Here is a 72,089-nt window from a genome sequence, read left to right as displayed (position 1 = left end):
TCTGGTTCCCATGCCGCCTCTTTTGAACCTGAGTGGGGAGGCTCTGTTTTACCCTAGGCCAGGGTGAGAGTTCTGGCTTATTGTGTGGAAGTGGTTTTGCTATAATGAGATTCTGGATGTCCTACTAGTCCTTCTCTGATACTTCCCCCATGGGGAGCAAGAGGGGAGCCTTGTTACTGCTGCAAAGGGGTGGAATTCCAAGCTCCCCAGTGGTCCTCACTGACACCCTGGGAGGACCTTATTGTTGGCTAGCAGAGATTCAAGTCCCAGCTCTCCTTTGGCTCCCTCTGACTCCACCCTGGGAAGGGTGTTGGGGCACCTCAGTACTGCCATATGAGAGTAGAAGTCTAGGCTCCAAACTTGGCCTTTGCTGGTGGGTGGGGGTGAGGCCACAGCTTTTTTTCTGTGACATTTTCAGTAGAGGAGTTGTTATTTAAAAGTGTGCTGTCTTCCTGGGCTACTCCTTTCCTGGTCTTTTAGCAAGAGAGAGCAGAGTTTTTGGGGGGGGCTTCTTTTCTGTGCCCATTGTGGCTTCTGGGTTGTCATCATATTGAACTCCAAGTCTGGTGTATGCAAGGCAGAAAGTAAACCCAGAACTCACTGGCATGTTGTTTCTAGGGTCCTGAGGCCCCTAGCTCATCTGTCACCTTCTCTCCACCTTTCATGTTCTTCCTGTTTTATTTATGTATGTTGGTCAGGGTTTCAGCTTTACTTAGTGGGAAAGATAGAGAGACGTGCCTCTATAACACCTTCCCAGAAGGGGAAGTCTGGGGGAGGGCTATGTTTTTACTATTCCTTTGGTATCTCCAACTATTCCAAATACATACACAAAATGCCAAGCACTTTTTAAAGAACATGATTTTAATTATTTATTTAATTATTTTTTAAAAATTATTGAATTTATTAGAGTGACATTGACTAATAAAATTATGTTGGTTTCAAGTGTACAATTCTATAATACATCATCTGTATGCTGTATTGTGTGTTCACCACCCCAAGTCAAGTCTCCTTTGATCACCATTTATCTCCCCTTTACCCCCGTGTCCCTGCCCCCACTCCCCTTTCCCTCTGGTAATCACCATACTGCTGTTTGTATCTGTTTTGTTTTTATTTTATTATTTTATTTATTTATTTATTTTTTAAAATTTATCTTTATTGATCTCAGAGAGAGGAAAGGAGAGGGAGAGAGAGAGTTGAAACATCAATGATGAGAGAGTCATTGATTGGCTGCCTCCTGCACGCCCCCTGCTGCAGATCGAGCCCACAACCCAGGCACGTGCCCTGACCGGGAATCAAACCTCAATCTCCTGGATCCTAGGTCGATGCTCAACTGCTGAGCCACCCCCAGCCGGCTGTTTTGTTTTTATTTTGCTTAATCCCTTCACCTTTTTCGCCCAGCCCCCCACCTCCCCACCCCTGTGACAGCTTTCAGTCTGTTCTCTGTATGTATGAATCTGTTTCTATTTTGTTTCTTTATTTTGTTCATTAGATTCCACATATCAGTGAGATCATATGGTATTTGTCTTTCTCTGACTGGCTTATTTCATTTGGCATAATAATCTCCAGGTCCATCCATGCTGCCACAAAAAGATCAGATTTCCTTCTTTTTTATGGACGAGTAATACTCCATGGTGTAAATGTCCCACAGCTTTTTTATCCACTCATCTATTGATGGGCACTTGGGCTGCTTCCAAATCTTGGCTATTGTATATAATGCTGCAGTGAACATAGGGATACATACATTCTTTTGAATCAGTGTTTCATGTTTCTTCAGATATATTCCCAGAAGTGGAACTGTTGGATCATAAGGCTGTTCTATTTTTAATTTTTTGAGATAACTCCATACTGCTTTCCACAGTGGCTGCATCAATCTGCATTTCTACCAACAGTGCACAAGGTTTCCCTTTTCTCCACATTCTTGCCAACATTTGTTGGTTTACTGATGGTAACCATTCTGACAGATGTGAGGTGATATGACATTTTGGTTTTAATTTGCATCTCTCTTATGACTAGTGACATTGAGCATCTTTTCATATGTCTATTGGCCATCTGTATGTCCTCTCTGGAGAAGGGTCTATTCAGGTCCTTTGCTCATTTTTATATTTTTATTTTTAATTTTTTAAATCATCACCCAATGATTAAAGGGGGAGAGAGGGAAACATCAGTGATCAGTTCCCACACATGCCCTGACTGGGATTCGAACTCACAAACTTTTGGTGCATGGTACGATGCTCCAACCAATTGAGCCACCCGGCCAAGGCACTCATTTTTCAGTTGGATTGTTTGTTTTTATAGTGTAGAGTTGCATAAGTTCTTTATAAATTTTGGATAGTAAACCCTTATGAATGTATGTATCATTGGCAAATACGTTCTCCTATTCAGTTGCTTGTCTGTTCATTTTGTTGATGGTTTCTTTTGCTGTGCAAAATCTTTTTAGCCTGATGTAGTTCTATTTCTTTTGTTTGTTTCCCTTGCCCAAGGAGATATATCAGAAAAAATATTGCTATGTGAAATGTCTGAGATTTTATTGCCTACGTTTCTTCTAGGATTTTTATTGTTTCAGGTCTAACATTTAAGTCTTTAGTCCACTTTGAGTTTATTCTTGCGTATGGTGTAAGTTGGTGGTCTAGTTTTATTTTTTTGCATGTATCTGTCCAATTTTCCCAACACAATTTATTGAGTAGACTGTCTTTACTCTACTGTGTGTTCTTGCCTCCTTTGCCAAATGTTAATTGACCATAATGGTGTGGGTCTATTTCTGGGTTCTCTGTTCTGTTCCACTGATCAATATGTCTGTTCTTGTGCCAGTCCCAGGCTGTTTTGATTACAGTGGCTTTGTAGTATAACTTCATATCTGGTCCTGTGATCCCTCCAACTTTGTTCTCCTTTCTCAAGATTGCTGTGGCTATTTGGGGTCTTTTGGGAAAACACTATTTTTAGGACACAATATTTGATCTCTTGTGAGGCACTTATCTGCATTCACTCATTCACTCGACAGATATTTTTCTAGGTTTAGAGGACACACAATGGCTTCCTAACTGGTCTCTCTGTTTCCACCTGTGTCCTCTGTAATAATGTTTATTTTCCACATGGTAGCCAGAGTGAGCATTTACAATGGTAAAGCAGGTCATGAACTTTTCTCCTTAAAATACTTTATTGACTTTTCACCATAATTCAGAATGAACTCAGAGTATTTACTGTGACTAAGTAAAGTAGGGGAAAATTCCAGTGTGAGGAGCACCGGAGTTCTGGGTTCTAGCCTCGGCTCTGCCACCAGATGAGGGTGCGGCCTTGACAAAACATCTAATTTCTCTAAGCCTGTCTTTCTCTGACTTACAAATAAGGGAGTTTGATGAGCCATCCCAAACTCACCACTATCCCTTATGTTCTACAAAGATCATAGATATAAAAACTTATGTACTGTATATAGAACTTTTTATATTTTTGTAGAAGTGTAAATCTCCTTGTCTCTGAGTGAATCTAGACAATTATCTATAATGATGTTATTTAAAGTACAGGTCTTACAATAACCTATATAATCACTGTAAAATCTTCACATTCTCCACACTTTTTGTTTGCTATTCCTTTGGCCCGGAGTGCTTTTCTTCCAGATATCTAGATGGCTGACTTCCTGTCACCTTTGCTCAAGGTTACCATTGCAAAGAGGTTTTTCCTGATATGACCCTATTTTCAACTGAATCCCTGCCCCTCCCCTAAACCTGGCAATTACTGTCCTTTTCTCTGCTTTCTTTTTCTCCATATGACACTTATCACCTATATGTATTTTATTTATTTACTTATATTCTATTTTATTTATTTTTTTATTTACTTATATTCTATTTTATTTATTTACTTACATTTTACTTATCTTATTTTACTTATCTGTCTCATTCATTATCTTCTTTTTCCACAATGTAATTTCTATGATTGCAGAGGTTATTTTATTTTTAAAATGTTTCTTAGGAGCTGTATTTCCAACAATTTTAACATGTCAGGTGCTCAAAAATATTTTTTAATGTGTATACCCCAGAGAGAATTTATCTAATGTGAATCCCTAAAAGGATTTACTATTAAGACAGACTCCTTGGGGTTAACTGGCCCCAATTCAAAATTAGAGTCTAGAGGCCATATGTTGACCAGGGTCTCTCACACACTCTGCATCCCAGAAAAAAACCACAGACTGAACCGTCAGCTTTCTGCACTAGGCCTTGCCTGTTTGGCTCCTTGTTCCGTCATCCTTATCATAGTACCACTCAACCAGTAGACTGTAACTTACCCCAACCAATCAGAAGTGCACAGAATGTACCTTCATTTGCAACGAATCCAAACTATTCGTAGTTAATGCCTTCATTTGCATTAAGTGGACCTTGGTGGGGAATTTGGGTGCGAACTTTTTCTATAAAAGATGATCTCTCCTTTGTCTCAAAGGGGCACACTTCCGCTTTCCTTGGCTTAGAAACTGTATTCTTGGATAAAGTCTGCCCTTTGCTCTCCAGTGACTTCTAGGGGATTGGTTAATGAAGGAATGGTTAAATTTACATTTATGTTGTGCAATCTAACTTACTTTGCCATTGACAAAGAGAGAGGAAGGGTTGAAGTACTCAGACCCTTTTTTTCATCAGCCTTTAGCTTTGTTTGCATGCATCAGTCACCCTGAACCAGGCTCCAGAAGTTGCGTTTCACTTAAGTGATTATCTGGATAAATCTTGCATCCATCTGACACCATACATAGTTATTAGATTATTATTGACCATATTCCCCATTGTCTACTTTACATACCCATGACTATCCTATAACAACCAATTTGTATTTCTCAATCCCTCCACTTTTTTTGGCCTCTCCCCCTAACCCCCATCCCATCTGGCAATTGCCAAAACATTCTCTGTATCTGTGAATCTGTATCTGTTCTGCTTGCTCCATTTATTTTGTTTTTAGATTCAATTATTGATAGATATGCATTTGTTGCCATTTTATTGTTCATATTTTTTATCTTCTTCTTCTTAAAGAAGACCCTTTAACATTTCATATAATACTGGTTTGGTGAGGATGAACTCCTTTAGCTTTTTCTTGTCTGGGAAGCTCTATCTGTCCTTTGATTCTAAATGACAGCTTTGCAGGGTAGAGTAATCTTGGTCGTAGGTCCTTTCTTTTCATCACTTTGAATATTTCTTGCCACTCTCTACTGGCCTGGAAAGTTTATTTGAGAAATCAGTTGACAGTCCTATGGGAGCTCCCTTGTAGGTAACTAATTGCTTTTCTCTTGTTGCTTTTAAGATTCTCTTTGTCTTTAACCTTTTGCATTTTAATTATGATGTGTCTTGGTGTGGGCCTCTTTGGGTTCATCTTGTTTGGGACTCTGTGGTTCCTGGACTTGTATGCCTATTTCCTTCACCAGGTTAGGGAAGTTTTCTGTCATTTTTTCAAATAGATTTTCAATTTCTGGCTCTCTCTCTTCTCTTTCTCGAACCCCTATGACAGAAATGTTGGTACACTTGAGGTTGTCCCAGAGGCTCCTTACACTATCTTCATCTCTTTTTTTTATTAAATATATTTTTATTGATTTCAGAGAGAGGAAGGGAGAGGGGGAGAGGGATAGACATATCAATGATGAGAGAGTCATTGATTGGCTGCCTCCTGCATGCTTCCTGCTGGGGATTGAGCCCACAACCCAGGCAGGTGCCCTGATGGGGAATTGGACTGCAATCTGGATCATAGGTTGATGTTCAACTGCTGAGCCACAGCACTGGCTATCCTCATATTTTTGGATTCTTTTTTCTTTTTGCTGTTCTAATTGGGCGTTTTTTCCTTCCTTATATCCCAAATCACTGATTTGATTCTCAGCTTCATCTACTCTACTGCTGATTCCCTGTAAATTATTCTTTATTTTAGTTAGCATATCCTTAATTTCTGACAGATTCTTTTTTATGCTGTTGAGGTTCTCACTAAGTTCATTGAGCATCCTTATAACCAGTGTTTTGAACTCTGCATATAGTAGATTACTTGTCTCCATTTTGTTCTTTTTCTGGAGTTTTGTTCTGTTCTTTCATTTGGGCCATGTTTCTTTGTCTCCTCATTTTGGCAGCCTCTCTGTGTTTGTTTCTATGTACTAGGTAGAGCTGCTACATCTATCTCCCAGGCTTGGTAGCGAGGCTTAATGCAGTAGGTGTCCTGTCAGGTCCAGTGGTACAGCCTCCCAATCACCAAAGCTGGGCTTTACACTTCCCTATTGTAGTTGAGCCTTGATTGCTGTTGGCATGTCAATGGGAGGGATTTACCCAGGTAGATCAGCAGCAAAGACTGTCTGTGACCATCCACCACTGACCATTGTGGAGGCTCAGCTGTGCAGGGGTCCACCACATAGAGCAGGACTTACTTCAGAAGGGTTCTTCTGGTGCCTGCTGAGACCACCCCTTGAGTGTGTCACTTGTGGAGGTGGTTGGGTGGTGCTTTCATGTGGTCTGAAGCTGTCCACTGGGTGTGCTGGCTCTAGGGTCTCCCTGGAGGTGCAGGCTAAGGTTAGCCACTGCCTGTGTTCTGCCCAGGGTCACCCTGCATAAGCTATAAAGTGACCAGCAGATGGATGCTTCTTGTGCTGGGCTTGGAGGTGCCCACGTGAAGCCAAGCTGTGAACCAAGGCCAGCTGCTGCTAGTGCCGGCCCTGGGGCCACTTAGTAAGAGGTACGGGCTCGCTGAGGCCAGATGCTGCTTGTTTGAGAGATTTTAGGAAAATCTGAAGCATGGGCCAAGACAGATGAGCTCAACATTCTTAACTAGCAGTGCCTAGCCAAATCCTGGGTCTTAACTATGAAACGTGCAGAAAAAAATAAAGAAACCGAAGCCTGAAAGATAATCTTCATTTTATTTGGCATCTGTGCCTTTGGCCTCCTTCCAGTTATTCTGGGTCTATGTAGGTTTCTGCTGAGTTTTCAGTAACAAGTAGGGCCTGATATTTCCAAAGGCTATCTGCGAGGCCAGTCTTCCTTCTTGTGGGCTGTTTATCTCATTCATTACACTAACAAAACATTGGGATGAGAAATGGGCTAGCACAGAGGGAACTCTCCTGACTCATGTTAGCATATGAGACAAAGTTGCAACATCACCATTCTCTACCAAAAACAAAAAACAAAAACCCCTCAAACAAAAAAACAAATCAAAAAAGTCCTCAGGCATAAAAAAAAGTATTCTATGGATTTTGCAGAATCTCTAAGTTGTCTCATGCTGTCCCTCAGCCAGAATGACTTTGCTCATCAAGCGTTGTAGACAATGAAGCTGTTGGTAGTATTTACCTTCTTTTTTCCTTTATTTCATGCAGAACCAGGGCTTGCAAAAAAAAAAAAAAAAAAAAAAAAAGCTATACATCACTTAAAGGAAGGCAGATTGAAATGGAGCCATTGCTAAGTCCTGGAATGTGAAATCCTCAGCCTGGGTGGTGGCTTAAAAATTGATTCCCTCCTGATAACCTGACCTCATAAGCTGGCCTGGTGAGAATCTCAGGTCCAATGTGGTGCATTTATAATGTCACAGGTCATTTCCTTTACTTTGCTAAATGCATTTTTCAAATTGGTTTCAAGTTGATCCAGCTACCTCTAGCTGAGTATATTGGAAGCATAAATGTCCTAAATATGACAGATAGGTAGCAGCTGTTGTTGAAACACTGACACTCTTTTGAAACTACCTCCATGGTGAAGTTGAGCTTTGCAAAAGCCACCACTCTGAAATATTTGCCTTTGTGATACACTTTTACATGAAGTCTGGCCCGACAGCAACACTGAGAAGGTACATGCTACCATCTTCAGGTTCTGATTATAAACCTTTCCAAGAAAGCAAAGTAAACCGAGAGATGCCATATGCATTTATCAGTTCAGGCTCAGCATTTTCCACACTGATTTCAGATATTTTCCCTACCTATTCCGTGCAGCCCAATGTGGACTCCATCCCCATGACCAGGAACTGTGTACAGTTGGATTTGCTTTATGATTTTTTGGCCCGATGAATGTTATTATTTCCGTGTGGGCAGATAATATGACAATATATAATGTTAAGTGAGTCTCTGGGAAAGAAATGGAATTTATAAGAATAATCTAATCCACGTGGATATTTTCCAGCTCAACATGGGCCTCTTTTAATCCAAGCTTTTTCTTAAAAACTGTCTTTGCGATTTGAGTGCTGCCTGCCGCACACTGACACTGCCGTTACAAAGATGCATTAGATGGAGAGAATGGTGCTGATTCTTTATGACTGGAGGAAATAATGACTCCCTGTTCTCTCTAATCATGCTTTTATGGTTTGTTTTCCAAAATATTGCATACTTGACCTTAAAAGGGGAAAGAGACTGCACATTTCATTTAAAGAGCAATAAAAAGTTGGGTTCTCATTTTGCATTTAAACCTATGGGGAATGCACTTTACTATGAGATATTTTCACTATGATCCCCAGGTCTCAGACAATTCTGCTGACTCTGGCTGCTTGAGGACTGTATTTCTCAATAATTGAAAATAGATGCAGTGGACTTTGACCTATTTTACTTTTGGTGTCTCCAACTTGAAATCTACTTTCTAGTCTTCCATGAAGCTTTAGGAAGACACTATTTCAAGTAAAAGGAAAAAACAAAACAAAACTCATGCTTTAATCCCTCCCTGCCATCACTATTTACCTTTATTGGTCCTCCCATTAAAATATTAGAAAAAAGGTGATAATGGTATTGTCTGTTGCACCTGTTTAGATAGCTATTTCACCAGTTTTCTGCTGTAAAGTGTACGTGAGTGAAAGCTGGCCCTCTTCAAATCTTCAGCTCTCTTCCATCAGGCAATTGGTGTGTCCAGCATCATCCCTATAAACGGGAAGACCCCAAAGAGATCACTAGGAATAGCTGAAGTAAACTGCTTTAAACATAATAAAAAGCATAACTACTCTATTCCTTTGGAAATGAAATAACATTGTAGTTAAGGCAAAAGTTAATTTGGAGCTTTCCCTTCAGTTGTTAAGAACCTGAACTCCCCCAATTTTGGCTCCTTAGACCTTACTTCTAAGCTATGAGGTTGAGGGATAGAATAATTTTTTAAAAATAAAAACAAGTTCACAGAATTTTCCACCTGTCCATTTGGGGCCAGAGACTTTTAATAAAAATGTGTTACATTTGTGTAATGCAGTGTGTAAGCATTCAGTAATGCCGATCAACTTATATCTCAAAATGTACATGTGACTCTGATCACCCATGTTGTTTAGAATTCTTACCTTAGTTACTGAGTTCTGTACAGAAGTCATCCTTAAGAAGTCTTTGGAAGTTTGAAGTTACAGTTTACAAAATATGTTTAACGGCATCGGTATGCTTTATTTCATTCTGACTAGCAACAAATGAGTCACAATTTGATAAATCTATTTGTTTTCCTCTTGAGTTGGTGGTAGAAGGATTCTCCGAGGCTCTGTTACTCTCACTATGCTTCTCTTAGCTTCAGTACAGTATTGAATCCTTATTTTGCAGCCTCTTTTCAGAATGAAGTATTAGTTTTAATGAGACATAAAATATTCATAATCCATCTAATTCATTTAATGATCATTCAAGAATTTGGTGTTTCTATTGCTTTCTAACACAGTGTTGAAAACAGGTTTCATTTATCATTAGGATTTATTTGATGAATGTCAACTTACTTTCAAAATATCTAAGAGGATCAGCCTTAAAATTTAATCAGAAATTAGTGACTAAACTGTCACTCCATCTATACATAATCCAGGCAATGTATTGCCACTTTCTGCATAAATTTTTCAGATTTGTTATTTTAAGTCTTCATAATTGACAGTCACAGAAGCTCACTCCACAAAGGGGGGCCAACAGCAGAAGCAATTTGGAGGTTCGTGTGCATCGGAGCTGCAGCAGTAGGGAGTGATTTTTGCTGAGTGTCCACCATGCACCGAGCACACCAAGTAATTACACAAGTCTCACTTTGTAACATGAAGTTGGATGTTTGGAAAGCATATCACACCTCAACAACTTGGGCTTAGGACTGATTTTATTTTCTCAGCTCTGACTGCTGGTTTCCTTATTGTTGCTTGTAGTGAAAGGACAGAGTAGGAAGCCATGAGGACTTTCCAATTGATCAATGGAAGCATTTAGTTATAGGACCTTGGAGTTGTTAGGGACTTTAGAGCCCATCTAACCCAATCCCTTAACTTTATGGAGGAGGAAACTGGGACTCAAGGAGGTTAAGCAACTTGCTCAAGGTCCCTGTCACTAGGCTGTGGGCTGGTTGTACTCCTGGACCATTTCTATGCACTCCAAGTGTTACTTCTGGGGAGTGGATGGCTTTCTCAGGCCTTCTATCTTGGAGTAGACAGAGTCCCTTACCCGGTTTAATTTATTTTTGGATCATCACCTTTGCTTTCAGTGCATCCTGTTCCATTTCCTCTGGATCTCTGCAAGTATCTTGCTGTAGCTGTGTCGGGCTTGGGGGTTCTGAGAAACCAAACCAGAAGTCTGACATTTTCAGGCTCTGGTGAAAGCGAATTAGGACTTATCAGGAAGCTCAGCCACAAGGCTGATGGAAAGGCTGAGCCTGAACATACAAGTCTTCCCATTCATTTCACAATGAATTCTTTTGTGCCTGCATTACCTATTAAATTTTTATAAGCATTTTTTATTCAAGCCAGAGCTAGAAGGATGAAGAGTTTATGAAAGGATCAAAGCATTTATTCCTTAATTTCCTCGAGCTATAGTATGAATCCCTTGACACTGGTGAATTTGTTCATAGAAGCATGTGTTTGTCAGAAAAAAAGAAATCAGCCAATATCCAGGCAGTGAAATGCTCATTGTGTGTGTGTGTGTGTGTGTTTTCAGGGTATGATAAATTATTATTCCCACAAACTCCTATTTTCTTTGGGCTGCCTGTGAGATATTACTTAACAAGCTGCCTGTGAGATATTACTTAAAAAGCTACCTTGAATTTATTATGAAAATAATTTTCCTTGGACTCTTTAACAACTATACTTTGTAATTTTTACTTCAATAAATATAAACATTGAAGATATTTTATTTTATTTTTAAATATATCTTTATTGATTTCAGAGAGAGGAAAGGAGAGGGGAAGAGATAGAAACATCAATGATGAGAGAGTCATCGATCAAGCCCGCAACCCCGGCATGTGCCCTGACCAGGAATTGAACCCTGATCGCCTGGATCCTAGGTCGACGCTCAACTGCTGAGCCACGCCCAGCCGGGCTGAAGATATTTTAAAATAACCTTTAAGATATTTGTTACAGTAAATGAAAACCTTTCTGGCTTCCAGCTTCCGTTTTCATGAGTCCTTTACTCAGCGATAGTGGAAGGCACATCTGTGCCGTTAGGGGGTTACGTTTCCACTTTACATTACAGAGCAGGAGGGCTGCCCTCTAATGCCTGTGTGGGTACCCCTAGAGCTGATTTGGGTTGAAACGAATTAATCAGAATTGTAAATTATTGCATAACTCTTCCATTCTTCATTGGGAGCTGTAGTTAAAATGCTGGCACTGCCTAATTACCAGGCTCTATTCTGCCTTGTCAGTGAGGCTGGGCCTTTGTTTCTTTCCTGAAACAAACAAAACAGCGTTGGAACTGTCAGGAAACAGCAGCAGCTCTTGAAGGCTAACCATTACCAGCTTTTGTCATATGGTTGTAATTGTTGCATGAATTCTGCTTCAATCAGGGAAAAATATGCTTAAGTGCCAGTAAAAGTTTCTACACTGCTATGAAATTTTGCAATTTATGGCTTTGTGCAGATCTGCCTGTGTTACTAGGCAACACTGTACGTGTCGTTCACTCAAATTATTCCTCAATCCTCGGCATTGCTGCAAACTCTAGCTGAAAAGCCACCACCGCCACCAACAAAACCATAATAAAATTTTAAAACATAGGGCTACATCTGATGACAAAAGTGAAACGGAAGTTGCGATGCTGAAAAAAGAAGCAGTATTTAAAAAAATACACTGGGTGGAAAAACAATAAGAATATTTAGAGCTTAACTGTATTCACCTCAGGAAAAAAAATGTAGTTCCAAATGGATGTAATGATCACATAGTTCTCTGATTGGCCATTAAGTGGGCCAGGTTTTTGGCACTTAAGCCACCATATTTGTGAGGCTGGTGTTAATTAAGAAGTACACTGCAGGATAGTCAGTGACCAGGCAAGGGTGGTGTCGTTGCTCGCTCGCTGTGGGTCCATATGCATCTGAGAGAAGATAAAAGCCTGAAACAGATAGAAAGGCGCCGTCTCCCTCCTTAGACAGTCTGCCTGCGGCTGCGGCTGCGCTGCTGCACCGACCAAGCCTAGCATCTGCACGAAGCCTGAGCACTGTCATTTAGCAGGCAAGACACTGTAACCTGTTCCTCGGAGCAACGCCAAACTTAACGGCAAGGCCAGAGCCGCAGGCCTTGCGGAGATGCCCGAGGACTCAGAGCAGGATTAGAGAAACCCTGGAATGGCCGTGGGAGCAGCCCCAGCGCCCCGGTTTGTGGTTTGGCCGTGCTTTCTGGTTTGAATGCTTTTAGTGTTTTGAGTTGCTGTTATTATTCTGATCCTTCATAGTCACCATGTCAAAAGTAACAAAACTGAAGTCTCAGGCAGAAGCTCCCCGGAGTCCACGTCAGCACAGCCCTCACATACAGGCATGCTTTAGGGGAGTGTGCGGCCTCCACACCCGCGCCGCGGGGGCTGCAGTTCAGATGCCGGCGGAGCTCTGACCTTCTGCTGGGCCCTCGCCTTTAGGTGTGAGAAGCACTGCTCTAGACTCTGACGTCTGAAGCGGAATTGGGTCCCTCCCTGCCACGGCCCTTTGCCTTTAGGCCCGGCGGTGTCTCAGGAGCTGGGAGCCCTGACACCCGGGCCATGTGAAGTTGTGGCCAGGAGCTAATGAGGACAGGTGGCTACCGAGCCGGGCTTGGCTTATTAGAGCAGCTTCCACATGACACTGGGCTCCTTTTTTAAAAAACAGATCTTTATTGATTTCAGAGAGAGGAAGGGAGAGGGAGAGAGAGAGGAACATCAGTGATGAGAGTTGTCATTGATCGGCTGCCTCCCGCACCCCCCCAACTGGGGATCAAGCCCGCAACCCGGGCGTGTGCCCTGGCGGAGCACTGAACGGGCAGCCCTCCGGTGCAGGGGCACACTCAGCGTGCAGGCAGCCCTCCGGTGCAGGGGCACACTCAGCGTGCAGGCAGCCCTCCGGTGCAGGGGCACACTCAGCGTGCAGGCAGCCCTCCGGTGCAGGGGCACACTCAGCGTGCAGGCAGCCCTCCGGTGCAGGGGCACACTCAGCGTGCAGGCAGCCCTCCGGTGCAGGGGCACACTCAGCGTGCAGGCTCACCGGCGGGGGAGCTCCACCGCGGCAGCGCGTGCTCGGAACCTCCCTAAGGCCGCTTTATAGGAGAAGCTGGGTTTTCTTCCCCAGCGAAGGTTCTGATAAAAGAGGAAGGGGTGCAGAGAAGGCCAGGGTGACGTGTGGGATGGGGTGAGAGTGGGGACTGGTGGAGCCTAGAGAGAAATGTCCAGAGGGATGGAGAACTTCCTGAATCAAGGGCATCCCTTAGAGCCTGTGCACGGGGCGTGTGAGTGCGTGTGTGTGAGTGTGCGTGTGAGTGTGCGTGAGTGCGTGTGAGTGCGTGTGAGTGTGCGTGAGTGCGTGTGAGTGTGAGTGCGCGCGTGTGTGTGTGAGTGTGCGTGAGTGCGCGTGTGTGTGAGTGTGCGTGTGAGTGTGCGTGAGTGCGTGTGAGTGCGTGTGAGTGTGAGTGCACGTGTGTGTGAGTGTGCGTGAGTGCGCGTGTGTGTGAGTGTGCGTGAGTGTGCGTGTGAGTGTGCGTGAGTGCGTGTGAGTGCGTGTGAGTGTGAGTGCGCGTGTGTGTGAGTGTGCGTGAGTGCGTGTGTGTGAGTGTGCGTGAGTGCGTGTGAGTGTGCGTGTGTGTGAGTGCGTATGAGTGCATGTGTGTGAGTGCGTGTGAGTGTGTGTGAGTGCGTGTGAGTGCGTGTGTGTGACCGGCGCTGTCCCACGCGGGTGTCGCAGAGCGGGGTACCCGCAGCCCGTGGAATGGCGAGGCAATCTCTAAGCTGACCTGGGAAGGCGGGGGCGCTAGGATTGACCACGGGAGCGTGACCTCGGGCCTCTGCCGGGAGCTCTCCGGGAGGCTGGGTCCATCTCGGTCAGGTTGCCGTGGACCTAGAGGCCCCGCTGACGTCACAAACACGTCACTGCTCCTGTCAAGGACACACTGGAGGGCGCCCTTAGCAGAGCGCCGGGCACCCTCGCGCCGCCACCTTCGCTGAATTGGTGGCGTCGTGCTCGTCGTTGGAAGAACGTGACTGAAATAACCAGACGAGGCTCAGACCTAAACGGAGAGTATCGCTCACAGGTCACCCACCGCGTGACTCTGCATCGCCACCTACAACCCTCTGCGAGAAGCCCCCGGGTGGGTGCGGGGAGACGGCGGAGTCGGCGCGTTCTTCCGCTGGTGGAGGTGGCGCGGCCGCTCCCTGGGCGGGGCCCTGGGTCGCCCGACGCCCCGCTGCTCCCGGCCCCGCGGGCTCTGCGCCTCTGCGCCGGCTGTGCAGCGCGCTCTCCGTGGGGGCGCGCAGGTCGCCGCCCCGCGCCCACGCCCTCCCCGGCCCCCCGCGCTCATGCTGGGCGAGTCCCCAGGTCGGCGGCTCAGGGCCCGGCCTGCGGCCCGTCCTCCTGCGCCCGCCGCCCCGACTGCGGCCGGCCCCTGCCTCCCCGCCTGCGGCCCTGCGCCGGCCTCCCCACCAGGTTCGCGGCCTCCCTCCCCTCCCGTCCCCTTTCTCCCGGACTCGGGTGCAGTTGGAGCAAATCATACTTCTGTTTTCATTATTCCAGGTATATTCTTCGTCTAAATTTATTGCCGAATCTTCATCGTAAACCTTAGAAGGAAAACTGTCTCTGGATGTAACGAAGTTTCTCCACAATATTTTTTCAAAAGGACATCATTCCATCAGGTTGCATGAAGGTGAACTTTGACACGAACATTAATTTAGGAGTTTCTTCCCCCTTTCATTTGGTAAATGCTATCTGCATTCCAGGCTGCAGACAGGACCAGAGTGTTGAACTAATTACTGTGACAGTTAGCAGTCGTAGCCTGTTTATTTGCCAGACCCAATATAAGCTCATCCAAAATCAAATTAGAATAAATGTAAAATTCAGTGCTATGCTGTGGGAGGTCAATTAGTACTTTCTATTAAAGAGCCCAACTTTCAAGGACAAAGACTTTTGAAATTTTATGCTGAAACTCAGTTAACTATGAGTTTAAGACAAAGTAAAATATTACTAATGTTGATTTTGAATAAATAGACATAGATAATATTTTGGAAGTTACCTACATGATTCATGGTCTGTGATGCCATTTTTTTGTTGTTTTTTTTGTTTGATTTTAGGGAGCAACATAGTTTAGCAAATAAGAGCACAGATTATGGAGTCACCGTGCTTGGGTTTAAATTTCAGCTCTAGCGTTTCCCAGTCAAGTTACGTTGGACCAATCATCTAAAATCTCTAAGCCTCTTTTTGTCTCATTGGGTAAGAGAGGAACTGACAAGACTGGTCATCCTCAGGATGAAATAATACAATCCATATATGTAGGGAACACTGTGGCCGTCCCATAATAAGAATGTGATGAATGGTCACTATGATGATTTAATGAAGACTTGAGTTTGGGGGTCAGGAAACCCGCCCTCCACTGGCATAAGGAAAAGGAGAAGTCGGGGGTAGCGAGGTCCTGGCAGGGAAAGTCAGCTCTCAAACAGCATCCTGAGGACATGGCCCATCTCCCTCCCCAGGCCTGCTGCTGCATTGGTTCCCGGCTGACTATTCTCAGGCTCCCTGCGAAAGCGCCAGAAGTTCCTGCTCCGCCCTCTGCAGAAGCCAAAGGGCTGCAACTGCTTTTCGCATCCACTTAGGTTCCGTATAATGCGAAACAATAAACATTTTGTCTGGTAGTTCTTTGCAAAATCAGAAAATGCACTTTAATTGGGTCATTTCGGTGATGTGCCCATCCCATTGCAGTCATAGGCCTATGACAGGCCAGTTTGCTTAGGTGTCACTGTCCCTGCTGGATGTGCTGGCAACGGGACATCAAGAGCCCAACTTTCAAGGACAAAGGCTCTGCCCCATCCAGACTGCACTGACTGTGGGAAGGGGTGGGCACCCAAATGGAAAGAAGGGGCTATTGCTGGAAGAGTGACAGGTTTTCTTTGCTGTTTTTTTTTCCCCCCCTCTGCTGTCTACTTGTTACATGAATAAATGATAATGGCAGTTACTTATTTGTAAGGGCATCAGGTTATTTCTGTGTGTGTGTGTGTATGGTTATTGTTGCATGTTTCCAATGATTGATACTGAGGCACAGCTTTAGATAACTGCCCTCATATCCTCTGGCTAACATACTTTGCTTTATGTCCCTTCAGCACCACTTAGAAACTTCTCTGTTACAGTGCAGCTAGGAGAAGGCCCTAGCTGTCACTAGTGAGAGTGAATCCACACCTAGGGTCCTTCCGTCACACGTGCCGGCTGACTGACAGCATACTTGCTCTGGATTCTGCACATCCATGCTCTTTTCCGTGGGGAACTCTATGAGGGCTTCTCCCTGTTGGCTAACAGCACCCATCCTGCTTTCTCTCTGCCATTTTGGAGAATCGAAGCTTATTTTGTGAAAATTATCATTTAGCAATGGTGGTGCCAATATGGCTTAGTGGAACTTCGTCAGACTTGGAAAAGAAGTTCTGTGAGATATATTCCAACTCGTTGGGAGGTTCAGTGAAGATTTTTTGTTCAGTTTTTCAAAAGAAGCTTTAAAAGACATGGAAAGAATCAAGAATGGGCCCAGGGGCATATATGGCTCATCATCATTTTGAATTTGAAGCAAAGTAATCATAATAGTAAAGTGCCTTTTAATAGTTTCAAAATTAACATCATTTATTCATCACACTTATGTCTCTTGTGCACAAGGATAAATATTTTCCGATCATGCTGCTTGAAGGGCAAATCTCAGGGTATTTAAGCTCTTAAAGGGTTATTATACAAAGCTTCTTTGTATATGAATGATTTATAATTAAATGTTAAGCTAAGTTCTCTCATTCTAAGTTGTCTTTTGGAAAAAAAAAGACAATAATTTAATTCTGGCTCTTTCTGATTGTCAAAATTCATTTTTTTTGGACCTTAGTTAGCTCATTTCTCAAGTAGGGTGGGTGTGTTATTGGTAGAAGTGGAATCCTTGGGGTGCTGTGGGGAAAATAATTTCTTGAGGCCTCCACAGGAGAATGGGGTTTCATGGAAAGCTTTATTGATGATGTAAAATTAATGGGGAACCCCTCCAGGGTCCCATCTCTGTCTCACCGTGGAAGAAGTTCAATCTTGTCTTCAGCAGGGCCAAAATTAAGGGCACTGCTCAGAATTTCTGTTCCATATTAAAGTCCTGTCCAGTCCTGCATCTGGCTAGCTTAGCTTGTGTTCTCAGCTGCAGTGCATTGCATGTAGGGTCCACATGGCCATGGGCCATGAAGCTGCTAAGGCCACATGGCAGGCAAGCATAGGTCATGGAGCAAGAGAGAGTAAGGGGGAACAAAGGGCTGAGAGAGAGGGAACTCTTTGTCTGGGGATTTTACCCTTCCAAGATTTAGTGCACTTGCAGTGGCTCCACCTTCCTGGACAATATTTTTCTCAGACTAGACTGACAGGCACCTTCCCTGCATCACCCCGATTTCACTGCCCATGTGCCCATCTCCCCCTTTGTCTTATCCCTTGCAGGGAATGGACCAGTGTTTCTCTGGGGAATGGGAAGCTGCAGCTTCCTGGTGAAGCTGCCCAGATGACCATACTTACAATGGCTGGCCTCCCCTTTGCTCTTTTCCTATTATTAATATTAATAACTAGCTAATTATGGTGATAACAGGTGGACTTGTTGAACAAAGGCCTTTCCCACTGGATTTGAGCAGATTAGGATGCTGTGTTCTCACTCTCTATGAGATCTAGACAACATCCAGGTCATGGAGAGAGGGGAGAGTTTAGGCAGCTACAGGACATATATTTGCTCTCTTAGGTGGCATGGGGTGCTCTTTTTACTTAATATTTAAGGGTCCAAATTATATTTATTATAATTTATTGGGCAACATAAGAGTGTTTTACCACTGTGCCACCTCAGGGGGAAATCTCAGTTTACAATAGAGGGACTGAGGTCCCTACTCTTAGTCCCATCCAACTAAGGGTCTTTCTGTGTCATCATAACTCTTCTCCTCTAAATATGTACACTACTGGGTGTCTTGTTCTTCACCCTCTCATAATAAGACACATGAAAGAGGGACAGCCCCCATGACTTCTTATTAAGATAGAGACCAAGATATTTTGGGACCTAGACTGGAATCATTCCTGCTGGATAGCCAATGGGTGATGTGCTGGCCACGTCAGAAGGGAAATTCTTATTGGTCAGTCAGGAAGGAATGCATGCAGATCTCAGCTGTTGATCACTATATTCTGTCTGTTGATTAGAGACACGGATGCTGGTTTTAAAGTATGAGGTGGGCAGGGATACAGCTGGGCATCAGACATCAGTAAAACAAAGGATTCAAACATTGCTAAGGTGTTCTTGCCTTTAGTGTTAACTTCACTCTAACTAGTACCTGTTAGAAAAATCCTTAGGGAAAAACTGATTGGTTCACTTTAAGCCTGAGGATAGGGTTATGGGGAATCAGAGGGGAGGAAATAGACTCAGGTCCCCAAAGTGGTGAGTAAAGAAAACGAGTGTGAGGGAATGTTGGATACTGGCACAAAGGGTGACACCCCGAGGGTGGAGAAGCAGATGAGCCAAACTGTGATTGGTTCACTTTAAGCCTGAGGATAGCGCCTGGGGATATAGGGTTATGTAGGAAATGGTGGTCCTGTCTTTGGGTGAGGTAGGAAATTCCCATGATAAGTGACACAGCACAGATAGTTCCCTGAATGTCCACTCACAAATATATTAGACAAGAGTGGGTGTAACTACAGATGTCATCTTTTGACTGATTCAATTAAAATTTTAAATTTGGAAAATCTGACTCTGATTATTAGTTCCAATATTCCACCACTATTTTGTATTAGTTTCAGGTGTAAATTTATTCTTCAGTCTCATCAAAGCCTCCCGTATGGTGCTACAGAGGACCTCTTCTCTCCCAACATGCATCTGAAATATATAAATATACAGTTGAGTCTTGCCCCATGTCATTCTGTCTACTATTTATATAGCTTGGCTCCCTTTCTAATATTTAGATTCCCTCTTCTTCTGATTGGCCTGGGCCTAGTGGCTCCAATGTGGGCCCCGGGCCCTAAAAATCTGCATGAAGCTCTCTCATGAGGTTTGCACCTTGGCCGTGGAGGCATTCCGTGGTTGCTGTCCACTCCACAGTCTCACTGCAGCTCATCTGCTTCTCCACCCTCGGGGGTGTCACCCTTTGTGCCAGTATCCAACATTCCCTGACACTCGTTTTCTTTACTCAGCACTTTGGGGACCTGAGTCTATTTCCTCCCCTCTGATTCCCTAGGTTGGCACATATTATTGGAAAAAATTGCCCCAGTATAGAGAGTCATAAAACTGAGAATCTGTGGTAGCGGACGTCCATGAGCCTTTCCATGGCTTGGCAATCAAGATTCTTCGCATTCAGCTCTCTCTCATCCTGCCCACAGCGGCTGATTGAAATGTTTAACATATGTGTCCTAAGCTATGTTACACGACTCTAGTCCCCTAGCACAGAGTAGGGAAATAATGAAAATTGCATACAATCCATGAATAAATGAATTATCAACTGAAAAGACCAGTCTTTCATGGGGAAAATAAGAATTGGAATGTAAATAGAAATACATGTATTGCCCTTAAGTTCTGATGGGTACCTAGATCTTTATGGCAAATATTCACTTCTGCATAAATTTAAAAATATTCCAAGAAAATAAGGAGTCCACCTAACCTCTAAGTGTTTTCATGAAGAAGAAATCATAACGTCCCATCCTTTAACTTTGGTACATAGAGTCTTAACTTCAATATTAATTTTGAAAATGCAAGATTAATCATTGAAGTTATGAATATCTATGGGATGGTGAAAATCACAATGCAATTTAATAAAGTAAAAATGAAAACAAGGCTTGAAACATGTCACTCACGGCAGTTAATAAATACATGAGACAGTGTGCATCTAAATACAATGCTTTACCAGAAATCCTATCAACTCTCACTTATCAAATGGTTCAGTAGGCTTATAGTAGTTGTAATCACTTGGATTAAGAAGACACATGAACAATAAAAGGACTGTCATAAAGCTGACTTGGAGGGATTTCAAATAGGATAAGTTTGCACTAGAACTTGGGATGAGCTAGAATTTATATTTTAGAGGCAACCCTTTGGGAAAATTGTAAGGACCTTTGGAGCTAGTGGCTGACATTACGTTAGTGAAATTAAAAAATATATAAAAGGAAAGTGCTGTGAGGCATGTGTAACCACATTCATTCACAAAACAACTCTATCCTTGGGAATGGGAATGGGATAGGCTGCTTTGTGGTGATCCTGCCAGCCCACTAAGGCCTCTCTGAATGGCCTGGTCACCCACACCCCCATCAGCGGCTTTATACACCGTCCCAGCCTTTGGCCACCGTTTATTGAGCCCAGTCTGTGTGGACTCCAGGAGCAGCAAAGGCTTCCAGGGAGCAGAATGAGGCACAGCCCACGGGCAGCAGAAATGCCACAGTGCTTTCTTCAGGGCTGTCCCCTCCCTGCCTGTGGCTCCTGGGTCTTTACAGTAAAATTTCCTTTTCTGCTAAAATCTAGTCAGTATTCCATGCTGCTGAGTCTGAGGTGAAATACGTTCATGCATGTTGCTGGTATTGTAATTGCTTCAAGTTTCCTGGAAAATATTTGGCAATATGTATTACGAATATTAAAAATGTTTATATCTGTATACCCAGTTGTACCGCTTCTAGGAGTGTATCATGAGTAATTTATCGATTCATGTACTTGAATGTTCATCATAATGCAATTTATGATACTAAAAAGTCAGGAAAAAAACTAAAGGATCCAATTTGGGAACTAGTTATATCAGGATGTGTCAGTATTTTGTAATGTTATGCACTTATTTAAATGTTTTAGAAAAATATTTAATGGTGTAGCAATCTACTATATTAGGACATTAAGTACAAAATCTTATACAAAGTACTACACACATTGTGACTCCAACATCATGATTTATATAAGTATGTGTATATAATGAATACAAAGTAAAAGAAAATGTACCCAGGGGTTAAAAATGGCAATTTTTAAGTGAAATATCTACACATGACTTATCTGTATGCTTTCCTATATCTTATAAATTTCCTGTAGTGATCATCTATGTAATTAGAAAAATTCTGTTATTAAAAAGTGTGTAAAGTATTGTATTATTTTAGTGTTATAAGGAATGAGTTTTTTTTTGTTACACGAAAAACTTTAGAAAATTCAAAATGAGGCATTTATTCCATGTTCAGTGGAATGAAATGTATTCTTTGTCATTTCAGTGGCAGGATATAACATCTATAACCAACAGTACCAAACCATCAGCTGTGTCAAAATTTAAATGGAAATATATTTGTACTTATTCATAATTGTCTTGTTTTAAAAATAAATCAGTATCTCTTTTAAGTAATGAAGGTGAAATATATTGCAATAAAATTTTATTTTAATGTAAATATAAGTTTACTGGGTTTTAATCAAGTAACAACAGTTCAGAGATATGGGTGTACATATACATATATAGGTAGAATATATACTTTTTAAAACAGTAAAGCATACTTTATGATATATCATCTTTTTACCACAAAAATATATGTACTTCTTAGATATGAAATGAAACTAATAACTAGGAAGACACGATGACCTGGGCCCAGAGTTAACACTTTACAAGTAGTTTAACTTTACAGGTGACTTTCCCAACATCCTTATACAAATCAGCCACTCAGCTGGCATGCTCTGGCAGTGTGAGTCAATAAGACACTGGGTGAATTTCATAAGTTTCTTAAACTTGACAACTGCTGCTTAGCCAGTCTTTCCAGGAAATGTGATGGTAGCAGGTAGAAGTGGACCACAGCTGCTAATGACTAAACAGACACAAAAGTTTCACTGCCCTTTGGACACTGGGGAGAGCAGTCTTGAGCTCTGATCTCTTGTTGCTCCTCTAAAGGCCTAACCTATTCTAAATACCTTTACCTGGGAATCAGAAATAACAGAACAAGAGCAGACTGGGGGGGGGGGGAGCATTTCCGCCAGTGAAATTTTTCCAAATCAACGCAGTCATCCGGTCTCTGACACTGGTCTTTGGGCAGCTATCATCTATCTAAAGCAAAATGTGGCAAGTGTCGCTTTGCTTTGTTTAGTTGCAAAGGAAAATCTTTTGTTCAGAGCTTTAGAAAAGTCAGTTCAGTCCACGTAATCCACTTCTTAAGTTTCTGAAAAGTAGCTGATGCTTCTTTGGTAGGGAAGTGCTGTAGAGGAACCCTTCTCTTGCGCCCTTTGCCACAAGCCTACATTACAGACAGGCTCCCAGGGTGTTACTCAACCTCAACGCACGGGGCAGGCTTCTTGGTGGATGAGTTTCCATTATCCGAGGGGCGGTAGGAAAGCGTGCTCATTTTTGTGGATAGACTGGAGTGGGACTTGGCCTTTGGAGGGATGTACTTCAGAAGCTGGAGAAAATATTTTTTAAATTTTTTCCCAAGAAAGCCATAGAAGAGAGGATTGAGGCAGTTGTTAAAATAAGCTATGCAGATAGTGATGGGCATGGCGGTGTCAACAATATCTGTGATTTTACAGTCATTTATGATGCCCAGCTGAATCAGAACATCCAGGAAAGTGAAAATTTGATGGGGAACCCAGGAGAAGAAAAAGAAAAGCACAATTGCCATAATTATCTTGAAAATATCATCATTTCTCTGCTTGCTCTTCTGAATTTCATAAGCCTTCTTTAGGGCCTTCCAAATAAGAGTATAACTTGTAAGAATGATGAGAAAAGGAAACAGGAAACCCAGAATATTCTTGGTCAGGCCCAGCCCTGCGGGGAGGGTTGAATTTTGGAGTTCGTAATGGAAAGCACACACTGTGATGTTGGTGTTCTCAATGAAAAACACGTTTCGGTGGATGATAGTTGGCAAACTGGCCAAGCCAGCCAGCAGCCAGATAGTGATGCAGGTGACTTTGGCCACAAGCATTGTGCGCCGAAGGCGGGACTTCATTGGGTGAACGATAGCCAGGTAGCGATCGATGCTCAGACACGTGAGTAGAAACACACTGGCATAGAGGTTGAAGCTGACACTGGCCGACGCGATCTTACACAGGTAATTGCCGAAGGGCCAGCGGTATTCCATAGCAGTGTAGACGGCCCACAGCGGCAAAGTCAGTAAAAAGCATAAGTCAGCCAGCGCTAAATTCAAGAGAAAGACACTGGCCACGGTCTTCAGTTTCATGTAAAAGTAAATGACAATCACCACCAAGCTGTTTCCAAATATTCCCACCACAAAGATGATGCTGTATAAAGTAGGGATCATGACAAATATGTAATTGTGCCGTCCAGCTTTGGGACAGTCATCTTGGATTCTTTTAATACCATCGTCAGTGGAAGAGTTGAGGATCATTTTGACCTCCTGGGTTAATTAATCTCGGACACTAATGCCAAATGCACCTGGAAAAAATAAAAATGAAAAGGTGAAAACTAAGTAACTTTCAGTCATAAATGAATAGTTTTATTTCTCAATCATAAGTACAGTAACTCAACTTTGGTTTTAGGAAAGAACTAGATCATATTTTCTGGAGAGAAACTATGAACTAATAAAGTGTAGATTACATATTTAAATTAATTTTGAGAGCATATTGCTTTTCTGGGAAGTGATAATATCCTCCAGACAAGTAGAAGTAGGGTCCTACGTGAAGAAAATGATCTAGGTCCTTTGTTTTTTTTTTTCTAGAAGTAAATCCTAGCTTCCAAATTGATTTAAAAACATAATATAAACTTCAGAAAACACTACTGAATTAAATTAGTCATTCAGAAAGATGAGTTTTTATTGAGGTAAGCAAGGCCAATTAATTTGTCTAATGTCAGACCTGTGACACATCTGTATCTTTTTTTTTTTCTTTAAATATATCTTTATCGATTTCAGAGAGAAGAAAGGAGAGGGAGAGAGAGAGATAGAAACATCAGTAATGAGAGATTCATTGATCGGCTGCCTCCTTCATGCCCCCAACTGGGGATTGAGCCCACAACCCGGGCATGTGCCCTGACCGGGAATTGAACCCCGATCGCCTGGATCCTAGGTCAACGCTCAACCGCTGAGCCACGCCCGGCCGGGCAGTATCTTATTTTTTAAACAATTTCATCTCACAGTCTTTACTTAGGTATAAAAATTATCAGCATCCTCCTTTAGGTGGTCAGAAGAGCTGTCTCTAGGCCACTGAGGAATTGGTCACTGTGGGAATTGATGTAGGAGGGGAGAGGGAGGGCTCAAGACAGTGAGGAAGGGCATTCTTCCCAAGGCTTTTCAGGCCACTATAGGCAGTAACCACATTCTTTAACTTCCAATTCAGTCTAGCACAAGGCTTTGGATTGCCTAACTTTTATGTCTGTCAGCCATTTCTGGAATTAACTTTAAGATTAGCCATCTGTATAACAAGGACGTCAAATGAACAAATTAATCAGGATTATCAACATGCCTTTTGTGGGAGCTTGAGATAGCAGCAGTTCTTTAGGGTTTGGGGAAGAATTGGATGCTCAGAAAAGAGCTCCACTGAGACTTCTGCAAATATTTGCTTCAATAGTTTACATAATCAACAATTAAGCTATTCATTTATGTGATTTAGAAAATCAACCTATTCTGCCCTTGATAGGAGTCCATCAGAAGATCCTCGGGAGGTGCTGTGAGGGTAACATCCCCGGAGGTGGCACAGGCACGCTCGGGAAAGTCAGCATGGGGCCGGGCAAGGTTGGCCGGGCAGAGCAGGGGCGCCGGGCCAAGGTCCTGCCGCTACACCGGGAGCAGGTGCCGAGGTGAGCGTGGCTGCGAGCTCGCCTTGCAGCAGAGTGTGCTGGGCAAGACCAGGGACAGGAATAAGACACTACTTGTCTGCCCGGGGAGCCGGGTGTGGCACCCGGGAGAGGGGATGAACACGTGTGCCTAAGGCGGTAACATGTGGGTGCAAAGTGCTGCTGTGGAAAAGACTAGAGCGCAGAAGCCAGAGTCTAAGAGATGACCCTGGGAAGAGGGGCTCTCGGGGCTGCTCTGCTCCCCGCGGAGGCCTCGTTCTTCCCGTCCGCTCCGGCTCCAGGTCCTCATTAACTTTCACTCGGCCTAACAAAATCCAAACCCCGTCTTCCCTTTTCTTTCACGAGGGCACTGGCATCACATTCAGGCAGCTGTCCCGCCCCTGTGGCGCCTCCCAGCGCTCCGGGGCAGCTGGCTGTCCCATTCCCTGAGCCCAGGCAGGTTTGACAGTCTTACGATGGCCTGTGGGCCTGTCTCCCCCGGTCTGTCGGCAGCTCCAGGGCCTGGGCCCGCCCGCCCGGGAGGCACGTGCCGCCTGATGAGGAGGGTGGGCGAGGGCACGAAGGCGGGTGAGCAGCAGGGAACTAAAAGCTGGCAGGACGGAGCCCTGAGGCTGACTCCGGGGGGCTATGGAAATCAGGCGACATGCTGCTTCCCGAGCAATCTCAGAGGAAATACTCAACGTGGACCTGGGCCTCACCTAGGATAAATCAAAACCAAACCGAACCAAACCAAACCAAAAGAGACAGACCAAAGAGAAATCAATAAATAAAAGCCCTTAGCACTTTCAGAAATCTGAAGTTTGCCAAACAAAAGATGAAAAGAAGGAATAATTTAATAAAATTTGGGGCTCTCAGGGAGGTATGACCTAGTTCCTCCTCACCCAGAAGGATTTCCTTACAATTTGCTGATTTTTCAGTTCATTTTATTATAATTACTAAAATTATGCCAAATTAGAAATATAAATTCGTTTAGGTAGACAAATATTCTCTATTAAAAATTAAACGCTACATTAAAGGTTCATGTGCCAGCAATCATTTATACCTTAATATGGATTAATTCACTTATTTGCTCTCCTAACATCTAGTTGAGATCAGTTGGATTTTGCCTAGGAAAAAATTGGAAATGTCAAGGTTAAAGAATCTCAAAGATTAGAAGCAGCCTGGGTGAGCTCCACAACTGAAACTAGGGCAGAGGTAAATATTTGTTTCAGCTTGGGACAAGGGCACTCAAAGATAGGAAGAAATAAACGATGCATTAGGATCCCCTGGGTGCCCTGAGCCTGGGTGCAGCAAGGCAATTCTCCCCTTTCTTCCCTCCTCTCTTGACCTTACTTTGAGGGACACAACTAAGGCTGGGTACATTAACCCCGTGTCTAGAGTGAGCGGACTTTTATTGACAAGGCTGGAACTGTAACCATCATTTATGAAAGAATTTCTATGGGAAAAAGTTTGCATTTGAGAGGACCAATTTATCAACATAGCTTTGGATCCCAATTCCTTCCCAGCCTGAGGTCAGCTCTCCTTCAGCTCTCACCAATCCTGATGGACTAATATTTAATGTGTGAAATGTTGTTCTGAACAGCTAGAGGAGCATCCCTGGAAATTTTAGTGAGGGATTTATTATTTTAATGAGTTTATCACTTGAGAAACTCTGGACATAGCATTGAATATGCTAATTAGAAGAAAGGTTTACAGAAATGTTTATATAAGTAATGACCAGGACTTCCTACCTGGTAAGGAAACAAGTGTCTAATACTTGAGGGTGGAGGAAAGAGAAGGATTCTCAGTGATGGGAACAGAAGATGGAAATAGCAGGAAGCGACACAGGGAAGCAGAAATGCAAATAGTGCCTTCAGTGAGCAGTTACCATTCATCATCCCATGTTCACTGACCACCTACTATGTGCTGGGGTCAGGGGTGTAAACTGAATAAAGTCACACTTCTCTATCATTTGTGTCTAGTTGGATACGCAGGGGCCCTAAACACGGAATGATCTCCAGTGTGTTGAATATTTAACCATGTAAGAGGCCTGTGGAATGTTCTGTGTTTACCATTGACCCAGGCTGGTGGGGGGGGTGGGGGAGAGATCAGGGATGCTTCCCAGGGAAGATGGCCCTTGGACTTTGGAAGACATGTGGCAAACAGAGTGGTTAGAACTTAAAGGCAACCAGCTGGCCAGCCAGGGTGGAGTAGAGATTGCGTCATCACTTGAACGTTTCCCTTCTTACCAGAGCCTGCAGCAGCACCCACGGGAAACAGCCCCTGCAATTTACAGGTGCTGCACCATCCTCTGGGCAGGGGTCTGGGGAGTGAGGAGCACTGGCTGGGAGGGTGACACAGGCCCTACTGGTGTGAGAAACAAGAAATATGGTTCTCTGGTCTGCACCGTTCTTTTGTTATGGTGGTTGTTTTTGGCATAAGCGTTTGTAATGATCACTCACTTCTTTTTTCTTCCTACTTTTACCTTTTGGCCCCCTTCACCCATTTCTCCCACTGACTGGCTTCCTTAGCTGAGAGCTCTCGGAAAGAGGGCAAATGGAAGTCGGGACTGGCAGCCACCCGAGGCTGATGCCAAATGAGTGGGAAAGAGTGGCTTCTTTTGTCTTTGAAGCTGCAAGGAGCTGTGCTGGTGAGCTGAAGGAGGCAGAGATGTGTTGTGCTAGGGGCCAAATCTGTGAGTCCTAGAAAGCAGCTACACTTCGGTTCCTTCTCCAGGCGGGGATAGGCAGGTGGGATATCTACAAAAACACAGAGGCTCCACCTCTCCCTCTTTCTAGCTTTTACACATTTTCTCTCGAAGGAAAGAAGACAGAATTTGGAGTCAAAGTGCTTGTAATGGAATCTTCCTTTGCCACTTGCAAATCTGTCACCCTATGTCTCTGACCATGAGCCTCACTGTAAGAAGCTTTCCTCATCTGTAAGAAACAGAAACAAGGATCCCACTGCACATGCTTGTAGGGATTAAATGAGGAATGCACTGGGCATAGCTTTCAAATAGTGTTTAATTAATGTGTTTTATTGGAATTGTTGCTATTATCTTAATGGAAGGCAAATGCAGACTCAACTACAGGTCAAAAAAACATGAGCTATTTTTAAAAAGGGCGTTTGTTATTGATAAGCTCTTTCTCCTGCTGTTAAAAGGCTAAAAATACCAAGCTGTTGTTCTTTCAAAGTATGAGTAAAAAATAATCATAAGCAGCTGAATAAATTTGCCGTGAGTCAGGTGGGAACTTGCAGTCTGCTGCCAACACAAGGTTGGCCCGTGGGGCCGCACCACATGGACCCACCCACTGCTTGATTTTCTAGGAGTTGCCTGGTGTTCCCTGACACTTCCTCTGGCTCTTAAAAACAAGCATATGGGAGGAAATTTTTTTTAAATTCTAAGAATATTTCCTTAAGACTTTTGATTAGAATATTAATACCTTCTTCAGCTTTTAAGGAAGCCAAAACCAATCTAATTAAATTGTTCATTACAAGCTCCTTTTTAATGAGTTTGCAATCTAAAGAAAAAAATACCCATAGTTTCTTATGACAATAAAGAGAGAACTAAGAGACCAAGTAATTATTTTTTGGAACAATCTTCTATCCGAGTATCTTTCTCAAATTCAAAAAGAGTTGGCCAGTGTTTGTAAGTCATTTGCTTATAGTGCTGGACAGCTCAATAAACCATCCCATTCAAGCCATTCTCTTTATTGCTCCTGTTTTATAATTCAGACTTTGGAAAGCAACTGCTTCTGCTTCTGTGCGTTTCCCTCAGGAACGAATGAGGCATTCTCCAGGCAACAACTGCGACCCGCCACCCATCCGTGAATTCACTGACTCACAGAAGTTAGCACTAAAATTTTTAGGGTTTCTACTTTTTACCCCAACTATACTTGGTCTTTTTTTTTTAACCTCCTGTCCTTATTTTATGAGGTCTATTTCTACTTGATCTCCTTAAACACTTGAACATCTGTACGTTAGGAGCCCTTGTCCAACTGCGTTACTACTTGTGGTTTCCTCAGGGACAAATTCTATTGGTCTCATCTGTGGAGGCTTTTCCTTAGTATCTTCCTTCATCTTCAGCTTTATAGTCTTTGACTGTGAGGTCATGTATGGTGGGAATTAAGTTCCTTAGGGGGCTGAGTGGTGAGCTGTGACATTGCTGCTTAGGCATGGAAAAGGTTTAACGCCAATTCTCAGCCTGGTTTCCAGCCCCATACTTTGTCTGCAGCTACTACAGACTAGGCCCTCTGCCATTCTCATATTTTGGCTGGTACACAGTTTTCCAGCCTTTGGTCACAATAGTGATTTTTCCAGTTTCTGGCTGTAACCGGAAAACCTAATTTCAATGGCCTTCAGTACATGAGTCTACTTGTCTTGAAGTCCACCCTCAGAAAGTCCTTGTTAGAAGTTGATCTTGGCTGTGCATCTGGTGTTGGCTCTTCTCTGGCCCACGCGTCTCTGCTTAGAGCCATGAGGTGACATTCTATGTGTTCAGAGGAAGAAGGGGAATTTCCATGACTGCTTAATCCATTGTCTTCATCTTGACTGGAAGTTGCTCTGCACATTATTTGGAGATAAGAGTTAAGCTGTTTGGACCCAATCAGCTTTGGACTATAGTCTTTCCCATCTTCACGTCCCCCCGCTGCCACCATGCCCTTTGATGAAGCATGCAGGCCCGTGGGTGGCTCTCTCCATGCTGGCAGTCACGAAGGCAGAGCACGCAGAGCGCCTGCCCATGGGACAAGTGGCCAGACTGCTTTCAAGTCAGGCGCACAGGAGAAAGCACTCCTAGCCTCATTTTCTATGTCTTTATTTTTTTTTTTTTTTATTTTTTTCACTTTCTATGTTAAACACTCTCCTTGGAGATGATTTTTCTTTTCACCTCTGAAATTCCTGGATAAATATTCTCTTAATACAAAGCATTTCATTGCAATTATTAATGCAATACTAATTCAGTATTTGCGATTCAATCTCCTCAGATTAATGAGGGCTGTGTGATGTGTCTAAGAGGTAAAAGTGGTTTCTGCCCTCTTCCGAAGGTGGTGCCACCCACTGCGGCTGCCCTCCCAAGAAATGCAAACAACACATGCCGCTTCCTTGCTTCTGCACACGACCAGCTGTAAGCAGCTGTGGTGATGGCTGTTAAATGCTCTGTCACCCTCAACTAGCCCTCACTTTGCTTTCTCGCAAATAGCCCAAGAACCTAAAGAACTCAGGTTTATGAAAGGGTCTTCAGAAGTTCCTTCCAAGTTATGATACAAATTGTACAAAATGGTAATACTAAATTTTAGCTTCTTGGAGATAATCCAGTACTGTAATATCTAATAATGTAACACTAACCTACAATTAAATCTCTCTCCACTCCGGAAGCTCCTACTTATCATAAATTATAGTTTAAACAACTCAGTTGTGCTGAACATCCCGAGCCCGCTGAATAACACCTTTCATTCCTATGACATTTCCTCTTACATCTTTGTAGCCTAAATTCTTGGCTGTTTTGTTGTATGATTTCTTTTTTTTTTTTTTTTTGTAATTTCAAAAAGAAAAGAGAAACAGGTAGAGATGAAAGAAGATATGTGACTAAGTCTAATCATGTCCTTAAAAGTCTTCCTTTGCCATGTTGGTGTTAGCAGAAAATATTCTCTTTATATTAAATGCAGAGGGCCATGGGAGGTTCCGTGAGCCGAGAGAGCTGGGCCCCAGAGAGTAGGAGAGAAACACATGGAAACCTAATTTGGAAGAAAGCTCCTATACGAATGAACCCGTCCTCTTAAACTCCCAAATTCTTCACACTTATGGAATCACAGAATTTCCCTGAGGGAATCACAAACACATTTCAAAGGATCAGCATCTCGACATCAGGGGAGGAAACTCGGGTTTGAATAGTTCGGCTTTTGGAGGCTCTTCACAGGCTTTTCTTTTTCAACAAATGAAAAAGGTGGCGCTATGTAGCCTCCCTGTGAACAGCGGCTGCTTTACCACCTTCGGAAGCCACTCCAGTTTGCTTTGAAACCAAATCAGCGGCAGAAACTGCTCATCTCATTTCAATTTCCATTTTAAGGTGTATGAGGAAAGTTATTGGGCATAAAAGGAAGCACTAATTTATACCCTTAGAAAACTATATTATAGAATTTATATGCATTATGAGTTTTATGTTAGAAATTATAGACTACATGGCAATTTATTTCAGATTAAAGTTTTTAACCTTAAACAAATCACATAATAATAAATTTTATAGGAAGCTAAAAGATTAAGTATTCAATATATTGTATGTGTTTCCCTAAATTTCTCAAATGTCTGGATTGCAGTAGGTATTGAATGATAGTCCACTAATTGTCCTGCACAGTGTGTAAGGAAACTAGGTCTAATTTTGGCTTTCCCACTCACTGCTAGGTGACCTTGAACGAGTCACTTAGCTTCCCTAGGCCTGTGAATCTTCAAGAAGCTGAGACACACAGAAATCTCCTGCAGCACCGAGATTTCATCATCTTTCCTTTGAAGAGGCACACATCTTTTGAAGACAAAGGCAATAATGGCTTGATAAGTAGAAATGACCTGATAAATTATTAAGTTAGGCAATTATCTGTCTATTATCAATATAAATATTATTAATGCCACAATGATTTAATAATAGTCCATAATTAAATACAAGAACTCTTTTTATTAAAAACAAAATGAAAAGAATTTTACTTTTTAATAAACTCCACCTAGGATTATTATATTACAGTGAGGGTGCCCCCTGGCACCGCTGCCCATTTTTTAAATGAATTGTCTCCTCAAAGGAGTGTTTTCCTGGCACAGCATTTGGATAGCTGCTTGTGACCCTTGGTTAATGAGGTCAAGGTTGTAGGTTTGGACCCTATCTGGACTAGCTGGTTTCACTCCATATGTGGGCAAAGGCTGTGAGCCTCTCGGGCATCCCCTGTGTTATTCATTGGCGATACCAGGTGACTGAGTAAAGGCAGATTGGCTCATGGCTGTAAATCAAAATGAAAAGCGTGCACCGCAGTTAGACAATCACACTCACATCGTCCTATGGAAAAGGTGGCACAATATGCTATTGTTAACATAACTCCCACCAAATGAACCTACGCTCAGATTTTTTTGTGGGGAAAATACAACTTTTTAAAGTTCAGCAACCAGTTAAGGTGGTTCAGTTGCCCAGATAAAAACATGGACATGAAGGTAGAGAAGTGCAGAAGACCCTTATAGTAATATTATTTAGAATAATATTTTGAAGTATTGTATTAAGTCAATGTTTGGAAGAGCTAAATGGACTTTTGTCCTAAGAAAATGAGCTATGTAAGGGTCATTTTACTTGATTTATGCATGGTTACATTTTTTTCAAACAGTTTTGTACATATTACATTCTCTGCTTTTTTACTTTTCACACTAAAATGCTGTAAAAACTGAGACAGCAGAACAGTCCGATAGAGAACGCACTGGACTAGCGAACTGTTGAAATGTCTGCTCTCACTAACCAGCAACAGGGTCATGTGCAGGCAACTGACCTCTTACTTTGTTACCCTTTAAATACTAAAAAATATTTAGAATGAGAATAACAACACTCGTTCTCACCTCTATTTCATAGATTGTTAAGGGTAAAAAGTGAGGTCTTCGAAAAACATAAAAGCACTTTGAAAACATAACCTTTTATAATGCAAGGGCAAGTAAAACGAATTTAATCAAAGAAAACTCAGAACTCCAAAAGGCTAATAAAACTTTTTTCGTTCAAAAATTCAGATTTAAAAAAAATTGGAATATAGCTGCCATACCACATTACATTAGTTTCAGGTGGATAGCATAATGATTCGATATTCATATACATGTGAAATGACCACCGCAGTAAGTCTAGTTAGCATCCATCACCACACAGTTAGATTTTTTTTTCTTATGATGAGAACTTTTAAGATCTACTTTCTTAGCAATACTCAAATACGCAATACAGTACTATTAACTGTAGTCACCATGCTGTACATCGGCACAGGACTTATTTCATAACTGGAAGTTTGTGTCTTTTGATTCCCCTTTGTCTCCTGTATCTCTGACTCACCCATTTTGCCTGTTACCCCTCTAGTGACCACCAATCTGTTCTCTGTATTTAGCAACAGCAGACATATTTTCATTATTATAATCTAATGCTTTTATTTCAGAATTATAACGAGTCACCCGATTAATGCTAAAACAAAGGTAGAATTGTAGATATTGTATAGCTTCTACATTTAATATTTATGACAGCAAATGTTTGGGTACAAAGTGGGCCCTCAGGCCAAATCTGACCAACAGATATATTTTCTTTGGCCCAGATGCATTTAGAGATTTGGAATTTTAATCTGCTATAGTTCACTACTTCCCACCACTCTGTGTTTCCTGATGCTTTTGGTCAGTGCTGTTCAGAGAGCCACACATGTAATTTAAATCTCCCTCGCAGCTACATTAAAGCTTAAAAGTAAACAGGTGAAATTAATTTCAATAATATATTTTATTTAACCCTGTATTTCAACATGTAGTCAACATAAAGATTATTGATATTTTCTATTCCTTTTTTTATACCAAGTCTTCAAAACCCAGAGTATAACTTGTGTTTCTAGCACATCTCAGGAAACTAGCCACACTTCGAGCACCCACTCACAGCTTGGCGCCACCTAACTGGATGGCGCACCATTAGGCCCTAATCTCCCTAAGTCAGCCCTTCTAGCAGCAGTTCTGAAAATGTCCCTGGAGCTGAAGCATTATTGTCACCTGGGAATTTCTTAGGAATGCAAATCCCAGGGGCCCCAGAGGCCTTCTAAGTCAGAGATTCTGTGGGTGGGGCCCAGCCACCTGGGCGTTAATGAGCCCTCTAGAGGATTCGGGACCCATGCTAACTTTTAAAATCACTGCCCTATTGGCATCTTAATTTGCAACTCTGGCTTCCATGCTGATAATCTAGGTTAATGGGCAAAAACAAATCCAACAAACAACTGAAGTGCCCTCGGCTAAAATGTTTCCATTCGACCCTTCTGAGGCTTCAAAACCTGAAGTAGACTTCTATGGGCAGCTTGAGAGTGACTCATAAAACGGTGCATTTCTTCTAAGCACTCAGGACCGGTGTGCTTCAGGGGAGCCTAACAGGATGTTATCTAGTAAAATACCCCTTGCACCTAGTTGCACAGGTCTCTTTAACTAGAGTGGGGTGGGTGAGACCCACCTCCATGCATCCCCTAGCGAAGGTCCACCGGGGGCCGGGGCACACTGACTCAGGTGAGAGCCAGTTAAAGTAATAGACAGGCATGGATACGGGAACCCCAAGACCAAGACCAGGCACAGACACACCTTGGAGACACTGCGGGTTCAGCTTGGGACCACTCAACGAAGCAAGCATCATGCTAGAACCAGTCATCCTTTCGCTGGTGGAGGGTCCTGGCTTCAGTTTGTAAAAAATGTGACACCTGTGACGTGCCAGTAAAACAAGGTGTGCTGTGCATGATTCACCTCTCATGAGCTAGGAGGTCTTCGCTTTGTGCTTAACCTTTGACTCATTTTCTTCATCTGGAAGCAATGAAATGAAGCTCATGACAACGATGAAGCAAAAAACACACGTCCACTGTGGCTCACAACATTGTTGGGAACATCAACAAGTTCATGGATGTGGAGATGCTATGTGATCCCACAGCTCTGAGACTTTCGTTAGTGTCATTAAATTCACACTATGGTGTAAATGACTAATTTCCCGGCTGCAAGCCAATTTGGGTAAGAGGGGCTGGGAAACAGCCCATGGTGCTGGAGGTGGAAGAAGCTAAAGTACCAGAAGGAGGTGGAAAGGCTCAGAGAGGGACTGACAGGCACTACTCATCAGGTACCTGGGCCAGACTGTCTGCCAGCTCTAATCTCTTGAATGCCCATATAATTTAAAAATGGAATTACAATGATAGCACACCACTGACTGTAACAAAAAGTTTAGACCGCTCTATCTCCTATTACCGAGCACTCCACTTTCTACGTGGGGCTGCTTGTGTTTTCTGATTAAACAGCCTGTGCTAGAGGCACGGATGCTGGGTTAAAGGTAAACAACACTCTGCCGACTGAAAAATACGATGAGATATCGGTGACTGCTGCTTCCTGCGAAAACTTCATTAGCAATAAATGAGTTACCAGATGTCACACGTCACATTTGAAATTACAATATATTCCCAGTATTTGCAGGAGGGGAAAAAATGTACTTTCCAAGAGAGCCACATAAGATAATGCACCACTTCTGCCCTTGACTTGTTCCGCCACCAAGTGTAAAATAAAATGTAGCCCTCGGCTTGGAAAGTGGGAACAGCCCCTCGCACAGGAGGGCCGCGCAGCGAGCGGCACAGGACTTGTGCAGTAGCACCTCTGTAACGGCAAGGAGGGTGCCTCCGAACCGTCGGTGCCACACCGCAGCCACCGGCTCCCCTTGTTTTTAACTTTGCTATGGCAATTTCTCCTCTTTGCGCCTTCACTTCCAGCAAGCGATTTCTACTTGTGTTACCCGGGACAAAACTGTTCGATCAGCAGCCGTGGGTGCCGGCTCCACTCTTCCTGAACTTGCTGGAACCGCCTGTGGTTTGCGCCCGCTCGTGAGACAGGCGAACGCTCCCTGCGCGGCTCCACTGGCTGAGCTGACTGTCCCGTCCTCGGCCACGGGCCTCCAACCTGAAGGCAGCGGTGGCTGGGAGGGATCCCCGCAGCAGGAAACGGGACAGAATATTTCACGCGAGCCAGCAGAAATTTCAAATGACAAGCCGATGTGGTAGAACTATCTAACATCCTGTAGTTTTTATGAACAAATATTTTTGGCTGAAGAAGGCTCATGTTCCTTTGCAATTTCAAAATCTCCACACTAACTCCGTTCCAGCTGGAAACCACGGCTATTTGAAAGTTTATTTTCTTCTTGCCAATTTATTTTTGTTCTTAGGTGAAGCTTATAAATAAAATTAAGAGGGTGAAAGTGAATTGTTACTGTCAAGCCTCCTCTTGGAGAAATATTTACATAGAATTTCTCTGCACACAGAAATCCCCCAAAGCACTTAAAAGTTAATTTCTAGATCATTAACAACTCATCAGATGTGAGGGAGGCAGGAGCTACTGCCTTTTGTCTCAAATAAAGGAAATGCTATCTTGAAATGATTAGCTATGTCATTGTGGAAAATACCAATTTAAAATTGTCAGCTACACGACTTCAGCACAAAGTGACAAGTGTTCAAATGAGCTTATTTAGTGTACAACTGTTTTATACTCTTCTGTGGTTTTTGCTGGTATCTGATTCACAAGGACTTAAAATAGTGGCTCAACATTAACATTAGTAACATTTATGATTTATGATGAATTGAAGGCCAAGTATTGTGATAGCTGCTTTTACCTCTATAAGTGCTCTGTTACGGATGGACCGTGTCCCCCACAACTCATAGGTTGAAGCCTTAATGCCCAATGCGTCTGTATTTGGCAACAGGGACTTTAAAGAGATAATTGAGGTTAAATGAGGTCATAGGATGGAACCCCAATCCAATATGATTGGCTCCCTTAGAAGAGGAAGTCCCCAGGAATGTACTCGCACAGCGAGAAGGGGGCTGTCTGCAAAGTGAGGAAGAGAGGTTGCACAGAAAGCCACCCTGCCAGCCCTGATCTGGAACTTCCACCCTCCAGAACTGTCAGAAAGTAAATTTCTGTTGTTTAAGCCACCCTGTCCTAGCCTCTGGTATTTTTATTAATGCAGCCCAAGCAACTAACACGAGGCCTGCGAGGGGAGGCATCACTACTTACTGTTTCCCTTCTTCAGATCAAGGAACAGGCTTAGAGGGCAGCTCCTTACATTTTCCACACTCTAAAGTTTCCAGGCTCAGGTTTTTTTGTTTCGAGGGGGGGGGTAAGGTCATTTTTTTTCAGACTATAGTTCAATGCTTCTCAATTGTGGGGTAATTTTGCCCTTCAGGGGCATTTGGCAACGTCTGGAGACATTTCTGGTTCTTCTAACAGGCGGAGCAGGGGTGTTACTGGCATCTAGTGGGCAGATAGCAGGGACACTGCAGATCGTCCTACAAAGCACAGGACAGGGCCCCGCAACAAGGAATTATCTAGCCGAAGGTGGGAGCAGTGCTGCTGTTGAGAAACCTACTTCTAGTTCCTACTCTTATTCAATCTGCAGTTGATAATCTCAGTTCTTATTTTTTATGAAATAAGTTAACTATATATTTTATTGGTGATGTTTGTCTCATGTATTGTATTCCTATCTTCCCAGGGAAACTATAGAGCCCTGAAAAGATAAAACTCCTGTCAGGGAACCTTCATATATCCAAGGTCATGTTGAGTGCTTAGAAGTTATGGAATCGCAAGTTAACTAATTATCTGTTGTGTCAGGTCATTCCTGAAGTTACCCTCTCTAGCCAGTTTCCAGAACTCCGTGTTCTGCACAAGTACACTGGGGGAGAGAACTGGAGCTTACAAGGTCTTCAGGAAATGTGATGGCTGTTACAGTGGTCCCAAGGTTGCCTCTGGAGAGAGGAAGCCACCATGTGCAAAGTCAAACCCTGCCCTCTGGTGGCATCACCGCCACAGACACTGCCTGCTGGGACTCAGGGCCGGTGGAGGGGAGTCAGCCAGTCCCCAGTGAGGGTCTGAACTGACCGCAATGCTTGAAAGTAAGTTCAACTTTGCATTCGCCTTGGCTTTTTTCCTCTGTGGGACGACACATTAAATGTAGCCTGTCATCAAGGCTCTTGTCAGAATTGGGCCAAGTAGAGAAAAGTGAGACAGGATAAACATACGTAGTTACAAACGATAATTTCTGCAAGTTTCGCAACCAGAGTTTCCTTTACTTAGTTTGAATCTGTTACTTGCCTCCTCTAACCAACGGCTTTACTGATCCATAAAGATATTGAATAGAAGTTTTTGTAGGCAGAGAACATTTCTGGGGAACGGGTCTCTAAAGGAGCAATATTAATAGAGTTCTATTACCAACATTTCAGTTGTTTATTGGTTCCTGTGGTATTTTCCCTACAACTTTCTTATAGACCAGTTCTAGAAGAAAAGCCTATTGCATCTGAAATACCAGCTGAGGAAGTTTTTTCTCCCCTTTTCCCATTAAGAACTCTCTTCTCTTACTAGAACGCCACTGTGCTTCTTATCACGGAGGCAGCCTTTTCTGTATAGTGATGCCAAGTGGGTAACATTTTAGTGAGGCATTGAAGTTGTGATATGCAACTCCATGGGAGACAAACAAGGTCATCGAGAAGGTCTTTTCACTGAGGACATCAGGACTTTCAAAAGATGCAGGTAGCCTTTCCTGGATAATTGGGGCAAAACAGAAATAAAGAAAAAAGCCAATAAAGTACAAAAATAGGTCACCACATGGAACCACTCAGAATTAAGAGTGAAAGATATGGTGAATGCTGATGTCAAATCTTTTTTTTTTTTTTTTTTTTTTTTTTTGAGAGTGAGAGACAGGAAGGGAGAGGGAGACAGAGAGAGAGAGAGAAACATTAATTGGTTGCCTCCTGCACTTGCCCTTACTGGGGACTGAACCTGAAAAAACCTGCGTAAGTGCCCTGACAAGGACTGAACTGGCAACCTTTTGGTGCGTGAGATGAAGTTCAACCAACTGAGCCATACTGGCCAGGGCCTGATGTCAAAGCTTAATACATAAAACCAGAAGCAATGAGTAAGAAAGCAACATAATCTAAGAAGTCAAGAGTAGAAATCAGTCGATTGCAGGATGTATCAGGGGAAAAAATGACTTGGAACAAGCACTGCTCTAGAACTCAGGGTGGAGGGCTTGGGCTTTTTCTTTCTCTCTCTAGGAGCTGAGACCTAAGGCAAGTCATTAACCCTTTCCTGAACTCTGATCTGACAAACAGGAGGAAACCTTATAGCCTCTACATTGCCCTTGGAGGAACTTGCAAGATTATATGTTTAAAATAATTACTTAAAAATATAGTATATTACACCCATTCAATATGAATAGACTATTTAATACATGGCTGGAGTGGAAAACTAATCTACATATCAGGAAGTGTATATTCAGCACTTAGAACCTTAAAAGGGATCATTAATCAGTGTTAGCAGAGCCTACTGGTAGTCAGGCAGGCATTACAGGAAACTATCCATAAGCTTTGAAGTCACAAAGTCAGTTAAGATCCTGGCTCCATCTCCGACTAATCTTGTAACTGGCTAAGTTATTCTGCCTCTTAGAGCGTTAGTCTCCTCATTTTAAGGTGGGTTAAAACTTAACCGTATACCGTTAACATGAGGGTTACATAAAACAAGGAGGAAAAAAGACTGCCATATATTAAACACTCAATAAATCTAGTATCTAGTATTACTGTCATTACATATATTCTCAATATATACTCATATGTCCCCATACAAATACTGAGTTAATTACCCCATACTTTTACTTTTACCCCATACTTTTACTTTTTATATGTGTTATTGTCACATGATTACACATGGCATAAAGAGTGGAATGATGGTAAGAGCCCTGCCAGTCTGATGCTATAATGTGTGATTAATCCCATAAAGCAATGTGGAAAGGATCCATAAAGGATGCACTCTGAGGAAGTGAAAGTATGAAAATCCAAAGCATAGATGATCTGAAGATTAAGTTGAGGGAGAAAATAATATCATACTATAGGCCTTTGCTTGGTGAATCGTACCTCAACTAATTAAAGGACCAAACTTTCCTTGAAAATACAGGATTCAGAGAAAAATTTTCTTTGCCAACAGCTCCCCTAGTATTCATATAACTCTCTTTCTTGAATTATCTGAGTTAACATGCGGTAATTGTTATTTAATATGATTTCATGAGATTCACTTTGTAATAATTATACAACACTGTATTGTTTCTGGTAATAACATTTTTGGAATTACTTTATTACTATATAAAATAATAGAAAAACAAATTAGGCTAAATATTTTTGTACTCAGAATTGGGCAAGCAGATTTGTGACGTTCATTAGAACTTTGTGAGAATAACATATAGGCTAATAATTTTTAATATCACGAGATGAAGAGGTTCCAGTTCAGAGAAAATATGTTTATAAATCAGTTTCTTTCACTAGGCATATTATACATGTCAATGATCAGCTTAAAGCTAATCTCCAGATAAATTACATGGTTTCTTTATGTTACACCAACACATTAGCATGTTCTCTTTACACAGAAAGTCATTCTGCAGCTGTGGACTTTCAATTTAGGTTTGGAAAGTAGCTTTATCTTAATGTGGATCAGGAAGTCACAGAAATTTCTGCTATAGAAGGAAATATATGGGTCAAATTTATTGCTTTTCTTTGGCAAAATCCAGGAATATATATGTATGTCCTTTGTCTCTGTAAACACACACAGTTGCTGTACTGCAAATGGTGTTCTGGTTGCCAGGTTATCCCAGCAAAGTCTATTTTAACCTATAATGTCATTGAACTATTATTTTCTCCAGTGTGCTGCTTTCACTGAAACAACTCATGTCAGAAATTCCTAACATTTTATTGCTGGAGTGGTCCCTAGAAATGATATGCCGTCACATATTCACACGCTGACGGGCTGGGAGTCGTGGAGATGGGTGACGTAGGCATGGTGGCAAATGGGGGACCCTCCCCTCTCTGAGGACTGGGGGTGGGAGAGTCACTGCTCAGCTGCAGCCAGGTGTGGCAATTGTGCCCAGGGGGAGATATGGGCCGGCTTCTTAAAAATAAGCTTGAAATTTCAAATTTTATGGGAAACATCTTATTTTGGAGTGTTTTCAACTAATATGCAAGTGGAAAAAATAAGCAACACTATGGCGCTGAACTAAACAGACTTCCCCAGATCCGCTCCGGTACAAGGGCGGCCCGTCCACAGCTGAGGATGCCGGCCGCCCGCCCGGGTCACAACCGAGGGGCTGCAAGCCCCGCCGGAGGCTGCAGACGGTGTCGCGGCGTTTTTATCCTGCACCAAGTACTGAGTGTGTTTTTTAGATGTCCCGTCCTTCCATTTCCACGCCAGCCCGAGACGGACGAGCTGGAGGTGGCGGGAAAGAGGCGGACGGGATGAGGCGCCCGCCAGCTCCGGCCAGCGGCTGCCACCTGGGCGGCAGGACGGCCGGGCCCCGGCCAGGGCCTCGGGCGACAGCCGGGCCGCCACCTCCCCTCCTGTCCCTGCCACCAGCTTACTTTTCTCCTTTCATTTTCCATATTATTAAAGATGCCGTTATATCTTTTAGAGCTGCTGCTGTGTTTCACTAACGTGATGTCTCCACATGGGAGAATGCAGCACAGAATCTGAGATATTTGGGTATTCTTGCATGTTGCTTTGACATTTATTTAAAAAATCGTCTAGTGCCCAAAAGATTTTCTAAAGTGAAATGGACAGCCCAGCTGGCGCGGCTCAGCGGTTGAGCATCTTAGGATCCAGGAGATCGAGGTTCGATTCCCGGTCAGGGCACATGCCGGGGTTGCGGGTTCAATCCCCAGTGGTGTGTGTGTGTGCGTGCGTGTGTGTGTGTCCTGCAGGAGGCAGCCGATCAATGACTCTCTCTCATCATTGACGTTTCTCTCTCTCTCCCTTCCTCTCTCAGAAATCAATAAAACTATATTTAAAAAAATAAAAAATAAAGTGAAAGGGACTGATGCTATTTCACAGAGCCACACTGACCCAATGTCCTAGTCACATAACTGGTGATGAGGTTAAATTTTAAAAGATGTTTGGTAATTGCTAAAAGATATTTATTTTTAAAAGTTTCATTATCAAGCAAAGTGTTTCTAAAGTCAACTGTGATGCTCTAAGCATGAAATTACCTACACATTTGTGTCACGAGGTTACCCTTGTGTTTTTATACTAATATACCTTCTAAATTTGTTCACTGCAGGCTTAGGAACACACAACAGAAACCAATAAAGAGACTGTATCTGCTATGGATTAGGAGACTACACTGACTGAGGGAGTCACGGGCTTAATTAATTCTAGGTGGATATGGAACGTTTCTGATGAGCAGTAACACTTGGCCAGCATATACGTGTCTTAGGAGTCTAGCTCTAATAAAACTTCCTGGACTAGTAAATTGACTTTTCACCTTTGCTCGCAAAGTAGTTTCATTCTCATGAGTGTGTGTGTGTGTGTGTGTGTATATTTTACAGCTTGCTTAGGATTTGTTATTAATCTCTTATTTATTTGCAGTCTTACCAAAGGATACTGCTAGCATTTTACATTTAACAAAATAAAATGAGACTTTATGGCCAAATACATCTTCAATGTTTGTATATGCTTTCATGGGTTTCTAAAAAATAAGACATGTTCCATGGTATAGATTTATATTATAGATTTATTTATATTATATGGTATAGCTTAATTTTATAGATGTTACTTTTAAAATGGTTAGCAACAAGCGAAGACTGATAGAGACAAATTAGAGTTGGTAATTACTGGTCTGTGTCTCCTGTAATTTCCACTATATCAAAATTTGTTTCTATGTTTTGTATATATAAAATATATATTCATAAGTGTTATGCCCTCTTTTTTAATTGTAGTCTTTCACTTGATCTCGAGCATATTTTGAATTCCGTAAAAAAAACAACAAAAATACACCCCCCCAAACACGTGCATTTTGGTTAATTGCTTGGTTGGCTGGAAACACACAGTTCATGATTTTATACATAGTACGTTGAATGGGGAGCTGCAAAAGTACTAATTTCCATTTTAATTTTAAATAAAGAGATAACATTTTATGCCTTTTCAAATCACATTAGTTTCTTATCTATGGCTTCACTTTCTGTGGTTTCAGTTACCTGCAGTCAGTTGTGGTCTGAAAATGCTGAATTTCTTCAACCATCGACCTCTGCTGTTCCTGACATTCAGCCACTGACATCGTCAAGGCTTGATGATCCTCCCGACTGCTTATCAAAAGGTCAGCAGCAGCCTAAGTGCCCGCGTCATTCACGCCACCCCATCTCATCACGTAGGCATTCTGTCATCTCACATCATCACAGGAAGAGCACAGTCCAAGATATCGTGAAAGAGATTCCACATTCACATAACTGCTATAATCATTTTATTTTATTAGTTATGATTGTTGATCTCTTACTGTGCCTAATTTATAAATTAAACTTTATCATGGGTATTTACGTATGGGAAAGAAACATACTATATATAGGATTTGGTACCATCCACAATTGCAGGTTCCCACTGGGGGTCTTGGAATGCAGCTCCTGCAGGTAAGGGAGGCTACTGTACAGAGTTTTCCAGGCGAGACAGAAAACAAAGATGAAAAATGGTGATCTGATTACGTTAACTTCCTTGTAACTCAGGAAGTGCCATGTTGAGGACTTCCAGCAGCTCCTTTCCTAAGGGTCTCTATGCTAGAGTAAGGGCGTGTGAGTACACAAGGCAGTGGAATCTGCTCCTTGAGCCAGAGACAGGCCCCAGCAGGGATCCAAGCGAGATGGAAAGGGCCCACCTGAGGGCCTGAGGCACTCTGTCATCTTCAGCTGGTAGCCCCCTCTCTCCCTCTTAAGGGGAGAATTCACCCAGGACTTTTAGTATTAAGCAGGTATTACATATTTGGCTGCTGGGATCAAATTCAGGATCCAGGGAAGAATACTGTGGAGGCAGTGGAAAGAACATGGTCCTGGTATCTGGGACTCCTGATTGGAGTGTTCCACTCTAGACATTCAATTTCAGTGTTTTCTATGTCTCCCATGGCTCTACTTAACATGCTCAAACTTTCCTCTAGCTTCTTGAACACATGGAATCCAGTTATAATTACCATTAATGTCCTTGGGTACTAATTCTATCATCTGTGTCATTACTGGGTCTATTTCCATCGATTTATTTTTTCTTCTCTTTATGGGCTGTACTTCCCTGGCTTTTTGAATGACTAGTAAATTTTGAAAAAAGTTGATTTTAGAGAGATAGAGGAAGGGATGGGGGAGAGACAGACAGACAGACAGACATCGACTTGTTGTTCCACTTATTGATGCATCACTGGTGGATTGGATTCTTGTATGTGCCCTGACCAGGGGTCGAACCTGCAGCCTTGGCATACTGGGATGACCCTTGAAACAACTGAGCTACTGGACCAGGGCGCATGCCTGGGAATTTTTGAATGGATGCTAAACACTGTGAATTCTGTCTTGTTTGGTATTGGATGTTTTTGCATTCCTATAAAATTTTTCCAGCTTTGCTCTGGGAAGCAATCACTTGCAAACAGTTTAATCCCTTTAGCTCTGACTTTTAGATTTTGGTAGGTGGCAACAGAGCAGAATTTAGTCTAGGGCTGGTATTTTCCCATTCCTGAGACAAACCCCTTCTGAGTACGCTTTCTGATGCCCCTTGAATTGTGAGGTTTTTGGAACGGGGACTGTTTTCTGGTTCTGGACGATCTCTGGGGTTTCTTTCTTCTAATTCTTTTGTGTGATTACTCATGCATGGACCGAAACACAAGGGCCCCTGTGGGTCTCTGGGCTCTTTCTTTGTAAAGCTCTCTACTCTCTGGTACTCAGCCCTGTGGACTCTAGCTCTGTGCTTCTCTGGACTCCCAGCTCCATCTTCTCAGCCCAGGGAGATACTGGAGCTCCTTCTGGATTATCTTCCTTGTGCTCTGCTGGAAACTCCCTCCAGCCAGTGAGCGGGGCAATCACAGGGCTCATTTCGTTTCCTGTCCCTCAGAGATCACTGCCCTTTGTTGTCTGATGTCCTCTGTCCTGAAAACCATTGTTTCAGATTTCCCTATCATCTATTATCTATTATCTATCTATTATCTATCTATCTATCATCTATCTATCTATCTATCTATCTATCTATCTATCTATCTATCTATCTATCTATCATCATCTATCTATGATCTATCTATCTATCTATCTATCTATCTATCATCTATCTATCTATCATCTATCATCTATCTATCTATCATCTATCTATCATCTATCTATCTATCTATCTATCTATCTATCTATCTATCTATCTATCTATCATCTATCTATCTATCTATCATCTATCTATCTATCATCTATCTATCATCTATCTATCTATCTATCTATCTATCTATCTATCTATCTATCTATCTATCTATCATCTATCTATCTATCTATCTATCTATCTATCTATCTATCTATCTATCTATCATCTATCTATCATCTATCATCTATCTATCGATCTATCGATCTATCTATCTATCATCTATCTATCATCTATCTATCTATCATCATCTATCATCTATCTATCTATCTATCTATCTATCTATCTATCTATCTATCTATCTATCTATCATCTATCTATCTATCTATCTATCTATCTATATCTATCATCATCTATCTATCATCATCTATCTCCATTTCTTTAGTTGTTATTTTGGCTGAGAAGTTAATCCCTGTTGCTCCATCCTGGATGGCTGGAAGCAGAAGTCTCTGGGTTTGATTTTGACGCTACATCTTGTGTGCTTTTTGATTTTGGAAGAATTACTCTCATCCTCTTCTGTGCCCAATTATGAAATGGCAACAATAATACAGTAGGTAGTCAGTGGAGTCATAGGGGAGAGCACGTCAGAGTCCGTCGGTTTGGCAAAGGAATGTTCATCCGCTGCGAGGGGACTTTAAAAACCCACCACCTGCGTGGGAGGCGCTCTCCGCCCAGCAGGACCCACCTGAGCCCTTTCTCCTGCCCAGACAGGGGTACTTGGCGGAGTGACTGCCCTCAGCCCAGCTACTGACCCTGCCCTTTACCATGTGACCTGCTGGTGAAGGGCCTACAGGTGAAAAGGCAGCTTGTTTCCTCCCAGAACCCATGGGCACAAACCAAGTTTAACGGAAACATTTTGCCAAAGCTACGCCACCCACACAGTGGTGGTACCATCAACAGGATCTACGTGATTTGCAGTTAAAAATAGATTTTTTTCTTATTTACACCTTATTTAAAATAGATGATCATTTTCACCAAACTCCTGCGAAGCAGACTGCATAGAACTACTAATTGAGAACATCTGCCCACCATTATAAATACATGGAACTCATTAGCTTATAATCAGTATATTGACATTTGAAAATAGTGATTTTAAAGGATATATTTCTTCTGTCATATTAATTCCAACTTACTAAAGTAGTAACCAGAGTGAGAAAATAATAAAATCGTATGGCTTTTTTATTGCATGTTTATTTAGGCCAAAGCAGTATGAGGCAGCTAGATTAATTACTTTTATACTGTTAAGTACTGTATGTAGTTAATTATTTCATCTAAGTTGTGTCTGAGCCAGACCTGTGAATTACTGCTCATGCCGGGCAATGATGATAATTTATGTACTCCCTCCCTGCTACGGCTTGTTAATATATTATTTTTGATTTGAAACTAGACATTAAAAGTTTGCAAGAGGCTTTTAAAGGCTACCCCGTGACATAAGTTCTAAAATTATGTATTTCAAAATTAAGGTTGACAACCTGCTATGATAGGGAGTTATTTAGATGATGGAATTATAATAGATTTTGTCCGAAAAGTGTATTTTATGCTTTCACTCTGATCTGTTGACTCTTTTGGTTTCAGCTTGTGCCTTTCACTCTGCCCCACTTTAATATGTGGATGTTGCTTTGGCCCTTAGGAGGTTTTCAGCATGCACAAAACCAGATCTTACCCCCTAGCCCAATATGGCTAAACACATTTAACTGTGGTTGCAAGTGCCCAGTGACCTCAGGTGCATAGAGAGGTGCTCTCAATCACCAGGAACTCACCAAGCCAAAGAGATGACACTAAGTTCATGTTTAAAACATAAGAGCAACTTGACATAAGTTGGTTAATAGGTTCCCAGAGATATTTGTACACAGTCAAGTGAAAGGGAACCTTAAAGTTTTATACATTCAAATTTTAAATTTTAAGAGATGCCATTAAATTAAAAGCCAAAATGATGAAGAGATCCATAAAAACAAAAAAAACATAATTAAAAAAATAAATGGATGCTAGAGTGTCCTTACTGCTCCTGGTGTGGTCCTAGATGGGAACAACAGCATCATCTGGGAGCTTCCTAGCAAAGCACTCAGACCCCACCCCACCTACTAAATCAGCACCTGCATTTCAACGAGATTCTCCAGCTGATTAGGGTATCCATTTAAGTTTGAGAAGCGCCAGTCCAGAGGGACAGTTAGTAATCACTGAGGCTGGCACATGGATCCGAGAGTTCGTCCCTCGTGCAGACTGGAGAGCTGCCCCAATTGCTGAGCCCGCCCCAGTGGAGTGTGGCTGCCCAGGGAGAGACCTGGAACTGGGCAGCCACACTGTGGCCGTGTGAGGGTCCCCCGAATTTCCATGGAGAGCCCTTGGAGCCCAGAGCAGGAAGGGAGGGTCCCAGTAGGCAAAACTGTGAACCGAGGAAAACAAAACCTATTTCGCATAACACAAATATCTGTCAGCTCCATTCGTGTAATAAATGGGTTGGATGGTGATCTTTTGGAGGAATCTCCACAGAGATGGAGACTTCTTGCTGGGACTTCAGTGGGGAGGGCCTTTCTTGTTTTAGGAGAATCGAGCATTAAAGAGGATGGGAAGGACTCCACCTTCCCTTGACCCACATTCTTACCTTTTCTTTGTTTATATGAAATATGTGAATTTTGCAGTGTGAGTGATTTTAACTAACAACTGTTTTTTCTCCTGAAAATGCTCGCACTGGCCTCCCAATTTCCTTCCTTGCAGAGGCTTTCAAACTGTTCAACCACTAGAGGTCTGTATTACCTATTTAAAGACTTCAGACCCAACAGGCTGAGAGTTTCCGCTCCCAACGTCAATACCTATTTCTACGTTTTAAGATTTAAAATCTTTAAAGACACAACACCATGGAATAAAAATCACAACAATAGGAAACAAAGGACAAAAACTAATAGGAACCCCTCCACTGCTACTGCTGACAGCGAGCACAACTGCATACTCTGGACTCAGGATCAATGGCCAGTCATAGTCAGATGAGCGAAATTTATAATCTGCAAAATAATTTTCCACAATGCATTTTAAGACCACTATGTTTAACTCTAAATTTTAAGCATTTATTTTCCTATTGCAACAAAAGTTAAAGTAATTTAATTCTCAGTTTAGTTCACTTAAAACACCAATTTTACAACATTCATGAGTGTTTTTAAATAAGATTTTCTTTTATTGGTCAGCCAAGATTAGATTAAAAATTAATGTTCTCCCAGGCTTACTTTATAACGCTCTGCTGAAATTTTATAAACTAACGCATGAGCCCGGACTTGAAGTTATAATAGAAATGATGGTTGCTAGTGGCTCTCCCGTTTTCTCTGTTCCCTGTTGGCCGGGGGATTTTCACTAGAGTAGCCCATTTGGGTTGGCCTTCTGCCAGTGACGGTGCAGCTCTGAGCCCCCAGAAATCTAAACATGGTGTCCCATTTACAGACACCTGATTAATAATGATGAAACCTTTCTTTCCGTAGCCATACAGAGCAGGACTCCTAACACAATGCACACTCATAAATTCACACCTTTAAATGCAGTGGTTGAAAATATTGGACATAAAAGCTGTAATTTACTGAGTATAGCACCGGGGGGTTGGGATTTGGACGCCAGATTTTCATAGATTCTAATTATGCCTGCATTTGAGTAAGTGGCTACATTTGTTGCCAGGCAAGGTGTAAGCTAAGAGGTTCCCTCCTTTTAAAAGTCACTGGCCTGTGCCGCCTCCAGAAACAGAAGCAGGCCTAGTGTGGCTTCTCTCTGTCACTTTACTAAAACACAATCATTTGCAAGTGTTGCTTAGCAGATCTGCTGGATTCATTTCAAAGGCTAACGTTTAACAGAGGAGAAAATAACCCACCCCAATCCTTTTAAAAAGTGTTGTTGGTGCAATCGCAGGCAAATTACCTAGTGTTTTATATAGGTCTCAAACCTAGGGTCAAGCTGACTTTAGTAACGTCGAACCCTGCTTGTCTACATAATCCAGCTGATCAGCAGAAGGAAACCAGTTCCCAGGGCAATCATTTGTCCTACCGGCCACATTATTTAAAGTAGTTAAGTTTTTCTTTGTCCCTGTTGCATTGCCGCGTGTGGCTGATGGCGCATGTATTAACACTTTTCTCATTGAAATGTGACAGAAAATACCTGCTTTAGCCAATCCCGAACATGCCTTTCAGAGCTCCTGACTCTTCTATTGTTCAAAGTAATTCTAGCTTATACTTGCATCCAATATCAGTATAAACCTTTGATTAGATATTAAGTGTTCACTTGTTTACATATGTATATGTTAAAAAATAATACTGATAGTATAGCGCCTAACTAAAAATAGCAACAGGGAGACCTCAGGCTCTAGAGAATGTGGTGGGTTACATCCAGGAGAGAAATGGTCACAATTAGGACGCTGAAGTCAGTCCCAAATTCTAGTTCTGATCCTGGCGTTGGTTAGCAACGTGGCCCGTTAGGCCCAGTGTCTGTGAAAAAATGGAGCCAATAGGAGAACCTAGCCTGTGGGGTCCTCGTTGTTGTTGTTTTGGTGGATTCAGTAAGAAAAGGCAGATGAAGTGCCTGACCTAGTAAATGCTCAATTAACAGATGTAACTATGGTTTTCTCTGATCCTTTTTGTCTACACTTATCAAATAGTATTGGAATACAATGGCAATAATCACAGTTGCCTCTAAGTGTTACTGTGAGAAGTAAGATTCTGTGTATGAAACAGTACCTGGCACCGGTTGCTTCCCAAACTCGTCTGCCAAAGTTTTCACCCACAAAGCTGGACGGAAAGTCTGCAGAGTTTCAAGGGTGATTCATTCCCGGAGCTGAGGTTCCTTATTTATTTATTTATTTATTTTTGAGTAAGGAGACTTGCCATTTAGATTACTTTAAGTCTCCCGTATTTCTTTCGTATCTAGATGAGACTAAAATTTGTGACTCTGCCCGATTAAGAAGATAAGATATTGCACTGAAGTAAGAGTCAACTAGAAAGAAATTATTTTCAGTGCAGTTAAAAAACTGAAGTTAAGAATCTGTTCAACCTCAAGCAATAAAAAGAAACAAGACGAAGGAGCTTAAAATGCTATTTCCAACCCTTTCCTTACCCTAAGCCAAGGTTTTCCTGGTATAGTCTCTCTTTCCCGGCGAGGCTCCACGGCAGGAGGTAGCTGTGACTAGTTTTTCACTAGGGACAGAGCACTGACTCAACTTCAGCCATTATTTTAGCTAACTTGTCTTCCCGATACTATTTGGATTTAGAGTTAGAACTGCCGTATGTTGCAACGAGCACCAAAGAGAACCAAGAGCAGCTACTGACACACAACTGAAAAGGTTTCCCCGGAGGGAAAGGGCTACACTCGCAGCTGGGCCCCGAAGCAGCACCTTGGAGGCCACCCTGGGCTCAGAGGCGGCCGCTTCCCGGCCCGGCAACCTGCGACAGGCCGCAGCACACAGCACCCTCCGGCTCTTGTGCCACAAGGAAACCCTGTCACTCAGAGTCATCTGCTGTGTGTCCCCAGGCGTTCTAGCTCCCCGCAAGGCCAACTGGACAGGATGTCAGTGATGTGAGGGGTGCTGGGAGGTAAATTTTTGTCTAGTTATAAATAAGTAACCGTCCGTGTCATTAACTCGCCCTGGACCTGAAGCTGCACCAGAAGCTCTCTGGGGGTCATGCTTCAGTTGAAAAGCCAGCCACACGCTGGCAGCTAAGGGCTGGACCCCACGACGTCTTCCAGTCCACTCCGCACAGTCCCGTTTCCCGGAGCCTCCTTACAGCACCACCTCTCTGGGAATCAAACCAGCATTTCCACTTCCAAGGGTGTACCCAGGACTCTCCACATGTGCAAAAAATGTACAGCGACGTTTACCGCGGCATCGTGAACCTGCCACTGAGTATTGCTTTTCCAGGATAAAGAAAGGCGCATGTTTTTCCTCATTCTGTCCATGATCACTCCTCACTTTTTACTCCTGGGATAGTCTAACGGAGGCCTGTGAAGCAGTTAAAAAGCTGGCGCGTGTGGGGAGCATGACATCACGCGTGGTTTTTTCCCTTGGCCCCATCGCTAGAATCAGTAACTGGCCTTTGCCTACGCTGGAAGGAGAGGAGCTTAGAAAATCAAATTATCAGCAGAGAAACTATTAGTCTTCATTTTCTTGTTTCCTACCTGCAAATACAAATTGTTAAATCCGCCTGTTCCCTAATCCTCATTAGGAAATCTTGAAGAATAGCAGAACAGGAGGGAAAAAATAGTAAGGGGCTGATGAGAGAACACCACTAAAAAATAACGAAGTCAGGCTTCCTCTCTCAGCGCGTCCTACCTATTTAGTGTTGGCTGAACCTGGAAATTTCCATTAAATAATTTTATCCCTAGTTATATGTGGGTGAATGCCACAGATACAATCCCAACTGTGTCTTTTTGTTCAGAATTCTCTTTTTTGGTCGACATGAAGACAAAATAATTTAAATGGAATAACCAGTATATGAAATCACTTTGCCTTCGGGGGTATCCCTACGACTTGTTTACTTCATTGGTGACGTGTCTAAGATAAGGATTATCCTTCGAGCGATCTAATGGCAATGTCGTGCGCCCCTGGCTCTCTGTTGCTGAGGAGTTTTGTTTAGGGCGAAGTGACAGGCGAAGTGTTCTGAAGCGTGCCGAGGGCACTCATCAGATCAGCTGGGTGTCCAGCAGGAATGGGCACCAAAGCAGGTTCCCAGGGATTAGCGTCTGAGTTCCAGCCGCAGAGCTAGCCCCTGGGGATTGAGTCATAGACCTGACTTTAAAATCTCCAATTCTGGAAACATTTCCCTACATTTCAAAACACTTAAAGTCTTTAACCCAGTCAGGTTTTAAAATTTCACTTGTTTCCACTCTTCCAGATCCATTCTAGTTTCTGCCCGTTAGTTCACCCCCTTCAACACCTGACCACTCTTTTTTCTGTCTTCTTTTTTGGGGTTTCTAAGGATACCGGCCGATGAGCTGTGCTTATCTTCTGCGCAGCACTGTCTCGGGGCCTTTGCATTTGCTCTGCCCTCTGCTCAGAGCCATCTTCCCCCAGGCTCCTTAGAGCTCCTTAGAGCTCCGTGGCCTTGCTAGGGGGGCTTTCTCTAACCCCGGTTCAAAACTGGCCCTCCCCTCTCTGCTCCCGCGCATTCCGTTCCCGCTCTCCACGCCATCCCATCTCCTGCGTTGCGTATTTTACTTGATCGTTTCTCTGTCTCCGTGCCCTGGGACTAAGTGCTGAGGCCAGGTGTCTTGTCTGCTTTGCTCACACTTCGTCCTCAGTGCTGAGCACAGTGACTGGCATGTAGGTGTCTAACAAAAATACCTACTGAATGAATCACAGCAGAACCTGTGGCAAACTGCAGCCTAAATAGGAATAACTTGTATTTAATATAATTCTCATTCAGGATTCTTACTCTCATGACATTTCTTTGATATTCCTATTTTAGAGTGAGAGAAAAGAAACTTAATGATTACCCCCACCCTTTCAATCACAAAATTCTAGGTCAGGAAAGTTGCAAAATGAAATGTCATCAGGATCTGGGCAGTTAAATCAATGTGTGAAGCACCCACTATAAGGCATTAGGGAGTGGTGGGGCCTGTGATAAGTAGTAAGTTCATATACAACCCTATTTAAAGGCATTCGGATCAAAAATGAAATTTAAACCACAGGCCTGTTTGAAGAAAACATGTCTACCAGTGGTTTCAAAGGCCTATTTCAGCTTCTGTTTGTGGCCAACAGGACCATGAAGATATTTTCTAGGTCACAGTGTTCTTTCTACCCCTTTTCCACTATATATTTAGGCTTGGGTATGTGCCTGACTCCACATCAAGACAGAAATACTCAACTGATCAAATCTAATTACATTTGCTTTCCAACTAAATTGTGTATCACCTTCCCCTCTTGTGAGAGACATGGCCCCTCTTGGGTCCCCAGCATCTGATTATTTCAAACCTAATTGATTTGTGACATTTCATTAATACAGTTAACTAAAACTAATTAGACATATTGAATAAAAGTTTCCTGTGAAATGAATTATTCTATTTAGCTTAAGGGTTCTTAACTGATAGAACGAACTGCTGAGGAGGATTGCAGAATTACTTCCTCTTGGGATGTTCAGCTATATGTATATATAAATTCAACCCATATGGATTGATGGATGATGACACCATAGAAATTAAAAAAGAAAATGACTGATTAAATACAAAAGTTAAATATATCAAAACATTCTCCTAAGAAAATAAAAATCACAAAATTGGTTACATAGATCTCTTCATTTTAAGATGTCAAATTAGGTCTGTTAAATTTGTCATATCTTAAGGAAGCTATGATAAATTTTTAAATTTAGTGACATTTATTGTTTTATTCACAGTATAACTTTTCTTTTACTTAACTGGTACCTATTCCATTTCTCATTCTTTAATTCAGATGGTATGTTTTGTCTAATTTGTCCATCTAATTAATTCTAAATTCCAGCAGAAATAGGGGAAGAGCCTACTACTACTTCGGTTGCTCCAAACCAAGCTGATGTGTTGGGGGCAAAACTTCTCACGGGGCCATTTCCAATGTCCCCACTTGTTCACCTGTGCACAGACAGACATGCTCTGTGTACAATGAAGACTAGCGCTCCTGAATGGCTTAGAGCCATTAGTGCTGCATGGGTCACATGAGAAGCTGTCGTCATCGGTGACTCTAATTTGCACAGCCTTCACGCTGCCAGAGCAGGCTGGGCTTCTTGTTAAGGAAGATGCTCAGTTGTGTTATCCTTCTGCTCCATACACTGACCCCACCAGAGGGACCAGGAGGGAGCAAAACACCCACATTCTTCCTCTTCCAACTGGGAGCATCGCGGAGGAGCAAGGTTCAGGCTCTAGGTCAAAAAAGAGCCCTGACCTACCGCCTGGTTTTAGCTGCAGCAGCTGTTTGCTTTCTCTGGCGGCCCTGCTGCGTGCAGAAGCTTCTGGCTTTGCCGGGATGAGGGAGGAGGGCGGCTGCTCCTGATTGGACGCTGGGCCTGTGGTGTGACACTGTTCCTGCTGTCTGTCCCAGGGCCCCCGGGTGAGTCTAGCATTTGTTGAAATTCTGGAAAGGTGCCAAAGACCTAGTTCCAGATAACTGGTTACCTACTGTAGGTATGCACTATATCATTACATTTCTAAGATATCCTAGAACTTTCTGGAATTTAAAAAATTACTCCTAAATGTCTCAATCTTCTTAAACTTGTTAAAGAGAATAACTAGTTAAAGGGAGAGGATGACAACACTTGTGGTACTAGTCAAAAGCTCTTTCTGCCAACAAAACAGAGCCTCTGAATTTAGAGGCTAATTCTCTGAGCTCTTTTAGTTGTTAAAAAATATTAACAGTAATATAATTTAAATTAGTCTCCTATATAGTCATGTGCTAAGCATATCTACCTATATTATTTAAACCTAGGAACAATGTTTCTATAGAATAATAGGTTATTTGGGGTACACTCTATAGAAAAGATATAATTTTGTTTATTGAAAAAACACTCCACAGATTGCTAATGCTTATTTTGCCTTTTTTCCATTGGTGAGGCTCTAGGATTCGTATTTGATGATTACAAATTTGGTTCAAACTTCTATTATTTATGATTTCATTGAAAAGGGATACTTTTAAGTGTGTAAATAGCACATTGGCCAAATACACACCTTTCTAACAGCAAGTTATATAACTATTACAAATCCTTGGTGCTTCAATGACTCAAAGACAAACTTGTTTTTAACTTTTTGCCTTGTGTAACACACAACTAATAGTCCAGGGGCCAAATGGAATTGAACTAGTGGGTATAAGTGGCTGGAAAGTAATTGAGACTGACATTTTAATAGTGGGATCATATTAGTGGAAGTGGTGACTGAGACCTTTAAGAATATAACGGGGCGATTATATTAATTAAAATTTAAAACTACTGCTATCTGTGATATATAATTTGCAAGTAAAAATGGACACTTTTACTATTTTGTACATTTGTATAAGAAAAGAAGTGGTCTAATATTTATTTTGCTTCATACTCCAATTGCCTAAGAAACATAAATCAGCTTTAGCCACTACAATTGAGACCTATCTATAACTGTAGAAAAAGAAAATCTTAAAGAATGTAAATAGTAAGAAAAAAATACTGGCCTTTGAAAATGATCCTACACCTTTTCTAGTGTTTCTTACTTGGAGATGTCAGTGATAAAGATAAAAAAAAAGCCAATAGCCATATATTAGCTCAATATAACTGTGTGTATCTCTTTTCACAATTTTTAAGAAAACAAGAATCTTTGACTTTAAAAATTGAAGATATTTTATGTACTCTTCTAAAGTCAGGTTTATTGAAGTATAATCTGTACACAGTAAAATTCACCCTTTTAAGGTGTATAGTTTTAATGACTTGATAAATGTATGCAGCTGTGTAATATACAGTCACTACAGTCAATATACAGGATATTTGCATCACCCCCTCCCCCAAATTCCCTCGCACCTCTTGTCCCCCCTCCAAACCCCAGTCATTGGCAGTCATTGATTGGTTTCTGTCCCAAAAGTTTTGTCTTTTCCAGACTGTCATATAAGTGGAATCACAGGGCACGTGGCATGCTCTGAGCGCCTTTCCCTGTGTGACCCTAGTGTAACCCTTTGCTCTCCTCACTGCAGAGTGGCATTTTGTTTTATGGACAGAGCACAGCGTCTTTTTCCATTTCCCTGTGGGTGGACATTTGGATTGTTTCTAGTTTTTGGAAATTATGAAAGAAGCTGTAATAAACATTCACGTTCAGGCCCTTGTGTGGACATATATTTTCATGTTTCCTAGGTAAATACCTGAAAGTAGGGGAAGTGGGTTAATAAGCACTTATTTAAGTTTATAAGAAATTGCCACACTCCCCAATTGGCTGCACCCGACAAAGGCTTCTAAGAAGCTAAAAGTATACCAAAGTGTGTGTAGATGGAGGAAACTGATTCTCACTGAGCAGATTTATTTTTATTTTTTATCCAGTTTTAATAGGCTTAGTTAGCAGACTGTTTAAAAGCCCACAATGGATTAGAAACAGTAAGCTAGAGGCGGTATGGACAGGTTGTTAGTGATCAGAAGCAGCCAAAAATGATATTCACTGAAGTGACTATAATTATTGATTTTAGAAAAGTCAGGAACCACAGGGCTGAACTTCTCCCATCTGGTAAGTTCTAACTGACAAGCTCCCAAACATGTCTGCACATTAGAATCACTCGGGAATATTTTCCAAGTCTCAGGGCCCAGGCTGCACCCCCGAATGAATAAGTCACGAATCTGGGGGTAGATGCCCACATCAGCATCGGATGGTGTGAGTGTGGAGACAAGCTTGGAACCGCATCCTGGAAGCACGAAGATGAAATGGAAGTGGGCCGGGGGCCGGGGGCCAGGGGCGGGGGGCCGGGCCCCCGCACAGCCCTGGGCAAGCCCCCGCCTCCCCGCCTGGTGGCATCTCCCCGTCACTGCTCTGTGATCGGGTTCCAGGCAGGTAGGCGCCAGATGATTCCGCATCAGAGCCCACGGCTCTAGGCTTCGTCAGATTGACAACAGCCATGCTCAGGAGATGCCATTTCCCAAGCACTGGCTCTATGCTGAATGGTTTCAGGGACCTCCTGAAAAGAGTCTTTTCCACGTGAAACTTGTGTTCTGTATATTGAGACAGTTATATCTGTTTTCTCTAGGTTATATTTTCAAAATGTGGCTCCATTTGCCAAATGTATAGGAAGTTTGGACTCTTGGAGGGCGTTTGAAGCTGAGCAGATTCCATACAGGTGACAGTGTTTTGAACGCTGCCTTGGGGTGTCCTTGCTACACGGTGGTGTCCTTGCTACTGACTGGATTGTGAGAAAATCTGATACTGAAGACCTTAGGTGTCATTTAATGAAATACTTAATTTCGTGTATTTTAATATGCAAATAAACAGGAAAAAGAAAGAGTGCCTGTGAGAACCATATACCATATAACCTACCACTGAGAAAATTGGAATTTAAAAATGATTTTACATTTCCAAGTAAGTTTAAGAGAGCATACGAACCAGCAGAAGCGTGCTGCTTTATTAATGACTTTGCGTGCAGCAGTCCTGTCCAACAGAACTCTTTATGACGAAAGAAATGCTTGTATCTGTGCTGCCCAACATATAGCCACTAACTGCGTGTGTCTATTGAGCACCTGAAATGTGGCTAATACAACTGAAGAACTGAAATTTTGATTTCAGTTAGTTACTCATAACTCATATTTAATTAAAATAATCATATGTGGCAAATGGCAGCCGTAACAAACAGTGCAGGTCTCTAGATTTTAAGTCACTGAAGATAGTCTTTATTTTTTAACTGTCCCCAATCAGCTTTTCCCCATTTTCATAAGTAGATTTCAACCTGAATTCTTTGAGTCCTATAAAACAGGGTTTGAAATGCTGTTTACACAGGACTGATTTAAATCAATAAGAGGTCAGAGTTCTGTGGCTGTCAGCTGGTTAAAGGGAATCACAAAGTTCAGAAGGTCCTTCTGAAAACACTTTATGTATTTCAATATAATGCCCATGGACTGGGCTGGGGCCTTGGAGATTATTTTATAGGAAATTGAAAGCAAAGGTGCTAGTTAGTGGCAGAATTGATATAGCATCAATTTTTTAACAAAGAGAAAGCAACAGAATTAAGTGTGTTTTGCTTACTCATCTGAAACTTAAAAGTTTGAGAAGGTTTAAAATTGTACATAATGTTTTCTTCAGTGTTTTGCTACGTGTAAGCAAAATGTCATAGTTATTCTGGAAGTTGTGCTACGAACGTGTGGATGTTAGTCAGAAACCGAGGGCTTCCAAAATGCAGGGGACGGCGCGGGTCCAGGCCTCACCTCCGGCTGGAAGGCCGATCCCTGCCGCCCTGCTCCTTCCCTGCAAGGCCCCGGCTGTCAGGGACTCGGAGCGCCTCTGCTCACTATTCTCTGAGGTAAGGTAAAGCTTCCTGTCTTAGTGTATTATTAACTAGGACATATATTTTAAGCACTTTTTCCAGAGCTGGATTTTTGCTGAAAACATGCTCAGTGCAGCTTCCTAGGCTTAACTGCACCTCAAACAACAACAACAACAACAAAACAAACCCTAAAGATTTCCAGCGACAGAACTCTGTGGAATGTTACTATTTTTATCTCCAAGATTAAAGCAGTCCTAAATAGCTTCCTAACACCACCATGGAGTGCCCTCCGGCCGGCGTTTCCTACCTGCCAGTCCAGCAAATAATGAAGCCCCCTCTCCGTGTGCCGGGCCACCCACCCATCCCAGCCGCCGGCCGCTGTGACGAAGTGCAGCCCCGCACCTGCAGCCGGGGAGCTGCTCTCACTCGCCCCGGAGACATCAGGGACCGTCTCCCTGGCTAAAGGGGGAAGCTGGGGGCTTGTTCTTTCAGCTGAGCTTTCATTGGGGGGAAAAATTGGAGTTTGTTTGTTTGTTTTTGTTTTTACGAAGCCCGTGTGACAGGAGCTGGGCTGACAAAGCAGCCACGGCTGCCCTTTCGGGTTCTGAGTATGACACCCCGTTACATGACTCCAGGGACCCCGGCCAGCAGGGGGTTAGGGGAGGCGGGCATTACAGGGTGCCTCTTTCTCCAGTCTCTTGGTGCCATGTTCCCTGTGTCGTGGAGTGAGGGAGACTTTTGTAAGAAGAGATTGAGGCATGTGGCTTTTCAAAAGGCGAGCAGGTCAAGTTTTAAGGTTTATGTGCTTCTGGAAGTAAATGCTGGGGCATCTCAAAGGCCAAACCTCCCATCCTGCGGGGTGAGAGCGCACAGCATTCCCCTGGTTTTTCAAAGTCCCACGCTGTGCAGCGTGACAGCCCCCCTGGAGCCATTGCCCAGGCCCCACGTGGCAGGGCCGTCCTTTGTCACAGGGACTGCAGAGCTCGCACATGGTCTCACAGCAGTTTACAGGTGGACATCCTGGTAATCCTGACACCGTCTACGCTTACACTCCTATAAGCACATACAGGTTGTTAAGCTACTGGAAGGGATGGGGTAAGGCTGGAGTTTCCTTCTCTCTGCTTCCCCTGTTTCTGTCACTGGACAGAGGTATGCGTGGCTTCTCCTGCTGCCTCCAGGCTCGACACATTACAGAAAACTACTGACAGATACAAGGCTGTAGGTGTAACGCATTTACCTGGGTGCGGAGCGTCTGCGATGGCTTCAGGAACTTACTCGGACAAAAGCCCAGCCATTTTAGACCAATCAATGATGTATCAAATCTGCAAAGAAAACAATTAGTGGGATTCACTAAATATGGTCAGATTTTATTTTTTAACTTACAGGGTAAGCACTAACTACATCTTCTGAATGTTTCTGGAGGGAAAAAAAGTCATCTGGTCCCCGCCAAGGACATATTCTTCTTACAGAGTTGGGCTGCACTGAGTGGCGACCCTGTCATGGGATCTCATCCTCGCCTCCAGCCAACATCATCCCCATGCCCTTGTAGGGACACACCAGAGAAGAAGAAACAGAACATTTTCGTGCAGTTTTATTCTAAGACACTTCTGCAGACATAATTACTAAATAAAAGGAATATAATAGATTCTTACTTGTGAATCTAGTTAAACTTTGGTAAATGATTATTTTTAATATAAAGCTTATATAAGTGTTATTGAACCATAATTTAAAAATATTTTAAAAGATTTTTGTTTCATATTTCATAGAATATATGCATGTGATATGTCAAGTTACAGAGGAGTGTCATGTAAAGTGTGTGGTCCTAGCCCTCTCGAACTGTCTTTCTGGGTCCACTTCCCAGAGATGCTTCCTACTAGTAGTTTCTTATGTATCCTTTTAGGACTTTTAAAAAATATATTTACATGCATAAAAATGTGTATGTCCATGTTGTTTTCATTTTATGCATCATACTAACATTATACTATTCCACTCTTTGTTTTATTATTTTTTAACTTAATATGGCTAGTAGAATTTTCACATCAGTATATGTGAGTCTGCCTCATTCATTTTGAGGACTGTACTGTATATTATTCATTGCACTGACACATGGTAATTTATTTAACCAGCCCACTATTAATGGACCTTAAGTTTTTGTTTCTCCTTTTCAGTTTCCCTCTTTGGCTGCTTAAAAAATTGTCTCAGGAGAGATCAGAGATGGCGGCAGACTGAGTGGAAGCTACACTGACACTCTCCCGGGACTAAACTGAAATTACAACTAAAATATAGAAAAACCATCCTGAATAATCAACTGCAACTCAAGACGAGCTGGAGAGCACCCTCATAACCAAGGAGGAAAAGTGGAGACTACATAGAGACTGGTAGGAAGTGAGGACGTGAGAGGGCTGGCTGGGCTCCCACAGGCAGCAGCTGAAGGTCCAGAGGGGTATCTCAGCTACGGGGGGTTCCCACTGAGGACTCTGAGGCCTAAACCCCAGAAATGAGAAAGGTGCCCACATAACATCTGGCTGTGAAAAGCAGATGGGTTTCTGTCTGCCAGGGAGAAGCAGCTGGAAATGAAGGCACCTTCTTAAAGGGCCATTGCACAAAGTTTCATGTGCAGCCACTCACCTTGGGCTCTAGCAGAGGGAGGGCAGAGTGGACTGGAGCTCTGTGAGGAGAACCTAGGGTTGTTGGCTCTGGAGACTGAGATCAGAATGCACCTGTCTGGATTCCTGTGCCTAGTCATTCCCCCACACTGCAGAAAATTTGCTGTTTTTGCCTGAGGGGGAAGCAATTGTCCCACCCTGCTGGAAAACCTCTCCCCTACCCAGAGGAGTTTCTACAGCCTGAGGCTCATTAAGAGAATCAGATTCATCAGCCTGCAGGCAGAGGCAGACCTCAGAGTGCTTTGAGTCTTTGCCTGATCTGCTTCTGGACCCTGGCCTTGGAAAAGCAGACTTTGGTGTGCATCTTGGTCCTGTCCAACTGCATCCAGCCCCAGCAGAGGAGGCTGAAGCTTAGTGTTGCTGATAGCTCCAAATTCAGGGCCAGTCACAAACTGCGTCTGACACTAGCCTGCACCGGAGACCCTCTAAAAAGACTGAGAGTCCTAGCAGATCTACCAAATACATAGAAAAAAACCCAAACAGGCACCCAAAATGGGGAGACAAAAAAACAAGCCCCAAATGAAAGACCAAGAGAAGTCTCCAGAAAAAGAGCTAAATGAAATGGAGATAAGCAATCTATCAGATATAGAGTTCAGAATTCTGATTGTAAGGATGCTCAAAAGCATGAAAAAAGATATAGAAACTACAAAGGAAATTAAGAATGACATAGCAGAAATAAAGAATACATTCGAAGGAGTAAACAGCAGATTAGAGGAAGCTGAGGATTGGATCAGCGAATTAGAAGACAGGATAGGAAAAATCACTCAATCAGAGATCCAAAAAAAGAAAAAACAGGAGGACAGTTTAAGGGAGCTGTGGGACAACATGAAGTGTAACAATATTCACATTATAGGAATACCAGAGGAGGTCGAAAGCTAGGGTTAAAAAACCTGTTTGAAGAAATAATGGCAGAAAACTTCCCTAACCTGGTCAAGGAAAAAGCCAAATTCAGGAGCACAGAGAATCCCAAGCAAGAAGAATCCAAACAGTCCCACACCCAGACACATTATAATTAAAATGCCAAGAATTCAAGACAGAGAAAATTTTAAAGGCAGCTAGAGAAAAGCAATCTGTTACCTACAAAGGAGCTCCCACAAGTCTGTCAGCTGACTGACTTCTCATCAGAAACTCTATAGGTCAGAAGGGAATGTCATGAAGTATTCAAGGTAATGCAAAACAAGAATCTGAAACCAAAAGTACTCTATCCAGCAAGGCTATCATTCAAGATAGATGTGAAATAAAGAGCTTCCCAGGCCAGAAAAGGCTAAAGGAGTTTATCACCACCAAACCAGCATTGCAGGAAATGGCAAAAGGACTGCTATAATTAGAAGTAGAAATAGAGAGAAACATAGGCATAAAGAATTAAAATGGCAACAGATAAATATCTATGAAGAATAACCTTAAATGAAAATGGATTAAATGCTCCAATAAAAAGACTAGGGTAGCTGAATGGATAAGAAAACATGACCCATATATATGCTGTCTACAAGAGACCCACCTCAAAACAAAAGACTCACACAGAATGAGAGTGAAGGGATGGAAAAATGGAAATGAAATAAAAAGCTGGGGTAACAATACTCATATTTGACAAAATAGACTTCAAAATGAAGACCATAAGGAGAGACAAGAAAAGTCACTACATAATACTGAAGGGATCGATCCAATAAGAGGATACAACCCTGATAAACATATATGCACCCAATATAGGAGCACCTAAATTTATTATTATTTTTTTAAATATATCTTTATTGATTACAGAAAGAGGAAAGGAGAGGGAGAGAGAGAGACAGAAACATCAATGATGAGAGAGTCATGGATCGGCTGCCTAGCCCGCAACCTGGGTGTGTGCCCTGACCGGGAATTGAACCCCGATTGCCTGGATCCTAGGTTGACGCTCAACCGCTGAGCCACGCCTGGCTGGGCTAGGAGCACCTAAATTTATTAAAAAATTTCTAGAGGACTTTAAGGGAGAGACTGACAGCAAGACAGTCATACTAGGGGACTTTAACACCCCACTGATTTCACTAGATAGGTCTTCCAGACAGAAAATCGACAAGGAAACAGTGACCCTAAATGACACATTAGATCAGATGGATTTAATTGACACTTACAGAACATGCTACCTCAAAGCTGCAGAATATATATTCTTAAGTGCACATCAGTAGATAAGTGGATAAAAAAGCTGCGGTATGTTTACACCATGGAATACTATGCAGCTATAACAAAGAAAGATCACTTATCCTTTGGGACAGCATGGAGGGACCTAGAGAGTATTACACTCACCAAAATAAGCCAGTCAGAGAAAGACAAGTATCACATGATCTCACTCATATGTGGAATATAATAAACAAACTAAACTAATGAACAAAATAGATCCAGAGACATAGAAGCATGGAAGAGACTGAGGAATCTCAGAAGGAAGGTGGGAGTAGGGGAGTGGGTGGGGAGAGATTAATCAAAGAACTTACATGTCTATAAGCATAACCCATGGACACAGACATTGTTACCGGGAAGGCCTGGAAGTGGGGTGGATGCGGGGTGGAGGGGATAAATGGGGAAAAAATGGGGGCATCCGTAATACTTTCAACAATAAAGATAAATTTAAAAAATTGCTTCAATAATCATATTTACACATATGCATTTTTCTACTTATTTGAATATATCAGTAGAATAAGTTTCAAACAATTACTGAAGCAAATTGTTTGGTCACTCTAAGTTTTTGAAAGATACAAAATATCTTCTACAAAAGTACACCAATTTATGATACCAAAAATCTGGCTTTTATCAAATCTTAAATTTGTTTCTCCATTGGATAAGTGAAAAGTCTGTATTTGCTTTGATCTGCATTTCTTTGGTTATGAAAGAGGCTGCGCTTCTCTTTGTTTTCTTACTTTATGTAAATGTTCTCCACAAGTTTGCCCTCATGGCTTTTGCTCATTTTTCAAATTAGTTGCTCACTATTTCTTATTTTAAAAAGCTCATGTTATGTTAAAGAAACTGGCATTTTACACGTAATGTGTGGCAAGCTGCTTTCTCAAGTTCCTCTTCATCTTTTTATTTTGTTTATGGTATTTTTACTATACAGCTATTAAAAATATTTTTTTTATGTAGCCAACTTTATTAATATTTTTCATTATGGATTTGGTTTTTATGTAAGGATTTTTTTTAAAGCTGAAGAGTTAATAAGGAAGCTTGTGTATAGGTTGCTTTTTGGAACAACATATCGGTGTTACTGAAGCACTGTTATAGAGAAGAATTAGAAGGATCTATTTTTTTCCCAATTTCTTGGTGGTTTTGTTGTTATAGCTAATGAAACTTCCCATAAGAGAATTTTTCCTATAAAATACCACTATGGTGTGAATTCTCTGGAATCTTGTGAAGCTCTAGCGTACCTTGGGGTAGAAATTAGAGATGGGCCAGATCTGTCAGGGCCATACTTCAGAGTTCGTAGTGGCTGCCTGAGATCTGAAATCTAGAGGGGGTTAAAAGGAAAGTAATAGAAGTTCCAAAACAAACCGAAAGAAGTATAAAAGTAATAGAGCTTCATTATTAGAAACTTTTGAAAGCACATGGAAAAAAAAAGGAAAGAAAAAGTCACCTTTGATCTTAGCCTTGATCTTAATAACCCTCAAAAGCTTTTAAGATTTGTTATATATATTTCCTAGTCTTTGTTTTCTGTTCTACAATATGTAGGCATTTAAAAAATATATCTGTGATTTTACTCACAAATCAGTGCTAATATACGTAAGTTATTTTCATTAGAACACCAATACCTAAGTAAGACCTTAGTGGAGCCTTGACAAGAATCACCCAAATACATACACACTCTGTCCCATCATATGGCTTAACCTAATGGGAATTTAAAAAATAGAAATAGATTTGTGTTTTTCTCAGAAATCCCTTCTGTTAACTTTGTAGATCAAACACCAGAACACATTCAAGAGATCATTACGTAGTAATCATATCAGATTCTTTTTCATTCCTGATAAAGTGGTAGCAATTAATTGTGTGAAGGTTAAGGGGCTGGGAGACATCAGGGTACAATGTCTTTTATGTGAAGTGGCATCATCTGATTGGGCAGAGATGATTAAAACTGGGGTAATGGAATATTCTTGTTCTAGGGGCATGCCATGTAGATTTAGAAGCTTAGAAAATGCAACTGAATGGGATAACAAGAAGAATTTCGGTCAAAAAGTGAAGAAAATATATATAATGATAAATCTGTATATGTATGAAGTCTACTAGAAGAAATGCTGTGAGATTTTTTTCAATTTATTTAGGAAAAACCTGCTGCATATTATGTTCAGCCACAGTCACAAATATTTGGTTTTAGCGAGACGAGCAGGACTCCGAGGGTCACAACGGGGTCACTGCACTGTGTGATTTATCAGCACTGAGGATTGCTGCCTGCTACGTGCAGGCTGTCCCTGGACACTACTGCCCCTGGGTTTTAGCTTAAACAGTAACTTACAAGTTAGATGTTTCACTGTTCGTGCTGCCTGGACATCTAAAGGTCCACATCCAAGCAGCTAGTGAAATTCTGTCTCCAAGGACGTGTCCCTTCATTACTGAGAAAACTGTGTCTGCTCAGTCCTGATGACACACCCCTCCTCTCAGCTACGATCACTAGGAATCCAGACTCACTCAGTCTTCTCAGCAACATCAATGGGCCCCTGTCAAAACTACAGACCCCTGGCCAGATCCAAGTGACAGCTGTCGGAAGGACGAGCCTGGAGGAACCGCTCTGAGACCAGCGCTGCGGGCCCCTGGCTAGGATACGTTAGCACCTGCCTGCTCACTGACCGGCTGGTAGCCGTATTCAACTACAGCTTTGTAAACGATTGCTTGTATACAAGTGTTTCCATTAAAAGCGAAAAGAATGAGACATAATTTAGTTGGACGGAACAATTTATGCATATAAGGAATGACTTGTTCAAGTCAAGGGAGAACTTTTTTGTTTTTATGCCATCAGAACACCAAAAGGTAAAAACAGTAAACTTTAGTTAAGTTATGGGGGAAAATAGAGATATCAAACCTTAAGTGTTAAATAATGGGCTGTCATAATTTTAGTCTTTATTTTCCAACTAAAGAAGGAATTTCTAGAAATTTTTGTTACTGCACTTAAACTTCAGATGACAGGCAAATGTTACAACTAAAATGGAATCGATCTTCTTTTTCCCATGAGGGAAACAGACCCTGATTTCACATCATAACTTTAAGTAAATTCTCAAGTAATGAGTTGGCTTAAAAAGCAGGCAGCCGAGTGCAGAGCAGACAGTGGGGTGGCCGCTGAGAGCACAGCAATCAGAATTCCTGCGTTTAAATCTCGAGTCGACCAGTTACTGCATGTGGGTGAGCTACTTACCTCCTTATTACTCAGCATCCTAATGTACAAGGTGAGAATAAAGCGGTGAATATTTCATAGCGATGTCGCGAGGATTAACTGAAACATGTGTAAAGGCTGAACATTCTGTCTGGCCCATTAACATGCCAGCGGCTTTATTTGCAATGTTTATTTAAAAGCCAAAAAAAGAACCTCTGGGTAATCATTCTGAACCAGGATGGGCGGCTGCGCTTCTCTAACTTTAATGTGCATTTGAATCACCTGGGGATCTTGTTAAAATGCAGATTCTCATTCAATGGGTCCAGGCGGGGTCTGAGATTCTGTACCTTTAACAAGCCCCTAGGTGATGTCCCTCAGGCTGGTCTGTGGACCTTGGCCCCTGAGGTAATTGTGGCTGGTTGCTCCTAATCTGTGATTCAGTGGTTCTCAAAGGGGAAGCAGGGAAGGGGCAGAAAGGAAAGTGCGGACACAGGCATTAGAGCTAAAACGCCCCCGGTGATAGTAATAAGCTTGCCTTAGCTGTTCCCTGACACCTCAAGAACCACTGACCTGGTATCTCAACCTTTTTTCATTTCTTTTTCTTACTCTTTCCTCTACTTGCCCCTTACCATTATAGCTTTAGACTAAAAAATGGAATTAATACTTAGTTCCCCAATTAGTAAGTCTACAGCATCAATTTCAAGGCATTGGATTATACCGGGATACTGTACTTAAATTAGATTAGAAAAATGGTTTCTAACATTTCTCTTTTAAAATACAGGGATCTGAAAATGCATTTAACATTTTCCACAGCTTTAGCAGAAAACAAAGAACTAACAAAGAGGTAAGCAAGTGACCTGTGGAGCATTTAGTAATAGAATACAAGGATATTTAGTCCACGTATGATATGCGATCCATACCGTCAAAGGAGCTATAACTGCATGGGGAGGGGGAAGCTATTGTGGTTACTGTGGAAGTGGCCGGAATCACACAATGTGACCGCATTAGACATCCACCTGGTCTGACAGGTGGGCAGGAGGAGAGCTGTTTTTAAGTGGTTCCCCACCCCAGTAGCACTGAGATGATTAGGGAAACCCACATCTAACTATGTACTTAGCTTGAACAACAGTTTTCTAGGACCAAGATCAGTCTTCTACTTTGGTGTGTCCCCAGGGCTTCATATCTGTTAGATCCACAGTAATCCCCCTGTAATATGTGCTACTGTTGATACCATAGTTGATACATTTCGAAGATATAATTCTTCATTTTCCAAGGTAGTTAAGAGGATTTTTGATTAACGTGGGAAATATCTAAAGATAACTTAGAGAGCAAATTAGCAATCAAAACTCTCTTTCAGAGTGTATACCATATGTGTAATTCGCCAATATTCTTACTCTGAAGTACCAAAGTACTTAAATCCATTGATCTAAATAAGATTTTAACATCATCTGGTGAAAGAACAAAGCAGCTTATATATGTATAAAATGAACAAGGAATCACATAAAAATGGACTCAAACTGAATGAATGATTAATCATATGATTTAAAAATTTAAATATATCTAGAACTGGGACTTGAAATATGAAGGCACAATGAGATTATGAAAAACAAAGCATACACATCTCTTACCCATTTTCTAAATTTGCAAATGTCAGAAAATGAAACGTGAGACTAGCAACACAATTTAAAGTACTGTTGGAAGGAACAGTAACATGAACTGGCTGATTCTAGACATTTATTTCCAGTTAAGACAATTAGATGATGCACCTATTTTAGAAACCAAATAAACAAGAGAAAAACTCTTCTAAATTGAACTGTAAGAATAATGTAAAATAAAGCAGCCCTACAGTATTTATAGTGTGCCGTGAATTCTTTGTTAGTGAAATATTCTGAAAGACAACTTTGGTTTTCCTGCTCAAGGGAATTGTCCCCGTGGCCATCTACTATGAAGAAAAACAAAATCAAACAGCAAGACTGTACTGCGAATACAAAGAGCTCTACGAGCAAGATTCACTTGTCAGCTCCAACCTATTCTAAATATACACTGGTTTTTATTTCCAACTGTCCAATTTGTCATTACAGTGATCACTAACTAATGACACACACGGCAAATCTGTAGCTCTTTAGAGTTTTTTTTTTTTTTTTGCTGTGACTGAAACATATTTTAGATCTTTACTAGGATAATGGAACTCACTTGCCAAATCAGTTTAATGTTACCTTAAATCCCTATAGATATTCCTTGATTTAAGGTGGCTTTATATGGTTGGCTATTGAAGAGTTGATTTTTGGTAGGAAAAATTCATATCATGAATAAAACAGAAAGTATAAAATAACTAAATTTAGACTGGAAATGAAATAAAATTTACTTCTGCTTATGGAAGTTTTCCTAGACTTTTAATAAGAACCTAGTGAGAAGAAACAGGAACCATGTAATCCAGTGACTTTCGGCAGTTTTGAAAGAGTGGCCCATTCTGAAGGGTAATAAGCACTTTCCAATGCGCTGCGTGCAAGTCGATCTGTGGAGTGTGGGAGAGAGCAGGGAGACAGCGCTCCTCACCTGGCCTCGGGTACTTTGTCGGATTTTGTTGCTCTGCCTCTGTATTTGTTTATTGCCACAGCACGTCTTCAAGACAGCTTTTTAATCTTCACAACACTTGGACTTACTTCAAACTTCTAAATAAAATTCTTAATTTGCTAGCCTACTCGGGAGACTCTCTGGCCGTCCCCAGTCATGATCAGTGGGAAAAGCCTGGGGAGAAGGGCCGGGAGCCTGCATTGGGAGTCCAAACACGCAAGGTGCTGGGACTCGATCTTGGTCCCTGTAGCAAATCTGAAAGCAAAATACAGCGACTCTCAGGCAGCTGCTTGAAAAGGACACCATGACGGCACAGACAAAACTGCAGGAGACACACATCATGCATATAAACTATGAGTTTCAAATGGTATTTTACCTGGCCTTTGGGTGAGCATCAGATTAAATTTTCTTTCATTATTTTCCCTCCAGCATAGGGCAAATAATTAGTCATGGTAATAACAACAGTATACACAGCAGCAAAACCCCCAAATCACACACACACATACAATTCTTACCTCAACCTAGAAAAACACCCAAAATAAGAAAGCTGAACAATCCACAGTTCTGTCCTTGTTTGAACACTGAACCAGGTTCAAGAGTGATGGGGAAGCTTCCAGCTCAGAGCTCTCGGGATGCGAGCACTGCCGAAGCAGCAGGGACTGGGAGACACTTTCTAAACCCCAAAGAGGATGAGCTGCTTTGGAACCAGTGGAAGAAAACCAGTTTCCATCTGAGTTGGATGACAGACCTGTTGATTTGTTTCAAGGTCAAAGAAGAGTCGAACCAGAAATCAAGGCATCAAGATGGGCATAAAGACCAATGATGTCAGACAAGAAGGGGAAGACAGAGTAGACAACAGACTTAACTCTAGTAATCATGAAACTCTAGCAAGCGCTGAGACCCAGCAACTCAGGGTCACTCCCCGAGTCTCAAATCAGGTTACAGAGCTGGCAGCCAGAAGTTGTGGGATGGACATGGAGCCAGCTCTGGAAAACTTACTGATTTTCCAGAGCAGATAATTTACCAGGAAAGTTATTTTGCCAGTTTTTGCAATGCCAAACATGGGCTAAAAGGGTAATTATTTTGGACGTATTTTTAAGCAATAAATAAGAAACCAAAGGAATCAAAGAATTTTATTACTGGAGGGAACCTTATATGCAGGGACTTGAGGTTCAGGGCTTTAAAATAACTTCCCTAATAGCACATGGCTAGTTAGGTGGGAGTCCCTCCCTGCTCTGGGCTTCCTGCCCTGCAGGGCCAGGAAAGCTGGTAGCACCCCGGGCACCTGAGGAGGGATTATCCATGGGGGCCTTTAGAGCTGGGGAAACACTACAGAGACCAGGGAGAGAGCACTTACAAGGGGGTTACAGCTTATGCTAAGGGGAACGAATGCCTGGGACCCAGGTCCCTCAGGTGGTGATCACGACGAAGAGGCATGTTGGGGATGAGGCACCTTCAGGAGGAGGTACACTTTGAACGGCAAGGTGCCAGATTTCTTGCCTCTCTCACTGTTACTTGCTCCTTCTGGAATGACACCAGAAATAAATGTAGGCAAGTCCCCAAAGTGATCCCAGGGGAAAGAGAGCACCTAGACTTTAGCCAAGGGGAAGGCTCCTGAGTGCGGTAGTGCGTTTTTATACTTATGAGGCCATCAGCAAACGGGGTTTGGTAAAGACGCCCCAGATGGCTTCAGTAGCCAGAGCACCAGTGCTGCCCAAAGACAAGGGGCAGGAGGCGCTTTGGGGAAGACTTGCTGAGGTCCCCCGGAGACCCGGCGGGCTGGCCGCTGGGAGGCCCGGAGGACGGGCTGCTGGCGGGCAGGTGGAGGGGAGGGAAGGAGCCAGCAAGAGCTGCTTCTAAAAGCCCGACTCAGTTACGAATTTGCACTGGCCGGGGCTGTGGGGATTCGGGTGCGGAGATGCCCGGGCCTCCCTGCCCCAGTTTGAAGAATCAAGGGGCACCTGGGGACAGCTGAAGCTGGGAGAGTTTAGGGGGCGGGCGGCGGGGAAGACGGGCGCGGACGCTCGCAGCTGCGCCTCTGAAGCTGCACAACTTTGAAACCCACGGGCGCCCGGCGGGGCCGTGCCGCCTCCGCGCAGGTCGCGGTTAAAAGGCAGGAGTTCGCTAAAAGCCTCCGGAAGAAACTTTACTTGGTTTCATCTCATTTCTGAAGATTTCTCGCTTGTCTTCGAAAGAGTTTGGTGAAATCGAAATGAAATTCGGGGGGCGCGCGGCAAACAAGCTCAAACTGTAACCTGCCAACCCCGACGCGCCCCTCCCCTGATTTGGGGAGGCGCCCAGCTCGGGTGGCCCCCGACCCAGCGGAGCTCGCCCTCGGTGGTCCCGCGAGCCCCCGCGCAGCGCGCGGTTAGGACACCCGGCCCCGCCGCCCCGCCGCCCCAGCCCTGCGCGGCGCGCACCCACTCACCGCGCCCGGCGCTGCGCGCACGTCGGGCAGCGAGCGGCCGCGGGTGTCGGCCGCGGGTCGCGCGTGCGGGTCTCCGCGCCGCCTCGCGTCGGGGCCGGGAGCCCTCGCCGGGTGCGTGCGCCGCTCCGCGCCTGTCGCCGCGGCGGGCCGGGTGGAGCCGCCGGCCGTGCGCCCGCGCAGAGCCCTGTCGCCAACGCTCGGGGCGGCTGACGGGCGCTGGAAGCACCCGCGCGGAGGCGGCTCGGGTTTATAGGGTGGGGCGTCGTGCGCGGGGCTCGCGGCGGGCTCCGCTCGGCCCTCCCCTCGCTCCCCTCCCGCGCCCCGCCCCGCCCCGCCCCGCCCCGGAGACCCTCCGCCCCGCGCTTCCTCCCCGCGGCGGGCGGAAGCGGGAGGACGAGCGGCGTCCCCGAGTCACCTACGGGCGCCGCGCCCACCTGGCCCGGGCCGCCGCGGGGAGGGGGAGACGCGGGCGCGCGCGGGCCCGGAGACGGCGCTCTCGCCGAGGCTCGTGCTCCACGTCGCTGTTCTTCCCTCGGGAAACTTTTCGGGCTGAACGAGGGAACTGCGCTCCCCGCGGCTCGGCTCGGGCGCTCCTGCTGCGGGCTCCAGGCTCGTCCCGCACGCCGGTCAGCGCCGGGCAGAGGGGGCATTGTTCCTGCGCCCGGGCAGCGGTCAGAGTTGCACTTTTGAAAAACGTACAAGTAGAAAAAGTTAAAAACAAAATATGACCGCATATTTAAGGAAGAATGAACATAAATTCTTCATAAACTATTTCTAAAAACAAGAGGAAGTATCATTTCCAACTCATGCTATCAGCCCAGTGTTACCCGAATACCCAAACCAGACATCAGGAGAAAAAGAAAACTTCTTATGTATACAGATAAAATCCTCCACCAAATGGTAGCAAATCAATCCCGTAACATAAAAAGGATTATATACCCTAAGTGAGATTTATCATAGGAATGCAAAATTATTTTACCAAAAATCAATTAATATAACACACCATTTCAATAGAACCAAGAACAAAAATCACAGGATCATCTTAATAAGTCAGAACAAATATTTGATAAAATCCAACACCCTTTCATGATAAAAACACTCAACAAACTAGGTATAGAAAGGAACTTCCTCAAACTGTGAAGTTCATTTGTGAAAAACTTACTAACATCACACTTAATGCAGTGTCTCTGCTTCTAATGTCAGGAACAAGGCAAAGATGTCAGCTCTCCACACTTCTCTTCAGCATT

General features: G+C 42.8%; 1 protein-coding gene across 1 annotated transcript; it reads right to left on the bottom strand.

Annotated features, from left to right (window-relative positions):
• Positions 1-21,458: 21,458 nt before the first annotated feature.
• AGTR1 (angiotensin II receptor type 1) lies at positions 21,459-70,907 on the bottom strand. The gene is made up of 3 exons (XM_087817851.1): positions 70,843-70,907; positions 59,089-59,173; positions 21,459-23,683 (listed from the first exon to the last, which is right to left on the bottom strand). Exon 3 carries the CDS (start codon positions 23,634-23,636, stop codon positions 22,557-22,559), a length of 1,080 nt encoding a protein of 359 aa, XP_087673977.1. The 5' UTR covers positions 23,637-23,683; positions 59,089-59,173; positions 70,843-70,907; the 3' UTR covers positions 21,459-22,556.
• Between the last annotated feature and the right edge of the window lie 1,182 nt (positions 70,908-72,089).

Source organism: Miniopterus natalensis, chromosome 6 (assembly GCF_054644295.1).
Source record: "Miniopterus natalensis isolate mMinNat1 chromosome 6, mMinNat1.hap1, whole genome shotgun sequence".
In the NCBI taxonomy this organism is placed as follows: Eukaryota; Metazoa; Chordata; class Mammalia; order Chiroptera; family Miniopteridae; genus Miniopterus; species Miniopterus natalensis.
The sequence above is the reverse complement of the archived record's forward strand: the minus strand, read 5'-3'. Positions and strand labels throughout refer to the sequence as shown.

Coding starts and splice junctions, on each gene's coding strand:
- AGTR1 (XM_087817851.1), bottom strand. CDS start 23,636: ATGATCCTCAACTCTTCCACTGACGATGGTATTAAAAGAATCCAAGAT.